Source organism: Podarcis vaucheri (genome assembly GCF_965113315.1).
Source record: "Podarcis vaucheri genome assembly, chromosome: 3".
Lineage (NCBI taxonomy): Eukaryota > Metazoa > Chordata > Lepidosauria > Squamata > Lacertidae > Podarcis > Podarcis vaucheri.
In genome coordinates, this window is record NC_138761.1 from 85087425 (window position 1) to 85144501 (window position 57077).

General features: G+C 41.8%; 1 protein-coding gene and 1 long non-coding RNA gene across 5 annotated transcripts; one reads left to right on the forward strand and one right to left on the reverse strand.

Annotated features, from left to right (window-relative positions):
- Positions 1-14555: 14555 nt before the first annotated feature.
- Positions 14556-46673, reverse strand: TTK (TTK protein kinase). Of its 4 annotated transcripts, none has more exons than XM_082216971.1 (22): positions 46506-46673; positions 38293-38436; positions 37134-37359; positions 36415-36521; positions 36096-36239; positions 35322-35418; positions 35166-35232; positions 34980-35077; positions 33416-33497; positions 30806-30929; positions 29792-29964; positions 28202-28371; positions 26944-27052; positions 26195-26287; positions 25767-25924; positions 25526-25674; positions 24122-24246; positions 22619-22699; positions 19203-19379; positions 17813-17903; positions 17518-17615; positions 14556-15185 (listed from the first exon to the last, which is right to left on the reverse strand). In XM_082216971.1, exons 1-22 carry the CDS (start codon positions 46525-46527, stop codon positions 15099-15101), a joined length of 2622 nt encoding a protein of 873 aa, XP_082073097.1. In that variant the 5' UTR covers positions 46528-46673; the 3' UTR covers positions 14556-15098. The 4 variants fall into 4 exon arrangements, with proteins under 4 accessions (XP_082073097.1, XP_082073098.1, XP_082073100.1 ...); XM_082216972.1 differs by lacking the exon at positions 46506-46673 and adding an exon at positions 46333-46494; XM_082216974.1 differs by lacking the exon at positions 46506-46673 and adding an exon at positions 46384-46471.
- Positions 19387-20759, forward strand: LOC309529174. Its single transcript, XR_014218109.1, has 2 exons — positions 19387-19974; positions 20469-20759. It is a non-coding gene; the product is annotated as an uncharacterized lncRNA (long non-coding RNA).
- Positions 46674-57077: the final 10404 nt, after the last annotated feature.

Below are 57077 nucleotides of genomic sequence, written 5' to 3' on the forward strand. Positions count from 1 at the left end.
ATTGGCAAGCCCCAGAGGCTCAGTGGTTTAGACCACAGAACCACCCACGTCCCTGCCTACCAATCTAAGATGCTGTCATGATAGATGTCAGACCCTCCAAGTATCCCTATTTTCCAGGGACAGTCACGGATTTACAGAAACCGTCCCAGCTTCTGATTTGATCCCAGAATGTCCTGCTTTTCCTTAGGACATATCTATTTTCATCAGATAAATGTTGGAGGGTATGGAGTTATGCGACTCCCAAGCCAAGGAGATAAGTAGCTATACAACCTTTAGAAGACGTCTGAAGGCAGCCTTGTGTAGGGAAGTTTTTCTTTAATGTTTTATGTTTTAATATTATTATTTATATGTTGGAAGCAGCCCAGAGTGGATGGGGTAACACAGTCAGATGGGTGAGGTGTTGTTGTTGAAGAGGATGCCCTTATTTTCATCGGAGAAATGTTGCAGGGTATGAGATGTGTTGTCACTGGTTGTTGTAGTTGATGTAACCTCAGTGGTCAGGAGCGCAGCCCCTAAAATGCAGAAATGTACTCTGGTAGAGCACAGTCCTAACACAAGTCTACCCAGAATTAAACTTCATGAGATTAAATAGGTATATTGCAGATTGAATTTTGTCTCTGACAGGAATGCACTCAGACATAGAATCTAGAAGCTGTGTAATGTTACAGACATGTTGAAACACTGAAGGGGGTGACAGAGTTCTGCATTAATCTAATTGTCTCTGAGGCGCCACAAGTAACTTTTATTCTTTGTTGCAACAAAACTTTGCTGCAACCCTTCCTAATTGCAAGAGAGGAGGTGAAAATTATTCTGGTGGTTTACATTTTCTGTTTACCTCTAAATTGCGTGCCTGTCTTCAGCTTTGCCTCTGTCAGTGCAGCACGATACATGTCTCTACTCAGAAGGAAGCCCCAATGAGTTCAGTGGGACTTACTCCCAGGTAAGTGTGTCTAAGATAGCAGGTTGAGTTATCTCCAAGTTATACTGTGGAGACAAAGAAAACAAAATAAAAGGCAACTAGTGAAATACCAAGCGTTGTGTTTGTCTTTGACAATTTTATATTTAGTAAAAAAATTGTTTTAGTTCATAGGGCTGAGGCTAAGAGGGATGGGTGTGGCCTCAGGAGAAAGGGGAGGAGCCAAGGGCCCCCAGAAACCTGGACCCAGCCCTAGCTAGGCACAGAAGTACTTTCTTTTGTCTACCCTGAACCACTCAGATTCATATAGGATGAGCCCCTTATGAACGAAAACTTCAGAACAGCAGAACCCACTTTGGATCAAAGCAGAGGCAGAGTGAAGTCAGCATCTCCAAGCATATCTCAGGGATAAAAATCACAAACAATGATCAAAGACCAGTGGCGGAGGAAGGGGGGTGCAGTGGGTGCAGGCCACCCCCGGGGTGTGTGTGACAAAATGACAAAAGATAAGGTTCTTTTTAAAAAATGGGCTCACGAAACTTTTTAGTTCAGTCAACAAATGCAGCGAAACATGGCTGGCGCTGGGCGCCACACTGCGGTGGCCGACAGTCACCGTGGGGCCTGCAGCCTGCCCAAACCACGCGTCTCTCCTGGGAGTGACATGGTGACTTGAGCGACTTTATTATTTAAACAATAAAGAAGAACGATAAACAGGAACCAGAGAGACCTAAAGCCATCACCATGATCAGATCAAAACTCCAGATCTCAAGGCAGAATGAGATTTCTTTCATTAGCTTTTGTTCTATGCAATATTTGTTCCTATTTCAAGTCTGATCATGTATTTGCCCATGAATAAGTAAAAGAGCAGGACAGGCCTATTTCGGAGTATAGTATTTAAGTATAGCCTGGGAGCTCCTTCACACCTCATAAAATTCACAAACAAACTAGAACATGGCTTCACAGCAAAAGAAAAGAAAAGAAATAAAAAAATGGTGCCATTACACACAGCATGATTTTCTGGTTTGTTTGTTTTATTTTGCAGGAGGATTAGCCTAAGGAAGATTTCATCATTAACATGCCCAGCTCAGTACCTCTTCTTGGCAATAAGGGTAAAATATTACAACAAAGCTCATCTGTTAATCACGGCTAATTGGCAGTGCCTCAATTTTACAAGAACAAAGAGACCAAAGGGGAAAAGTCAGGAAAAAATGAATGTTTAAAAATGGCTATATAGAGTGGTAGGAAGCACAGATAATTTATTTCTTTTCTGTTTTTCAGTTCTGTTAGCAGAAACAAGTAGAGCAAATCTACTTGTATCACTATGTTTTTATTAATATTCACTGTGACAAATATGTTGGCAGCAGTTCCATAGCAATTCTATAAACAAAGGTTTCATCAGAAATAGAATTCTCAGAAACTAAGAGTGAGGAAATGTATTCTGGGAACCCTTTAACAGATCTCTGCGCTAAGGTACATTGAGTCAAACCAGCTTAGCAAACATGGTGAGGCGTTCCCAAAGTAAAGGAAGGATTGAACTCTGATTAATAAGAATACACACAGAGGCTTGAACCAGCAAGACTCTGGGAAGGGTGCGTATAATAATCTCTCTCTCTGTCCCTCTCTCCAGCCCCTGGCCCAGGTCGTTTTATTCACAAAAGAGCTTTTTACAGAGTGTTCGTAAGAACCAATCAGATTTCTTCTGAGCATTTCAACAAACCCCACGTGGAGAAAAGTTAAACTACCAAAACTTAACTAAGCACGGGGTAAACAAACAACAGAACTACAAAGGACAGCATTTGGCAACCCCGGAGGTGATAAACAAGCAATATACATGATAAGGAGGGTGTCCAGGAGGACAGCGATCATTATCACCTTTATGTGAGATCTGTTTACTGGCACTAAGATTAACATCCTAAGATTAACATATCAGAAAGGCTACTTCAAAGAAGCTGCCCACTGTCTTTGATGACCCAGAATGCCTGCCTGGCGAGGTACGTGACTTGTTAAGAAAGAGGAATGGAACAGGGATGCAGAGGTGTAGATTGATCAAGAATCATATCAAAATAGTTTAAACCCAGTCAACACAATGCTTTCATTGCTGACACAGATGGCTTACTCTATATTTGTTATAATTCCTCATAGCAATCCCACCTGATCACTACATCTCTGGATATTTGCACTCCTACACATGGCAAATGCATATTCAATTGTGTGCCGCCTTTCTGATTGGTAGGACTGTTTGTCAGTGTTATAAACAAACATTTATACTGGACAAGGACAACCTTATACTTCAATCCAATTTATATGAGACGGCAATCTCTCATTAAAGGGTTAAAATAACTATAGGGAAACAGACAATGGTCACCTAGATTTTTGGTCATATTAACAGAGGCACTGCCGGAGCTGAACAACGGGACAGCAGTCTGGGACCTCATAGACTAGGAGCCCCACCCAAAAGAACTGTACGCCCCTTGTGGCATTTACTTGCAATATCCTACCTCCTTTGTGAGGTGAGGCAACCAGAACTGTACAGTGACACCAAAGATTTGAAATAAAAAATTTCAAATCTTTTTTCACCTTCTCACCCCTTGCCATTTTTCACCTTCTCACCCCTTCTCACCCCTTGCCTTTTCCTGTAAGACCTATTGCAGTCGTTAAGAGTCGTCAACAGACTCATCTCAGCTATCTGCCAATCTCCCATTCCCACCACCCTTCTGAGTAATACCCCTCCCCACCTTCTCACTATATAGAAGGATCTGGCAACTTCTGTTTCAGTGTATCTGAAGAAGTGTGCATGCACACGAAAGCTCATACCAAGAACTAACTTAGTTGGTCTTTAAGGTGCTACTGGAAGGAATTTTTTTATTTTGACTATGGCAGACCAACACGGCTACCTATCTGTAACCAAAGATTTGCTCATTGCAAAGCACTGGAAGACGCAAGACCTACCCACCTTGGAAGACTGGCAGATGCAACTAATAGACTACATGCAGATGGCGGAAATGACTGGCAGAATCCGAGACCAGGGAGAAGATTCAGTGGAAGAAGATTGGGGAAAATTTAAAACCTATCTACAGAAATATTGTAAAATTTTTGAATGTTGATGACATTTGAAATGAACTGCTGGGGTTCTAGCAACAAGGTAAAATGTAAGATTAGACCAACAACAGAAAAACTAAGGAGATATGAATTTGCTGAATTAATTTTTAAAAGGGATACAAGAACGGGAGATGTGAGGAAGTCAAGAAAATATGTGATTTTAAGATATAAAATTAAGAAGGAGGGAATTTTTGTGTTTTTTCTATATGTGCTTTTTCTTTTTTATCTTTAACTTGTAAATGTATGTATTTTTCTATTCGGTGTGTTTAATGTTGGTATTTTTTGCATGTATTCTGGGATTTTGTATTTTTGTATTATGTGTTTTTGTTTTTTGGATTTTTCTTTCCTATATCTTTTTATTGTTAAAATCTAATAAAAAAAAATTTAAAAAACAAACAAACAAAGATTTGAACGATGGCATTATAATATTGGGCAACGAGAAAAGGGCAACCGAAATGATCAAGGCAATGGAGCAACGGTTGAGCCACTGTTTCCTTCACTTACTCCACACCCTTCCCCACTAGGAGGATAGTCTCTAACTTGGCTGATCACGGCTGTCAGGTAGCTTAGATGTCAGAGCCCCTTGCAGGTAGAGGTGCACTGCCAACCTACCTCCCATTGCTAGCCAGGTTGCAAGGATGGAAGATGCCCCTGGTGCCTCTTGGATCCAGTCACTTGAACACTGATCAAATGGGGGAATAAGAATAATATCCCACCCATCTGGCTGGGTAATAATAATAATAATAATAATAATAATAATAATTTATTATTTATACCCTGCCCTTCTGGCTGAGTTTCCCCAGCCACTCTGGGCGGCTTACAATCAAGTGTTAAAAACAATACAGCATTAAATATTAAAAACTTCCCTAAACAGGCCTGCCTTCAGATGTCTTTTAGAAAGAAGATAGCTGCTTAATTCCTTCACATCTGAAGGGAGGGCGTTCCACAGGGCGGCACCCCTACTGAGAAGGCCCTCTGTCTGGTTCCCTGTAACCTCACTTCTCGCAATGAGGGAACCGCCAGAAGGCCCTCGGTGCTGGATCTCAGTGTCCGGGCTGAACGATGGGGATGGGTTCTTACCCATTTTGGAGGTCTGTTCTTAACCTGAAACTGTTCTTAACCTGAAGCACCACTTTAGCTAATGGGGCCTCCCACTGCCGCTGCACAATTTCTGTTCTCATCCTGAAGCAAAGTTCTTAACCCGAGGTACTATATCTGGGTTAGCGGAGTCTGTAACCCGAGGTACCACGGTATGTGGCTTTTAGATCCAGTGGCCATTTTCACATGAACATCTGAGGTCAGCAAAAGGAACCAAGCAAGTTCTGCTCTTGCCTCTCTTCAGTGCATGACATACTAGTTTGTGGCCATTGTGCTGCATAATAAATGCAAGTCAAGACTTGCTGTTGTCATTTGTACAGTGGTACCTCAGGTTACAGGGACGCGGGTGGTGCTGTGGGTAAAAGCCTCAGCGCCTAGGGCTTGCCGATCGAAAGGTCGGCGGTTCAAATCCCCGCGGCGGGGTGCGCTCCCGTTGCTTGGTCCCAGCACCTGCCAACCTAGCAGTTCGAAAGCACCCCCGGGTGCAAGTAGATAAATAGGGACCGCTTACTGGCGGGAAGGTAAACGGCGTTCCGTGTGCTGCGCTGGCTCGCCAGATGCAGCTTTGTCACGCTGGCCACGTGACCCGGAAGTGTCTCCGGACAGCGCTGGCCCCCGGCCTCTTAAGTGAGATGGGCGCACAACCCTAGAGTCTGTCAAGACTGGCCCGTACGGGCAGGGGTACCTTTACCTTTTACCTCAGGTTACAGACGCTTCAGGTCACAGGATTAAGAACTTTGCTTCAGGATGAGAACAGAAATCATGCAGCAGCGGCGGGAGGCCCCATTAGCTAAAGTGGCACCTCAGGTTAAGAACAGTTTCAGGTTAAGAACAGACCTCCGGAACAAATTAAGTTCTTAACCTGAGGTACCACTGTATTGAAAGGACAGAAAGCCCATTGGCGTTCCAGGGTTGTTAGAATCGTAGAATTGTAAAGTTGGAAGGGACCACAAGGGTCATCCAGTCCAACCCCATGTTATTGGACTATAGCTGCCATCATCCCTGCCCATCGGCCATGCCTATCAGAGCTCTTGCGATGAGAAGTTCAATAGCATCTGGAAGGTCACCAGTTCCCCAACCCTGCTACATGACTTCAAACATGTCTTCATTCTGCAGTAACATCAGTCGGTACCCAGTCCTAAGTCACATGTTGACAAAGTACCTTCTGAGTTTAATAGATGAACTGCTATCAACTTCTAATAGTGGAATGAGGATACTCAGACAGATCACTTTTCCTATCAGTTGAAAAGGTAAAATACAGCACTTTGGGTGTTAAATGCACACACAACCCTATTGTATTATTATTATTATTCTCCTCTAGGGGATGCTGTCACATTGCAACCTGGTAAAGAAGATTAAACAGCCAGGAATGATCCTGCCATCTCATCCATGGCTGTTTTCTTTTCTTTTCTTTTTTTTAAATGTTTTTATTAAATTTTTCAGGTACAAAGTTAAGAATATAGACAGAAAAAGGAACTTCATGAAGAGAAAAAATACAATAGAAGAAAAAAAAGAAAGGATCCGACCATTCAACACATTTTTATATAACCAACCGAACTTCCTCGCATCTCCCCCACCCTGCATTCTTTGTAATAAAGATATCAGCAAATTTTTACCTTGCTTCATATCTTATTTTGTTCTTTTCAAATGTTATATTTCTGGATTTAAAGTACTTTTTATCAATTTCTTCTACTTTAAAATAAGTATAATATAACTTTAAATTTCAACCTTTTCATACTTAAAGCTTAGTTTCCTGGTTCCCAAAATCTAATTGCTGGAGCTGTGATTTCCAAATCGTGTAAATTCTTAACATTCATACAACTTATAATGTTTTTGTAAATAGTCCTTAAATTTTTTCCAGTCCTCTTCCATTGTTTCTTCTCCCAAATCTCGGATTCTGCCAGTCATTTCAGCCAGTTCCATATAATCCATCAATTGCATCTGCCACTCTTCCAGTGTGGGCAAATCTTGTGTCTTCCAGTATTTTGCGATGAGTATTCTTGCTGCTATGGTCGCATACATTAAAAAGGTTCTATCCTTCTTTGACACTTTCTGGCCAACAATGCCCAAGAGGAAGGCCTCTGGTTTCTTGTTAAAGGTATATTTAAATACCTTTTTTAACTCATTATAGATCATTTCCCAGAAGGCCTTCATGGCTGTTTTCTCCTCCCTTCACACAAGCAAGTAAACCAGCCAGGAAGCCAGTGTTACTCATAGCTTTCCATTAAATCCATAGTGGGACTATGGTTAATAGCTTGCAAACAAGCCAGGCTCTAGAAGGCAACTTTAAAACATGGTTTCATATTCTTGGAAACCATTAAGCAGCTTCCCAGTGCAGATATAACAGGAAGCTACCTTGCAGTCTCCAGCTTCTTTTGACCCTGGGATTAATAAATGTGATCATGGCCTATGCAGGCTTCTAACCTAATTTAGTCCATGCTGATTGCAGTCGAGATTTGTAAGATCTCAGGCAGAGGTCTTTCCCATCACCTGTAACCTGAGCCTTTGAACCAAACATGACAGGGAATGAACCTGGGATGTTCTGCGTAAAAAGATCTACCGTTAAGCTATATCCCATGTCTTTCCCTTGTACAGTTTCAGACAGTGCTAGGTACATCTGCCTACTGGCCCTAGTTGAAAGATGCTTTGGTGAAAAGCAGAGCAACATGGAAAGAAACTTCACCCACTCCTGTCAACATTCCCCTAACCACCTGTTAGGGTGAGCCATCCCGAACCAACCTTCCTTTTCACTGAGCTAGAGATTTGCATCTTTAAAAGCAGCACACATCTGTTGAACAGGTGTGCCTAGCAATTCCTTTTGTGTATGTGAACGCTGCACCCAAGGTTAACTTATTGAAGCTATCTTCTGCGGCCTCAACATGAAGCTGTGAAGCTCTTTTGTGAAAGAGCTGATAACATTCAGTGCATGAACATTAAATTTGTGCAATCCTATGCACACCTAATCCAAAGGAAGACCTACAGGTACATGGACTGCTGCCTAAGACACAGCCACCTCTTCCTTAGTCATCTCTTCCAACACGAGAGCCACCCATATTTTAGCGGCTCATCTGATTAGAGTTGGCGTCTCATGATTTCAGCACTGGGAGCTCTGCCAGTCAAGTGCTGAGGAATCGAGGTGAAGAGTCAGATGTAAAATCATAGAATCATAGAGTTGGAAGAGACCACAAAGGCCATCAAGTCCAACCCCCTGCCAAGCAGGAAACACCATCAGAGCACTCCTGACATATGGTTGTCAAGCCTCTGTTTAAAGACCTCCAAAGTAGGAGACTCCACCACACTCCTTGGCAGCAAATTCCACTGTCGAACAGCTCTTACTGTCAGGAAGTTCTTCCTAATGTTTAGGTGGAATCTTCTTTCTTGTAGTTTGGATCCATTGCTCCATGTCCGCTTCTCTGGAGCAGCAGAAAACAACCTTTCCCCCTCCTCTATGTGACATTATTTTATATATTTGAACACGGCTATCATATCACCCCTTAACCTCCTCTTCTCCAGGCTAAACATGCCCAGCTCCCTTAGCCGTTCCTCATAAGGCATCGTTTCCAGGCCTTTGATCATTTTGGTTGCCCTCCTCTGGACACGTTCCAGTTTGTCAGTGTCCTTCTTGAACTGTGGTGCCCAGAACTGGACACAGTACTCCAGGTGAGGTCTGACCAGAGCAGAATACAGTGGCACTATTACTTCCCTTGATCTAGATGCTATACTCCTATTGATGCAGCTCAGAATTGCATTGGCTTTTTTAGCTGCCGCGTCACACTGTTGGCTCATGTCAAGTTTGTGGTCAACTAAGACTCCTAGATCCTTTTCACATGTACTGCTCTCAAGCCAGGTGTCACCCATCTTGTATTTGTGCCTCTCATTTTTTTTGCCCAAGTGCAATACTTTACATTTCTCCCTGTTAAAGTTCATCTTGTTTGTTTTTGCCCACTTCTCTAATCTGTCAAGGTCGTTTTGAAGTGTGATCCTGTCCTCTGGGGTGTTAGCCACCCCTCCCAGTTTGGTGTCATCTGCAAATTTGATCAGGATGCCCTAGAGTCCATCATCCAAGTCGTTGATAAAGATGTTGAAGAAGACCGGGCCCAAGACAGAACCCTGTGGCACCCCACTAGTCACTCTTCTCCAGGATGAAGAGGAACCATTGATGAGCACCCTTTGGGTTCAGTCAGCCAGTTACAAATCCACTGAGCGGTAGCATAGTCAAGACCGCATTTTACCAGCTTATTTACAAGAATATCAGGGGCACCTTGTCAAATGCCTTGCTGAAATCAAGGTAGGCTACATCCACTGCGTTCCCTTCATCTACCAGGCTTGTAATTCTGTCAAAAAACGAGATCAGGTTAGTCTGACATGACTTATTTTTCAGAAATCCATGCTGACTATTGGTGATCACAGTATTCCTTTCTAGGTGCTCACAGACGGTTTGCTTAATGATCTGCTCCAGAATCTTCCCTGGTATTGATGTCAGACTGACTGGGCGGTAATTATTTGGGTCCTCTCTTTTCCCCTTTTTGAAAATAGGGACAACATTTGCCCTCCTCCAGTCTGCCAGGACTTCGCCTGTTCTCCAGGAATTCTCAAAGATGACTGCCAGTGGTTCTGAGATCACATCTGCCAGTTCTTTTAATACTCTTGGATGCAGTTCATCTGGCTCTGGAGACTTGAATACATCTAAACTAGCCAAGTATTCTTGTACTATCTCCTTAGTTATTCTGGGCTGTGTTTCCTCTGCTGAATCATTTGCTCCAAATTCTTCAGGTCGGGCATTGTTTTCTTTATCGGAGAAGACTGAGGCAAAGAAGGCATTGAGGAGTTCAGCCCTTTCTGTGTCCCCTGTTTGCATTTCACCATCTTCTCCTCTGAGTGACCCCACTGTTTCTTTGTTATCTTAAGATTTCAACAATTCCCAGGAGAGCACACAGAGAACACCTACTGCAGCTCTCTTGCTAATCATTCCTTAGTAGTTTTTGTTTTTTTGCTGGGAGCATTTCCATCTCTTGGGGGTTGGGGGAGAATCCCCACTTCACTTGCCCCCTCAGTGACATTCAGGCTGCAGTATGTTTCCCATTCTAATTTAGATTTCCATACAACCTGTGAAGACAGGTTAACAAGCACATATAAACTATCTTGGAAGTGTTTATGAACATGATCAGGCTCAGCCTGCATTTTACAGTCATAAACTCTGTATTCATTGAGGGTGCTAATTATACTCTTTGTTTGTACGTCATGCGTGTTAGGAAGGGGATATGCAAGCTTTTTTGTGGAAGGAAAATGCTGCTGGCTACAGTAGAGGTGATTAAGCTATTTTCTGTTTCAGACTAGCGGGTTTCAAACAGCAACTTGTTTACCATAAAGGGAATGTAACTTGGGCACAACTAAGGAAATGCAAGTGTTTATTTTTACTGCCTCATTCCCTGAATTTATTGGAAGCTTGGTATTCTACAACATGGAGAATGCACCTCAAGGTCCAGGACAGACTGAAGTGTTCTGAACTTGAGAGACAACCACACTGGGCAGTATTCAACTAAGCTTTACTCAGAGTAGAGCCTCTAACATCAATTGACCTAAGTTAGGGCCATTAATGTGGGTCTACTCTGAGAAAAGCCTAGTTGAATGCCACCCACTTATTTCATAAAACTTACACACCACTTGATTTTAAAAAACAACCCCACAGCTGTTTACAAAAAGATAAAATAAAAATATTGCTATATGGGCTTACCCAGGTTTTGTGTTCCCTTTGGGAATGAGGCACAGCGGAGACTGCAGTGTCCTTATGATGTATGATTTAATTACACATATATACACCCTGAGCCTACAATGGAGGGGTTCACAATATCAGCACCCCAAGAGGGTCTTGCTTCTCCCTGGATTCAAACAGCCATCAGCCATCATGCCCTGCCGGCTGCTTTGCATCTTGGTCACATATCTTCTAACTCGCTAAGCCAGGCATAGGCAAACTCCGGCCCTCCAGATGTTTGGGACTACAATTCCCATCATCCCTGACCACTGGTCCTGTTAGCTAAGGATGATAGGAATTGTAGTCCCAAACATCTGGAGGGCCGGAGTTTGCCTATGCCTGCTCTAAGCGCTGGCATTTCCTATTGAGAAAGGAAGGGGCCCCATCCATTTGCTGTCTCAGACCAAGTCCCTTGATTTTTTATTCAAAATGGCCCTCCTCAGGCTATCACCTCAACACAGGAAGCTTAGCCTTGCTTAATGAGTTTTCAACACCTAGCTTATTTAAAGGATTACAAGTGTCTAGCATACAGTCTAATATGCACAGGTCTGACACCCAGAGCTTTAACACCTGGAGCCTTGATTAAATTCTAACACTTACTGGTTCCAACAATTTAGAAGTGTCCAGCACAAACTCATCACAATATGCTTGCGGCGAACAAGCCAAACCCAAACTGCTCAATCTACACGTTCTTTTGAAAAGGTCCCTCCACATTCAATGCCGCATAAGTCTGCGTAAGTGTTCAGTCCAAGGTAAGAAACAAATAACTTAGCAAGAGGGTTAACCTTGCATAAGGTTAAGCTGTTGCCCATAGGTCAGCCTCTTAGAGCATGCAGGAGATCCAGAACTGTGTCACACACTTACATATCAGTGCAGATTTGGCCTATGCAGCTTGTGAGTTCCCAAGACATGCACCACATATGGAGGCCTGATAAATAGCTTGGTTTTGAAGCCTACCTGGGCCTCGAAATGTGGGAGTCAAGCAGATTGTTGATCTCCATATATGACTGGAGGTATTTCTGGTTTGGGTTTAAAGGTTTGCAGGCCTGGACTTCATCTTTGTAGTCTTGTGGGCTCAGAGCAGAATGCTCTACCCCAGAGCCTTTAACTGAACAATATACATAGTCAATTTAGAATTATCTCTCTGTTGCCCAGAACAGATCAGCCCCTTCTCAATGAGATGGTGTTATTCTTCATTGCTATTTCTCAGGCTTGAAGGAGGCACAAGATGACATTGAGCCAGCCAAACATGAAAGCCACAACACAGACAAAGGCACAATCGCTATGGTGGAAATGTGAACAGGAGAGGGCAGGCCATCACCAGAGAAAGAGCTAGGCAACACAGCTGCTTGCTTCAGTCTGCTTAGAGGAGATACATAATGGACTAGACTAGTCTTGTCGTTCTCCCACCTATTTGCAAGCTAAGTTCTCGTCTCATCCAGTTTCACAACCCATCCTGGCTCCTCTCCCATCCCTTGGGAATGGAGTGGGGCTGTCATCACTGAGGATTTCTGAGTTCATAATGCACCTTGGAGGGATGGGCTGTGAACCTGATTAAGGGCTGTGTTTAGAAATGTCACATTCAGTAGTTAAGAGGTCTCGGGTGTCAGATTTCACAGGCAACACCTGAAGCTCCCAACAATTAGATGTCCACCCACATTTTTTTAAAAAAAATGTTGGGCATTGATTGCATGGGTCCACAGATGGAAAGAGGGCAATTTGATTTGTTTTTGCAGGGGAGGGGTTAAAGCAAATACTGAGAACCACCGAGGCAAAAAAAAAAATTATTATTATTTTAAATACACTGGGGTGAATAAAGAAAAGGGATTTTTCCTGCAACAGAATGAGGCATCAGCTGTTATGGGTGAAGAGGGTGTGGAAAATCCATTATCTTCTCTCTGTATGCATTCTTGGTTGCCCCTTTTTAGTGGGCTTGACCAGCCATCTGTTTTATTGGAAGCAGCATCCATATTATTCCCCCCCATTATTATTATTGTTGTTGTTGATATCATTATTTATTATTTCATTTCTATTGCTTATTAATACAGCCCTTTGCCTTCTTTCAAATTGCTAAAAAGAGACAGAAATCCAATTGTGGACAAATGGTTAAACCTCTCTGAGTCTTTACACAAAAGCACTGCCACTTACCACCCAGGAAGTCCCTGCAATTCAATATAAAGGTAAAGGTGAAGGTACCCCTGCCCGTACAGGCCAGTCGTGTCCGACTCTAGGGTTGTGCGCTCATCTCACTCTATAGGCCGGGAGCCAGCACTGTCCGCAGACACTTCCGGGTCACGTGGCCAGCATGACAAGCTGCATCTGGCGAGCCAGCGCAGCACACGGAACACTGTTTACTTTCCCGCTGGTAAGCGGTCCCTATTTATCTACTTGCACCCGGGGGTGCTTTCGAACTGCTAGGTTGGCAGGCGCTGGGACCGAACGGCAGGAGCGCACCCCGCCGCGGGGATTCGAACCGCCGACCACGCGATCGGCAATACCTAGGCGCTGAGGTTTTACCCACAGCGCCACCCGCGTCCCTGATTCAATATAGTGCATTGCATATATCATTCACGATAATGGCAATGACGCCATGAGATAGATGGAAATGAAAAAAAGACAAACTAGCATTAATTTCCATATTTCTTCCCATTACAGAACTCAGTAGATGCAATGCTTTGAGAATCAGGGTAGAACAGACAGTACTTCCAACTAAGTCTTGCAGGGTGAATTGCTCCTGTTCAAATGGTTTAACTAGTTTTATATGATCACAGAGCTGGATTACAAGACATCTTCGCTATTGGTGCTCCAGAAGTTGCTGAATTGCAACTCACATCATCCTAGGCTATTGACCATATGCTTGTTGGAGCTGATGAAAGTTGTAAGTTCAGCAACTTCTGGAGAACCAAAGATATCCCCCACACTTGTTGTGAATGTCTATATGGTAGTGAAATCCTATAGTAGGAGCTCTACACTCTTAGAAAGCCCTTTTGCCTTGAAAGGGAGCCTAGAAAATTTAAATAATCAGTAACAGAGTTAAGCTCCAAATTGGATCCTGGCAATCACAGACCCACCAAGCTGGATTTGATGTTTACAGGCCTATTTCTATACACATTCCCACCATTTGGTGGACTCTGTGGCAAAGTAATAATTATTTATATAGTGCTTTAAAAGAACAACTCCTAACTAAAACATTTAACGTATGAGAAAATGAAGTACAGGTTCTTCTTGTAGGTTCATAATATGAAAACAGACACACCCAGCCCCCAAGAATTGCACAAATAAGGATAATCTCCAGAGAAAGAAGTATTGCTGAAATTAAAAGCAAGCCACAGTATTTAAAATCCAATGTTGCTATTCCTGAAACTGCATTGGAGCAGGTGTTAATCCCTGGACTAAATTATTCAGCTATAATGAAGATTTAATATGCTTTCTCTTTGCCTGAATGTCGTAATTGTGCCTATAGTTAGAGGAAATGTCTACCATCTTGACATTAATGAAGAACTAATTCACAGAACTTGAAAAAGTTAAAGGAGCTATCATTGCTGAGTTGGAGACAACCTAAGATTTCACATACAGGATTATTTTGGTCACCTTTCCAAACTTGTAAAGGTACTCAGTATTTCAATACTTACAGCTATTTAATTTTGGAAGAATTTTTCCATTTATTTTTTTAAAATCACATTCTAGGAATAACAGTATAAATCTTTTTATTATTATTTACAGAGTTCATTTTTTATTTATTACAATGTCTGGTGTCGTTTATAAATCATGTCAGTATGTAACAGCATAAAACAAGAAGCAGAGCATAAGAGTAGCTAAATTACATAGTGTCCCACATCACCAGTAAACGAAATGAAAGAAGTCAATATTTCAAGAAAAATACTGGCAAATACTAGAGGCTTGCAAATAAAGTTTGTTCTCACCCAGTCGTCGTCTTTTTTTGCATGATTTAAAGAAATGCAACAAAATATCTTCCACATTTTCAACTTTTAAGGCCTCATCTGTGTTTTGTACCCAAATATCCACATGCTGAACCAATCTGTCAAAGTTATATAGCAAAGCCGACTGTCCCATAAGACCAACATACAAATACTGGATAAACAAATGACAAAGAACATTTAGACCATAAAACAATTATCAGAGGCAAGGCAGTTCGGTTTAAACAGACCAACTATTGCCTAGAATAGTCTTATCATGTCTTCATTAACACTTTTTAAAGCTAAACTTTATGTATCACTTTGTGCTCCGTGTTTTCTTGTCACAGTTTGCAAAAGCAGACACATCTAAACCTTCACCGTTGCTGCACTGCTCGTATAAAGCCTGAAACATTTAAAAAGAAGAAGCAAATCAGATCATCAGATGCTATGATGTTTTCTTTCAAACCCCCTTTTACAGCTCATATTTTGCATGGAGCATTTGACTTAACCCTTTCCCGCACACCCCCAGTTGAAAGCATAGTTATCTGAATTCTCACATAACGCACCCCCCACCTCACTGTTAGTTTCTGTTCTTATCAATGTGCAGCTGCTTGGAGTCACAGGACTCTGTTTACATTCCAGAGACCTTCCAGGCTGTTGGAAGTCTCACAGGAAAGGAGACGGGATGTGACGTTAGTGGTTTCCTGTTTCCTTTGTTCCTTCGTTCGGTTGCTCTCTGCTTTCGTAGAAAGAGGATGTATTTTCTGTCTGCGTAGCTTAGAAATAAAGCATAGCATGTAGCCATAAATCTCAACACTTCTGCTGCTTTGGAAACTCTGCTGAAGGATATGCCTGAGGCCTCATCAAAGGCTCAGGTCGTTAAACACATCGGGAGGCAATTCCAAAGGACTCGGGGGAAGAAGATGAGGCTTTATCAGCTTGGCCGAGCGGAGATCCCAACACTCACTCTGTGGGCCCACCCCCAAAATGGGATAAAATGAAGGATAAAATGAAGAAAAGCTGATTCCACAGTTATCCCACAGGGATTTTTCCTTGACTGTGGTTAACTTAATCCCTTAATTCACTGTGTCCCTCAGTTTTCATCACAAGATGAGTAATCATTTAAATAAAATGCCTTGAGGGAAGTTTCTGCTGGAAACGTCATATAGTTTAAATACAACAGGTTATACTCAACTAGCTTCTTTTTATAGACTAGACCCAATGAAATTAAATCAAAGGCTCAGGTCATTAAACACATCGGGAGGCAATTCCAAAGGACTCGGGGGAAGAAGATGAGGCTTTATCAGCTTGGCCAAGCGGAGATCCCGACACTCACTCTGTCTCCCCCTGCCCACAAAAAATCTAGCCCCAATTCCTTCCACTCTCTCCCAGTCACTGATGAAATTTAGACTGCAAGCTCCCTGGGAAAGAGATCCTTTTGTGATAAACAACCTCTTGTCAATCTGCCATTTCCATGTAGAATCCAGTGAAAAATCCTCTCCATAAGCAGGGGTTCAATGCTCACACTAGCCAGTGTCATACTGATTCTGGGAAGTGAGCCAGCAACGGAGTTCTGTGCACAGAATCTAACCCTTCCTTCCCCCAGTGCTCCACATGTTTGCCTACTCCAGGCACCCTTTGACTTGTCTACATCTGAATGAAAAATTATAAAACTGTAGATTATTCACTTGCACACTTTTGTCAAAACCTAATCTTGGAATTCAAGTCTATTTGGCTTAAAAAGAATGCTCATGCCAGCTTTTATTGCACCTAAAAAAGGATTGCTAGAATATGCAAATGTTGTCAAGAAGCACTGCAAAGCATGGTCAGAAGCAAAAACAAAAACAAAAAACAAAAAAACCTAGTGCCCACCCCCAAAATGGGATAAAATGAAGAAAAGCTGATTCCACAGTTATCCCACAGGGATTTTTCCTTGACTGTGGTTAACTTAATCCCTTAATTCACTGTGTGCCTCAGTTTTCATCACAAGATGAGTAATCATTTAAATAAAATGCCTTGAGGGAAGTTTCTGCTGGAAATGTCATATAGTTTAAATACAATAGGTTATACTCAACTAGCTTCTTTTTAGACTAGACCCAATGAAATTAATGGACCTACGATAGTCAAATAATTAATTTTAATGGGTCTACTCTGAGTAGGCCTAGCACTAGAAACCACCCAATAATCCCTATGAATGAGTGACAGATTGAGCTTCAGCAGGTGGGTAGTAGGAGCTACCGCTCTCGTTTATGAATGCCTCCTGCATGCCAGCCAAATCTTTCTTTTAAGTGACAGCATTTCCCTTATATTACTATTATGAAGTGCGGCTGGTAGGATTTGTTTACTTGCCATAACACATTGCTTTGAAGATTACGAGCTTATATTCTTTGCCGTTTTATACCATGTCACTCCCTGTTAGGGTGAAAGCCTTTCCCATCTTTATACACCAAACCATTCACCACTGCCTATTAAGATCCGCTGCTTCTCAAATCCACTATTTTTGCACCCTCTCCTGTCCATCTCACACGACATTCCTCACTACACTTTTGTCACACACGCCTTCCTGTCCCAAGTGGACATTTTATGTGTCTTGTTTTGTATCTTTGTATCTTCTTTATTTGGTATAAATAAATAAAAATAGGAACTGTATCAGTTCTACATTCTCTTTCTGCTTTAAGTATTATAAATATCACGTTCTTAGTAACAATACGACTGCCAGAAATTCATTTACTTACTCTAGTAGCTCTAGAAATGGAGTTAGGAGAGTTCAGGCCAACAAGATGACCAAGGATGCGCTTTAGTTCCTCTGTTGTCCCTTTTGTGATTGAATCCCCTAGAAAAATGTTAAAATCTGGTTATGCTTAAAATGTCCAGCTAAGCTGTATGAAAATTCAGATACCAGAGCACTTGGTGATATACTTAGGTTAGCAGGTATATTGTTTACTCTGTCAGAGTATTAGACAAGAGAATGTACACCTTTATATAAAACTCTGGTGAAATAAAGTGAAATTCAGTAACAGATAAAGTTACCTGTTTGTGAATTGGTTTGAATATGTACATAAGGATGAACCAGCAATTCAGAGACAGATATCCTTTGCTTGGGATTCCTTACCAAACAGCGCTGAGGGGAGAAGTTACAAGACGGAATCAATAAAACTCAGTTTTCTAAAGAATATTATAGCTCAACATTGTTTTCCACATTTTATATAGGAAAGGTATCCCTAGCGAACTGAAAGTGCACTCCATTAATCTAGTTTGTGCCTTGCAGCATCAGATTCAGCCTGCTGTTTCACAATGGAATGGATTCTGTAAATATTCTATGTCAATGTTTCCCCAAAAGTGACCCATGGCCCGCCAGCTTATTCAGGCAGTCCCAGCAGTTTCTGTAAAGAACACTTACAATTTAAATTTTACTGCTTCTCTAATATGCTTATTGTATTACAATTTACATAATTTAAAAATTGTAATACAATAAACATATTAAGAGAAGCAATAAAATTAAGAATCATACCACATCTAGCACAAAGCATTACGATCGCTACAATAGGCAGATAAAAAACAAACAAACCCATTAAGTGGTCTGCCAAGACCCTTATAAATTTCCAAGTGGTCCATGGGAGGGAAAGTTGGGGGAACTACTGTTCTACATCACAGGAATAAATAAACAGTAGGTCCAAATGATGCACTAAATGAATGAAAGTTATCTCAACTCCGTAAACAAACTGGCCATGTTAGAACAATCATAATGATAATGGATGATAACAAACTAAGATTAAGCAGAATGCTACCTTCTTTCCAATAGGCTAGTTCTCTAAAAGGAGCCAAGAGAAATAACTTTTCACATAAACACTTGTATGCTGTATGTCCTTCAGGTATAATCAAACACATAACATATAGTACATGGTAATTTTTAAAAAAATACACGGTGCCCTTAAACTTGCCTAGGCATTGGAGAGAAACAGAATCACATACAAAAGTGCACAGAGCTTGACTCCCAAGAATAATATGCCAAAAGACACTTGAGGAATGTAGACTCTTTCCTGTTTCTGTCCTCTGCACTACAGCTCCACTCCACCCCACCCCACCCCCCAAAAACCCTCTCCTTAAGGAGGAGGTCCTTCTACCAGATTTTGAGCAATTTCTTCCTTCCCTCAGCAGCCTGCCTGTGCCCCACTGCAAGCTGTTCAGAGGGACCTTTCAACTTTCCCTGGGGCACGGGGAGAAAACGTTAGGGAGGAGGAAAACGAAGAAAGTCCCCCTTTGTGAGCTTCCTTTCATGGTTCTCAGGATCCAAGCCCAGATGTAGTTCCCTGCCCCCCCCCCCCGCCCCAACCACAAATGATAAAGTCAGGAACTGTTTGATATATACATTAAGAATGCTAAACAAAATTATATTGTACAAATTTACACAGGTGGGTACCTTTAAGACATCCTGGAGGTCTTTTTCTGCAATATCAGGGAATGCTATTTCATGACTAGGATCAATTATGGCATGAAGTTTTGCAATCTGATTTGTTATGTGCTGAAATGGAGTTCTTCCATAGGTCATACAGTATAAAATGCAGCCCAATGACCAAACATCATTTTTTGGACTGATCTAAAAACAAAGGCAAGGATGGATGAATGGATGATAGATAGATAGATAGATAGATAGATAGATAGATAGATAGATGATTGATGGATGCTCCTCACACAATTAACACAATGACTTTGAAGCTATTGCTATTGCCATTTCATTAACCTACGTGGTGCAACTGAATAAGCAATCAATTACAAAACCTGGTGCAACAGCATAACAATTAAGCAATAAAGGAGAGCGTCTATATTTCAAAATCTGATCAATGACACACCTTTGCGTCGATGCATATTGCCAAAAGTAGGGTGTTAATTGTCAGGAAAAGTAATTTGCACACAGTTAAAACCACAGAGAGCAATCTACACTATCAGTTTTGTAATCTAAAAGAATGGAAACATTGCTTCAAAGGCAGACCATTTAAAACGATGAATAATATTGCTCATAAAAAGAAACTGATGCCCTGGTAAGGGACCAACAGAAAGTGGAATACAGTGATAAAGATTCTCTCATACTACCTCGCACTGACTGAAACATGAACCTGTTACACTGGAATGTCTGCTTTTTAACTCAACATGAGTAGGTGAGTTTCAGAAGAAGAGGAGGAATATAGACCAGTGTTTCCCAACCTTTTTTGGGCAAAGGCACACTTGTTTGATGAAAAAAATCTCGAGGCACACCACCATTACAGCCCCGTGACGTCAGCGCGCAGCGTCACGCCGGGAGGGACGCATGAAAGTGTAAGTTTCAATTTTTTCCCCTCCCCCTTGCCGGGGAACCTCCAAGCTTTGGGGGTGGGGGGGGAGGAGGCAGCAAAGCGAGGCAGGAAGGAGAGTGCGGCTTGGCTGGGTGAGCTTTGGCAGGGGCAGGGAATGAGAGCCGCGAGGCGGGCGCTGCGGACGGAGGCGCTGCCCGCCGAGCTCGCAGGCAGCCAGGCAGGCAGACGGCGAGAGCCCCGCGCTGGGCGGCCTCTCTTCGCCGCCGCCGCCCCACCTCTCGCCGCCCGACTCGCCCGCCTCCCTCCAGGCAACATCTCGCGGCACACCAGGCAACATCTCGCGGCACACTAGTGTGCCGCGGAACAGTGGTTGGGAAACACTGATATAGACAAAGGGAGCCTCAGTTTTGTGTATATTTAACATGCTGGCACGGGAGTCAGCTTATAGAAGAAAATGAACATAGGCAACTTAATGTAGGGCAATTTTACTCTGTTCACTTAAGCCCACAAGTCTTTGGCTGAAACAATTTTGCAAAAGAGTAAAATAAATTGCTCCCCACCTCATACGTGATGGGAATGATAATACTTTATGGGGCTGCTTAACAAATTACATAGAAAATGCATGTAAAAACCTTGCGGTGTTTTTTGCTCTTCTGTTGGCTAACATCACCGTTACACAAGGTTTTTTTAAAAATAACTTCAATACAGACCAGTGAGTTTAATCATTTTAAAAGTAGTGTAAACATTTGTGGCGTTCGAATGGAGCCCCCGGTTGTCTCACCGACTATTCTCAAGTTAACAATGAAGAGTGTAGTTTATTGCAGACACAAATAAACTTTAAATGCATTCAAAACACTGTTACCTTTTACCCTCTTAGTCTTATATTATCCTGTCTCTAACTCTTCTACCTCCCCTCACACAAGAACTGTACAAACTGTCTATTTCCATCTGTCTGCCAACTGCTTTCCCAACTACTGCTTCTTCCCAACCAACCAACTAACAACTAACTAAACTTTGGGCGAAGCCCTTTTTATTAAACAGGCAGGCTCCGCCTCTGGCTTTTCTATTGGTCTACCTATTAACTCTTTCTCTCTCCCTATACAGGTATTTCCAAAAGAACGGGCAAATGCCACAACATTAAAGGCCTAAGAAATAAGGTTTGGTTGTGCTTGAAGGAAGGCTGCTGAGGCCATAAAGCAGGCATCCCCAAACTCGGCCCTCCAGATGTTACTGGACTACAATTCCCATTTGTTAGAGGGGGGCTTTCTTCTGGTGGAAGATGACAGAAACAACGACACCACGAGGCCGGTGTAAAACCAAATCAAATAAAGGTTTTATTACAAAACAACAAACATTGTGGGTGTTTTCTCACTGCAGGCAAAGTTCAAACTGCAAATTTTCCTCCTTTTGTAGTTATGACCAGCTGTACCCAATCTGCCCAAAGCTCACAGAAACAATTCTTAAAGGTACAAACATCTTTACTGTTTCTTTGCAGAATGACTCCCAACACCATCATGACTAGCTAACAGGACCAGTGGTCAGGGATGATAGGAATTGTAGTCCAAAAATATCTGGAGGGCCGAGTTTGGGGATGCCTGCCATAGAGGATCTTGGCTGTGAGTCCTGGGAGAGCTGCTCCCTGCCTTGCAGGCCTTTTTTCACCTGGCCTGGGAGGCGGAGCCCTGACTCACTCCAGCTACAAAAGCTGAACAGACTCTTGGGCTGGCGTGTTGTTTGGGGGTTTTGTTGGGGGGCATTGTTGCTGTTCCTGTTTGTACCGTTATTTTAGATCTTGTGATTTTTGCAAAAATTGTTATTTATTGTTTATTATTACTTCCGTTATGCGGGAGTCATTTTTTTTATGTTGTAAGCCACCTTGAGCATGGTTTAAACTGTGGAAAGGAAACACACACCAAAAATTATGTACATATATATAGATATGTAGGAATGTCTTCCTGACCTCTGCGGAATTTTTGCTGGCTGTATAGGGTCAAAATACTGCAATGTTGGACAGAAACCAAGCTGTTTTCTTTATGCTTTTAAAATCAGAGACAACCCTTCCCCAAAGTTCACTCTCCCATGTGGTTGCCTAAGGTGCTAGTTTCACATTTGAGCTCTTCCTCTCACAAATTTTCATTAGGAAGCATCCAGCACCAGTATAAGGGTCCTTGCTTCTCCACGCAGTAAGCCGCCTCCATCTGATGCCCCTCCCCTCAATCCTACTGCAGCCTCTTGCCCCACATCTCAGTCATTCCCCAAGGATCCCCTGATTGCCAGCCACCCAAGAAGTACATAAAGCTGCAGTGTCTTTATGCTGGGACTGGATATAATCCATTATGAAGCTCTTATTAAACCCAGGATCAATTCTATTTCAACTTCTGCTACCGTCCCACCGCACTGCCCATACAAGCCTTTTTATAACTGCTTTATTCACATCACTGCATACAAAAACCCCCCCAATGATTTTGTCCTGGGTTTGTGGAGATTTAGAAAGTAAGATCCAAACCAAAGCATTTCCCTCCTTCAACCACAGGGTATTTTTTACCTTTGACCTTGGTTTTCCATTTTCACCACAGGAAGACATGTCTTTAATTACCTCTGGTGGCATGTAGTTAACTGTGCCAACCTAGTAACAATTAAAAATATAATCATGTGATTAATTGATAGTTTAAAATTAGAATCTCATGTTTTGTTAGAAAGATTGCTCTAAAAAGGGCCCTGAAAAACAATGCTCACAAACCATTTTTTTAATTAATCCTCTTGAAATCCTGCTATAGTTTGTTAGAAACTTTAGAACAGGAAAAACAAGCTTGTCTAGGAAACTTCACAAAGCTCTTAACATAATGTTGAAGGCAACTGTATCTCAGAGAAATTTTATAGCCAATTTTGAAAATTCCTCAGTAATTCTAATCCAACACTGAATGATTCAGACAATGTCTACATTAACTTTTTTTTAAAAAAAAATTGTACTCAAAATGATTTTGTCACTCTATATGCCCAATTCTCCACCCCAATAAAGCCACCAGCAACTTTTGTCAGGTTTGGTGAATCAGTTTCAAGCAACAGAGCTACAGTAATTAAGAGAGTGCTCTGTGGGATTGTGAACCTCCTCTCCACAGCTCTGCCCTTTCAGAGAAAATTCCTCCTGTTGCCTTAACTGAAGTGAAGAAATATAGCCACATTTATGTTAACCATGGTTAAGGCAAATCAGATTCTGTGCGTAACCAGGATTTGAGGATGGTTAAGAACCTTGGTAAAATAGGAACCATAGCTAATGTCCGAACCAAAGTATCCATTGACTGTTGTTAAATTGGACAGGAGAGAAGGAGGAAATCATAGGGCCCACTCCCTACCTCTTAAAATTAGTCAAGAGATTGGGTCTGCTACGTACATATTGATACTAAGTGAACTGGATTAGGCTTAACTATTTTCTAACTCTAAAAAACCCACAAAACAGGATTTCTCTGTGAAATTTTATGCTGTTTCACCCTTTATGAATACTCTTCTCAGACCCATCTGAAGTGGGATATGCCCTGCATGTATAGACTGCTATACATCTCTGTTGGATGCCGGCGCCCAACATATAACCTACACCTTGCAACATTTCCGCAGCAACCGGGCATAATTCAGGCTGCAACTCCATGCCATAGCACACATGCTTTCCATGCAATAGACTCCAGGTTCAATCCCTGGCGTCTCCAGGTAGGGCTGGAAAAGATGGTCTGAAACCCCAAAAGATGCTGTTGTCAGTGTAGACAATATTGAGCTAGGTGGACCAAAGAGCCGACTCTGTATAAGGCAGCTTCCAATGAACTTTTGTGCAATATCCCTTCTCTCTTTCATCTGGGGTAGTCGTGCCTCCTGTAATCCACACTCTGGGAAACCATGCACCATGACTATGTCTAGACCCGCAACCTGCCTAAAACAGGCAAACACAAATCAAGACCCACAAAACTCCTCACATTATTCCTGATGTCCCCTCATTGTGAAAACAGACATTCGTACTGTTTCATAATAGGGTAACACAAGGATGTCCCAACAGTCTCACCTGTGAATCTTTAAAAATGCTTGTCACATCTGGCTGCATTTGATTTGCAATGCCAAAATCTATTAGTTTTAGCATTCCATCCACTAGCAGAAAGTTTGCTGGTTTCAGATCACTATGAACAATACCTGCAAATTAAAATTTGTTCAGTTAGTACAAATTAAAAATATGTGCATTTACTCTGTTCTCTCACACCCATTCTACAAACCTTCTTGGCCCAACACACAAGGATGGGAGGAAAAGCCAGGTCCTTTTGTAGCTATGATAACAGACCTCGGAGACTGCGATTTGGCTGTGACATTCACCCTCCTCTAAGAAATCTATTTACTTTCACAGAGGGAACAGGTTTTTATCTAACCTTCATCATTGCACAACAAAGCAAAACAAAAGCAAAACAAAACCCCTGTGGAAACATATTCCAAGATTAGAACTAGTTCCAGTTAATTTACAAAACAAGACACTACTTTTTCCCAGAATATAATTAAATGTTATAATTAAAATGCTCCATTCAACTGCTGCTACTAGCCTGGTTCGCACTGAACATTAAACCATAACAAAAGTTCAATTTCATGTAATACAAATAGTTAACTTGCATGAATTCTGGTATACACTGCTACGTACATCTGCCCATTACTCCTTCCTGACTTTGCTGTGCTCAGGAGGAAACCAACCACAAGCATAAACTTGGTTTCTGCTTGTGGTTTGTATGGAAAGAAATCACAAGTACTGGTTCACACATGGTTGACTTCCTCCTGGTGTGTTTAAGTCTGCTCCTGACTTGGGCATCAGCTCCCTCAACAGCAACCTGGCCGGGGACAGGAGGTGCCAACCCATCGAGATCCCCACAACCCAGCCCAGATGTCCAATCCTAAGCTAACTTCAAACCAGTTACTGAAGCTGGCTTGTTTAAACTAGCCGCAGTTAAGATTAGCCTCAATTCCAGGCCAGAATGACACAGCAAACTGTGGTTATTTGAAAGTGAATGAGGAAACTTCTGAATTTCTCCTACTTGCACAGAAGGTGAAGAATGGGGAGCATAAATGCCTTGCGGTGGCTCATTCACAGCATACAAGACTATTTGTTGCAGTGATAGTGATATAGATAACTAGATGGCGCTTTAAAAAGTAAGAAAGTATTATAGTTATATAAACAGTTAAGGCAATGCAAATAAATAGCCAGATAGCCTATGTCCCTCTCTGTTAGATTTCCAAGAGGCAGATTTAATTTATTTATATACCGCTTGATTGTAGAAAAAAAACCCTCAAAGCAGTTTATGAATGCATAAAAAGATAGTAATCTAAAGCATTATTTGACTAGTAATTCATTGGTAGCCATTCCTGTGAACAGCAAGTGTTGAAAGGTTCAGTAGAAGTCTTCAAATACATAGAAATAAGCTTTTATAGATACCATGTGTGTGGATTGTATGGACAGCTTCCAACATATTTTCCCAAAAGCTCTTCCGCTCCCATGGGTTAATTTTTTTCTTTTTAAGCCAAGTATTAAGATCAATGTTTCCACATTCCATCAACATGTAGATACTCTTCTTGCTAATTTCACTAAAACAAGTTATGAAAATGAAGTCATATATGGGAAATGACACTTGGGAGGTGTTTTTAATTAAGCTGGGTTTGTAAAAACATTTACTCACTAGTCATACAGTCGGATAATCTTATCGCAATGTTGCTGAAGTTTATTTAAGTGTGCAATCTCATTTTTATAGCTTTCTAAAGTTTGTTCCTCTGCCTCTTCTAAATTGACATATTTGATAGCATAAAGCTGCTTCTTTTCATCAAGTACTTGAAACACCTGGGGGAAAAAGGAATACAAACCACCAGTTTTGCTTATTTTTAAGTGCATTACCAAATGTTAATTACACCAAGGTCAGGGACCTTCTTGAACTTACCCTGTAATAGGGAAGCTACCTATTACAAGCACAATACAAAAAGAATGGTGTTGCTTAAGAGAGATGGGGGCAGGGGAAGCAATGACATGGTATGTTATGTCAGTGATTATTTTTAAACCACCTTCCGCAAGCAACAGTTATCAATGAACTAAAACTTGCATTTAAAACCTCACCTTGCTTGATCCTCCCCTGCCGATTTGTTTCAACACAGTGTACCATTTTCCTTTAATACTGATGCAATCATTTTTAGGTAAAGGAGTTGAAATCTGAATTTAAAAAAATACACATCAAAAGCAACATGTTAGATATTTACAGTCATATCTCGGGTTACAGACACTTCAGGTTGCGTTTTTTCAGGCTACGGACCGCTGAAACCCAGAAGTACCGGAACGGGTTACTTCTGGGTTTTGGCAGTTGCGCATGCGCAGAAGCACTAAATCGCAACCCGTGCATGCGCAGACGCGCTGCTGTGGGTTGCGAACGTGCATCCCATACGGATCACGTTTGCAACCCGAGCGTCCACCGTATTTAATATTCTAGCTTACTAGTATGTTCAGGTATTTCTTGTGGGACTGACATAAAATTGTCAACACGTTGCAGATTACAAGCACAGCTTAAAGAGCATAGCATCAAAACTGTTAGCCCAGAAACAAAACAGAAATTTGTTACATATTTAATACAAGACAACCATGTTATGAAACATTAAATGTACATTCTTTCTTTCTTAAATTTATATCCCACCATCCCTCTCAAAGGAGTTCAGGACAGCAAACAACAAGTGATAAAAGCAATAAAAATTTCTAACTGCTTGCTTGTCCGTAAGAATGGGTTGCACCCACTATGGATCAGTTTCCTTCATTATCTCATAATGCACTTTCAGAGTCATTTATTTTAGAAAGGTTACCGGTAATCCAGTACGCACTTGGAATGGAGTTGAGGGAGTACAAGCTTGCAAACAGGAAAGCTGGTTGTATGGTGTGGTGTCCTTACTCAGGTGAAGAAAATTATTCGTTACGACTGGAGTACTGAAACTGTCAAAGGCATTTGAGCATTACAATCCTTGCACAAGCAGCAATACACTCCCCACCCCCACCCCGCAATCAACCATGTATTTAACCAGTAGCTTAATTTTTTATCCAAGTCACAATGTTTGAAGTTGAATGTAATGTTTAAAGCTGGCTCAAAAACATCTCCAAAAAACTGCCCAAACATCTCCAAAAAATATTAAATTTAATCTTAATTTGAAGCGCATGTACTTCTAGTAAGAGGTTATCGATACAAAGATGACACCCAGCTCAATCCTTCTCTTCCCCTGACTTGGAAGAGGAGGTTGAGGTGTTAAGATGAGTGCTTGGATGTTGGCCAATAAATTGATGCTGAAAAAAACAAGGAGTCATGTGTCCCAAGTTCTCAAGTGCAGGAGAAGGGCAGATGGCCTGTTCCAGATGTCACTGCAAGGCTCGGGTGGCCTCATTGGCAAGGAGTCACTTTTCCAGACACAGCTGGTCTGCCAACTACAGCCCCTTTCGGGCAGAAATTACTGAACCACTGTACTCCACCATGCTCTGGTAACTTCCAAACTGGATTCTTGCAATATGCTGTGTGCAGCTGGCCTTGAAGACAACTCAGAAACTTCAACTGATCCAAAACACAGCAGCCAGTTTACTAGCTGGGGTTCCCTTTAGATCTCATATAACCCCTACTATTTTAAAACAACTGCATTGGTTGCCAATGGGCCCAATTCAAGGAGCTCATGTTAATGTTTAAGGCCCTAAATGACTTAGGCCCCAAATATCTGGAAGGCCAACTCCTTCTGTGCAGACCCTCGTGGGTGGTTAGATTGGCACTGTGATTGGAATTTGTTTTAAATTGTTTTTAATGCATTTTAAATTGTTGTGACTCGCAGCCATTTAGGGTAAAGGGTGGACAATAAATCAAACTACTGTTACTACTACTGCTTCATTTTTACGCCATGCAGAATTATTGATGAGGGATGTTATTTCAAGTTCAGGCACTCTATAAATGCTTTACCCAGCACTGAAGATGCACACTTCTATTTAGTACATATAACCACTAGCTTGCTTAAACAGCACAAAAGCAAATTCCATCAAAATTTAAAATAGAATTGAAAAAATAAACCACCACACACACACACACACACACACACACACACACATTACCAGGCCATGTAATCTCGCAGTGTGTTGTTGCTAGCTACTGGGCCAACAAGTGACTGGCTGTTTATCTTTGATGCAGTCTCTGGCGGTGAAAGTTTTCGAAAAATTGGCTCTGGTGGTGAAAATCTTTTAGAAACTTGAAAAGCTGGCTGTTCAGCACTTGAGTTTTTTCCCTATAAAATGGAGGAAATGTCATCAGTTCTCAAGTAAGCATACATCATATAAAATCCACATACTAGTGAGTGCTTGCTAAATAAAATTTAAGTGGAAATCAAAGGTGAATTTTTTTTTTCTTTTTTAAATTTACTGAAGATTTTTTTAGACAGATTCTTAAAATACATGCAATACCAACAAAATAACATTCACTGTGTTTATTCACTGTTTGAATCAACAAAGAAAAGAAACTTCCGACTCTACCCATTGTACTAATTTACAATTAAACTATTATTTAAACAGTTGTGTGAAGTTGTTTTTCGTTAATGTAACTATCTAACAAATACTTTATATTGCATGGCTCATTCAGTATCTGACAGAAAGCATTTATTATCGCAGTACCCTTTGAGATATTCCTTAATTACTGACCATTCCTTATTTACTTCTTGTGTTGAATTTCCTCTCACTGCCCCCATTCTCCTTGCTAATTGTAAGTACTCTATTAGTTTTGCTTGCCATTCGAACTACGAGGGGATGGTTTTGCTTTTCCATTTTCTTGCAATGAAAATCCTTGTCTATGGCCATGCTACCCTGAACACGCCCAATCTCATCTGATCTCGGAACCTAAGTAGGGTCAGGCCTGGTTAGTACTTGGATGGGAGCCCCTCAAAGGTGCAATTTCACTTGATCTTTGAACTGCACACATTTCTGGAATTCAAAGCTCTGCTTATCCATTGAATATTATGGTTTGTACTAGCATTTGCATGCGATGTGTCATGCATATCTAAACACTAGGCAAGCACCAAGTACTTTTAGGAGGTTTTGATAGTAAGCCTGTGCACACAATACCATATTCAAAGCAATTCTAGCTTGCTAGAGATGGGAATACTGGGATTTAAATTATAGGCCTATATCACATATGTCTTGAAGACTACTGCTTTACTGGTTAGCTGCACTACCAATACAAATTTTATATTTGTATTTCAAAGATGCCTCTTTGCTAGTGCCATCTTTGAATGCCGCTGACTAAAAACAAGATTTAATTTACAGCTGTGAACGGCTTCCTGGCAATGAGAGACTGAATGAACATGATATACCACTAAAGTATTACACTAAGGATTGTATCCAGTGAAGTTGATCATGGAAGGCCTTCCACTTTTGCAATGAAAATCCTTCCTCCCCATGTGCTCCCAAAATCTGTTCTGGGGTTTCCAACCACCTGGAACAGATTTCATGGGGTGCAGGGGAACAAGAGAGGGAGCAGAAGTTCCAATGTACAAGAGCACATTTCTTTATACAACTTTTATCCTACTCAAAAAGGGATTTCAGGGTGGCTAAAGTATCACTGCAAACAAGGCAAGGTGGACTTTTTACATTTCAGTACTAATGACAATGAAGACAACATAACAAAAAATCACTTATATAAGTCAATAAAATTACCTCCAAGTTTGTTTTGTGCATTGCTTCAAGATTAAACCACTTATTTGCAGATGCACGACAATTTAATCTTAACTCTTTCTTTTCATCATTTTCAAGAGGAACAGAGGGGTGCTGTAGTCTTTCTAGGCAGCTTGGTTCTGTGGTACTTGGCTCCTTATGGTGCTCCTCAGTTTCTAAAACAATAGTTCCAGTTATCCAAAAGAACTTGGTGGCGTTTACAGCAAGATATTCAGAAAAGGAAGAGGTTGGACTACACAAGGAGCACAAAAAAGTTACCATGAATAGACTAAAAGTGCTGTTAAGCCTTACTGAATTTATACATGTGGTGGGCTGGGAGAAAGGAGTAGCGGGTGGTAGGAGCTATAGTCATCCTTAGGGGAAGGGGAGATGCACTGGGCAAACTGAACTTCTGCAGTGGCCTCAAGTTACAATGGAGACAGAGGATCTAAAATACAGTGGTGCCCCGCAAGACAAATGCCTCACAAGACGAAAAAATCGCTAGACGAAAGGGGTTTGCGGGTTTTGAGCTGCTTCGCAAGACAAATTTCCCTATGGGCTTGCTTTGCAAGATGAAAACGTCTTGCAAGTTTGTTTCCTTTTTCTTAACACCTTTAATACAGTTGCGACTTGACTTCGAGGAGCAACTCATAGAACGCGGTGTGGTAGCCTTTTTGAGGTTTTTGGTGATTTTTGAAGCTTTTCCAAAACTTTTTCGACACCGTGCTTCGCAAGACGAAAAATTCGTGAGACGAAAAAACTCGAGGAACGAATTAATTTCGTCTTGCGAGGCACCACTGTATGGGACTCTAGGGCAAGCAACAAAAACTACATTCAGAGGGTAATGCTTTGGAGGGGGAAAAGGTAGCCTCTTTTCATTTTCTTTTCTAATTTTCAGCTAAGCCAACTATGCTCTGGCTACTTTAATCAAGTGCAGAATGAACAATCCACAAATGCCAAAGTTAAAAATCTACCGAGATACCCACGTCAGTCCAATCCCACAGAGTTAAAACAAACCTTTTTGTTTACCAGCATAAGTAGAACCATATTTATTCTTTAAGGTTGGAGCTGAATTGGTAGCTACTTCTGAGTTCTCATCATCTGGTGGCTGCAATTCCATTAACCATCTGCTTGGTAAAGGCTTAAAAAAGAAGAAGAGTTTTTTTATAACAAAGCCAAGAAAAAAGATAGCCACACACTCAGCTGACTCCATGGTTTAATATAGAATTAAAACTGAAGGATCCTAGCCTGCTTATTCTCCTGCACAATCTTGATGGTGGTGGTGATGATGATAGTAATAATTATTATTTTATTATTTATACCCCACCCATCTGGTTGGGTTTCCCCAGCCACTCAGGGCGGCTTACAGCACATATAAAAATTGTAATACATCAGACACTAAAAATTTTCCCAATACAGGACATCTGCCTTCAGATGTCTTCTAAACGTCAGATTGTTGTTTTATTATTTATATCCAGCCACTCTGGGTGGCTTTGTTGAGTTCTTGGGAAGTGAACTATAACTTGACTGCAATAACAAGACAGACACTAGAAACAGCTTTTACAGTTTTATCTTCTATTGGAGCAAACTCTGAAATTTGTGTCTTATAATCTTCAACTGCTTGCATCCTGACAAAATGCATCCTTATCTTCAAAACTGAAAGATGAGAAATGACACTGATAATATCTGCATATGGGAGAACTCTTGAGATTTGTGTCAGTAAATCTGTGCAAATGCCTTGGTTTGATGCTTCTGCATATTTAGTCAGCAAACTGGCCAATTTGAATGGCAACATGATCTCCAGTTCAGAACAGTTTCCCCAACCTTGCTTCATTTCTTTCCTGTCACATAAAATGGCACAAGCTGCTTTGAGAAGCAGCTCATCAGTTCTAGAACATCAGCGCACCAATTCTATGGGCTGCCACCCACTTAAGGTTTGGTTTAGTGTAGAAGCTAAGAATGGATATCCTCGATTGAAATCTCACCTCAGTCATGAACTCACAAAGAGACAGGTGGGCAAACTTCAAGCTTGTGGGAACTACTTTATTTTTAAACTAGAACCCCATGGTTGATAGGTCCAAGGTGCAAAAAAGTGGCAAAAGAGGTGGGAGGAGTTAGATGCAAAATAATAATAGTTAAGGGAGTGAATCTACGGATCTACTGCAACTCATAAGTTAGAAATTCTAACAACTCTAAACTGTCCAGCAAAGCTTCACAAAGACTTGTTCAAAGATGAACAGGCAAGGAATACCAAGACATGCCACCAACCATGGCAGAGAACTCTTTCCTACTTGCTGCTGACCAACTATTGAGAGTCAGAAAGCCTTGCCAATAAAGCAGAGATCCAGATCTGCTTTCTGCCTGCTCCTGCCGACATTTAGGCTAGCTAATTTGGCTGTTTTCATCTACAATATGGGGATAAGTTTATCAATGTTTGTATTTTGTAAGGGTAATAAAAAAGGAGTGCTTTGAACACTTAAAAAGTAGTATTAACATTAAGCTGTGACTTCCTTTTGTTAACAGCCATTCATATTGTGAACATTTCCATAGGCCCAATCTGATTTGTTTGAATAACATTTTAAATGATAACTGAAAGGTGTTGCTAAGAACAATTTGTTTATGTTTAATATTAAAAGTGCCTCCTCTAAGGGCCCAAAGAGAAAGGTTCTAAACCACAAACTTTTCAAACTACTGCACATAAATAGCAACATCTACATAAAGTGACTCGTTTCATTGTTACCTTAACGCACAAATGACACTCAAGCATGCATTGCTTAGTCCAGAGCTTTCCAAACTGTGTGTTGTGACACGTTAGTGTGTCAGCAGCAGTGTGCAGTTGTGTCATGCAAACTCTCCCCATGCTCCTCCAGGAGCTGGAAAGGGGTTAATTTAACTTCCGGCTTGCTAGTAAGATTGAATTACTGTGTCGTGAAACGATGCATGTCTAAAAAGTGTGTCACCAACAAGAAAAGTTTGGAAACTCTGGCTTAGTCCCTTGGGGAGGGGGGGGAGAGAAATGAATAAGGAGCTTCCCAAATTGCATGTTGTAACTTCACTGGGATTTTAAAATGGGAAAGGTGGTCATGGAGTCTTGAATGAGGTCAGAAGGAGAAAGAATGATTGCATGCTCCTACTCCCATATCCTCCCGCTCACATGCAAATTTTTCCCCAGCTAGTTTAAGCCATGTCAGGAGGAAGAACATGATTTTCATGGCCTGCTCCTGCACTCTTGGTTCCATGGATTGTGAGCAGTGGAAGCTTAAGGAAGTTTGCAGATGAAATGATTCAATGGCAGGTGGGATTACCAAATTCATTTTTCCTGGAACACCAAGTCCTTTTTGCCCTTTCTTTCATATTGATTGATTGTCACGCACACAAGTTAAATGAGAGTATGTTGCGCACTTAGTGTATGTCTGAAAGAGGCAAGGAGGGAAACCACCCTCAGTAGCAGCAGTGAGTAGTTTGCTTACTTTGTATTTCCACATTTAATACCAAGGTAATCTGTTTTTTTATCATGGTGCTACTAAACTCCTACTTTGTCTACACATTCTGAGCCTGTTTCTGCAACCCCCCACTTGCAATCTTATCAACCATGACCATTAACTTGAGTAAGAACATTCAAATTACCTTCAAGTCTCCTGGTATATCGCTTCCATTAGGTTTTGACTCACACAGTGGCAACTGGCTCAAATTGCTGTCAGATATTTTCCTAATTTTTTAAACAAAACATTAATTGTCTGTTAACACTAAGCCCGCACAAGTTGATCTGCATTTGTCCAGGAAAGTACAAATACCCAACTCTGCTCAGGTATAAGCACAGAAAACAATTGCATAGCATCATGTTAAAATTAGAAGACTGGCATTTATGCATTACAGAATCCCTTGCAGTAAATGTTGCCATTATTAAGAACAAACCCAAATGGCGTACGACAAATCAGAAGACCCCAGTAGGGATGTAAAAGCAAAGCTTGTGAAACTCTAATGATTTGAAATGTGGGAGAAAGAGCATCTGTCAGGCTAAACATAAACTTACGGTAGATAATAAATGTTCAGAACTAAACCTCTCAAATTCACAGAGACAGACACAGTGCAGTCTCAGCAACTAGCACTAGCTGTCCCATGCATGCATCAACCACGTTACAGGTAGCTGCTTGCAGTTTTAAATATTTTCTACATTTTATTTAAAGCTGCTGCTATTGGTTGGTCAACAAAGGAGCTTGGAACCCCATTATTAACCATCAGCTCCAGGATGCCCCTTTACACTATGGTTACCAGATGTTTTTCAATGAATCCGGGGACACTTTTCAACTTCAATGGATTTTGTCAGGCGACTGATTTATAAATCCGGGGACTGTCCCCAGGAAACGAGGATGTCTGGTAACCTTACTTTACACCTGCCCTTCAGAGAGGATGCAAATATGTGGTTTTTAGCTGATGTTGGCAGTAGAGTCCTATTAAGCAGTAGCTGCAAGAGCTACCAACTCTTCTCTGCAGAAAAGTGAGGTGGGAAAAATGCTTCCCATCCTAACCAGCTCAGCTTATTTCATACTTTGGAGCTTGGAAGGGGATAAGGAACTCTACCAAGACAATCCATGCCCCACCTGTGCAGTTCAGAATTGGGAGGAATAATTTTCACTGCTGACACTCAGAGCTTTAGCCTTCTTAAACGCATCTATTGCTTGCCACTAAGAAGAAAGCCACAAAGCAATTCAAAACCAAGTAAAACAATTAAAATTATAAAAATTGCATAACTACTGGAGTACAATTAAATTAGTGCTGCTAAAAATCCTGGGAAAACAAAAATGTCTTTTGCCCAGCCCCCAAATGATGACAGCTAGTGCTAGGCAAAGAGCATTCCATAAATCAGAGTTGTTTACTATGTTTACTATGGGGAACATAACAGTTGAAAATCTGTATATGGACTATTTGTTTTCTTGAGTAGACTAATAAATAACTTAATAAAACCGTCATCCTTCCTTTTGGCTGGATGTTGGGCGTGCATAGATCAGTGCATACTGGCCACTATTCTCAATGGAAATCTCTGGTGTACATCCTATATAATGATACATCTACCCCTCCATTCCCTTTTGCAGTGAGCCACAAGTTCACGCACCAGAATAATGGACTGTGCTTTATATCTTTGTTCAATCAACAGATACTTAAGTGTTTGTGAGTTTAAAAGGGACTGTACCTGTTTGCAATACTAGCTGCACATGGAATATCCATCCCCACAGAGTCATCCTCATCATCACTTACTAATCTGAAAGGAACTCTTCCAAACGGACGCATCTAAAAACGGAAATGGAAGTGGAAGTAGAACTCAACTCAATTGCAAAAAATCAAGTACAAGAATACACAAACGTTTAAACAGGCCTACCTTGTTAGACTTATTTAATTGCTTCAATGGTTTGCGTTCACTTTCCTGAGGAGAATACTTTTTCTCCCTGAAAAAAAGAGTTGGACAGTTCTAATTGTACCACAGCACTTGGAAATAAAATAAAAAGAATTCCACACAATATTTGGATTTACTTACCCATGGTAAGAACTATGAGTACTGGCAGAAATCTCATTAGAATCAACATTTATTTTCCTATTCGGGAAGTTTCCAGCTTCATTATGAGAGTTTAGAGCTGTAAACATATAATTTATTAAGAGAAAAAATTAAACATTTTAGTTGTTTAAATACCAAAAGTTGGGTATTTGATTTACAACATGGAGAACAATGCAGGCTTTATATACCTTTTAACCACACTGTAGTGATCTTTAAGGAGTTTATTTTCCCAATACAACAAGGATTAGATTGAATACAACACTTGAATGAATGTCTATGTTATATTGATCATGACTCCAAACTTAACATAGAAAGATTATATTCTCCCACCTTCTATCTTGAACTGGTTGGAAAAGCGAAGGACTGATGGTGGCTTGACTCTTGGATTCAAGTGTGAAAGGTAAGAAATATGGCACACGGGAGGGAGGAAACAGGATATATGGAGATAGGGCAGGAAAGTGGGAAGCCAGGCTCATGGGAGGAGGAGCCTTTTAATTTCAACAAAATGGGCCAGATTCAGCTAAATCAAGTAAACCAGATTCAACTAAATTTGCAGGACACAGCACACCAAGTTCCACGAGTGCAAAGGGGCTTTCCCTCCTTTCCTCCCCCAAGCCCCCTCCCATCGGCTCGGGGGGGGAGGGGCTAGCAGAACACTAAGCATGCAATAGCAGAAGAGGGGAGAACTGCTTGGGCTGATATACGATCACCTTAGTGCAACAGTCAATTTCACCCTATAGTCTGCTTCAGACTCACCTGTCAAATTCTCTTTGTCTTCAACCGAAAGTAGCTGCTTTCTTTGTAAACTTAAGTTTCTTACAGCAATTTCCAACATTTCTACTGGAAGTGCTCCAACCTCTGCAGCTTTTTCAAGCAGCTGTTTAGCTTTTTTCAGATTTCCTAATTTAAAAAATACGAAATAATGAACTTTGTGCTAAAATGGGGTGTGTGTGGGTATGACTTTAAAAAATAAATAACAGTTATTAGCATTTTACAACCATTATCCAGGATAGGAAATGTGGTCAGTAACAAAGCTTAGCCATGCCAAATTTTGAGTAAATCTGTATCCACATACCTTGAGAGAGTTCAAATTGTGCAAAAGCCACATGAACAAAAGAAAATTTACTGCAGGTTAGTCTGGCAAGATGAAACTGATCACGTGCCTCTTCTGGGTCTCCAGTGCTGCAAAGAAACAATGGTTTGAAGCAAGTGTTTCAATCATTCACCTCACACATGCATGCAAATGATATTTGTTTACTGGGAAAGGGTGATGCCACCTAAATTTTGCAGTGCTTACAAATTAGCTCAAAGAAAATTAAATTGTTTTCAACCAGAGGTTAGTATGCATCACAATACATACTGTACAGCAAACGAGGTAGCCTGCAAATCATCTGTACTCACTCTTTCCAGTCAAAAATCCCATCCTGGATGCACTCTTCCTTGCAGAATTTAGACAGAGGTAGTCCTATACCATAGTCTTGGATATTGACATAGGTCACAAAATCAAACCAGACGGAAATAAACTTCTGTTCTACATTGAACTCTGGGTACTTCTAATTAAAATGTTAACTTTTCCACTGATACACTATCCCATGCCTTTCTGTGCCATATCAGCTCCAGCAATATCTCCCCAATCCTTGCAATCATGAGTCATACAGTGGTCAATAAATGTCCAACTAGCTCCCTATTGTAAGCAACAGAATCATCTTCTATACAAAGATTAAGGAGTTGTAGTTGCAGTGAGGGTAAAAGACAAATGTTGAAACTTTCTGTTTGCCAGATATGAATACTTACGCATTCAGTTCTGCAAATCTAACCAAGATGCGAGCATAGCTTTCATTCTGATGGTATTTTTCTGCAGACAATGATGCAACTGCTTGCCTGTAACAACCAATCAGTCTATTTAACAAGCTGATGTCAGCCTGAGGAGTGCACTTAGCCTCCAGTTTAAGCAAATGATTTAACCAATCTTCAGGATTATTTGCAGTCATCATAATCTGATTAACTGTTCCAGAGTTATCTAAAAAAAACCCAAGAGAAAAGCATTGTTAAGATTTTTGTTATAAAGAACAAGATGCAGTATTGTCTACAAACAGCTAAAGGAACCATTAAAACAACACACGTTTTAGTTTCTTTTTGTTCCAACATTTTGATTCATCACTCTAGGAATAGCCAGGCTACTACCTTCTGACCTAGAATGGGAAAACCTACCTTTTGTTTTGAAAGGCACCACAGCAAGCAACAAACAACAACAACAACAGAAATTATACAACACCAAAATGTCAGTTGTGTTCCACTTGCCAAAAGTGTTCTTATTTTCCACATGCCATGGCACAAGCCATCCAGTGGCATGGACTTGAAGTGGCTTCACAGAACTGAGTTGCAAGAAGGATTTAAGAAGGGTGCTAGCAAACCAAATGAAACAAACAATTATCCAAGTCTTAAAAAGCACCAAGCTTCTCTGCAAATATGATCACTAGAGACACAAAAATTCTGATAAAATAATCTCAGCAAAACAGAACAATGGAAACCCCTTTGAAGTCTGCGCAGAAGGGGAAATACTCTTAAAATTGGAGCATTTCTCCCACATCAGAAAAAGAAGTGTATTCAAAGTGCTGAGGGATCCACTTTGAGTTCAAACTGTTTCCTCAGGAAAGAAATAAAAATGCTCCTTTTTAAAAAAGAAGCTCCTCATCCCCCCCCCCAAATTGCCAAGTCGCTTCTGAAGCACTTCTCAAATACCCAGCAACTAGCTAATTGTTAAGCATTTAGGAAGCAACTTGCAAGAAGCAAGTTGCAAGTTGTGTGGTCAGCGTGCCCCAAGCAGCAATCACAGAGCTTCCAAAGTGGTTTGTGTAGCATTTCAGAAACATCTGGTTGTCAGACACTTTGGAAGAGCTGCATAAAGGGCTTTGAAAGCACTACCAATCAGCAGTCACAAAATACTACATACCTGTTGTATCCACTGATGCCTTGGTGATGTTAAGCTCAGCTGTAGTATTGTCGTCATTTTTATATTTGCTTTTCAGGTCTTGAACCCTACTCATAATAGAAGCAACAAACATACCATTTTCACTTAAATCTTCTTCCTGCATTTCTAGAAAAAGAAAAGTCAGTGTTGAATACAAAAGGTAACAAATGTTACCTAATGCTATTTATATTGCTGTAGTGTCTTCTTACAATCAAATAGCATATAATTTTTGTTAAATAATTTTTTCAATGAAAGAGTAATACAGTAAATCCACAATTTATGCAAGTGTTATATTCTGGGATTGCGCCTAAAGACAAAATTGTGTATAGTCAAAACACATTGGGTTCAACTATGCCCCTCTTTTCTTCCCACCTCTCTTATCCCCCAACCTTATACTGTATACAATATTAAGTCTCACATCAAATATAACTGATCTGTAAAATGGACTTTATGGTCTGAAAATAGAGACAATGTATGTACTTTTACACCTTTAAATTGGTGTAAAGCAAGCTGGTGTAGAGCCAGTGTAAAGTTACATGAGATCCAAATCCCACTTAGCAGCATACAGTGGTACCTCAGGTTACATATGCTTCAGGTTACAGACTCCGCTAACCCAGAAATAGTGCTTCAGGTTAAGAACTTTGCTTCAGGATGAGAACAGAAATCGGGCTCCGGCGGCACGGCAGCAGAAGGAGGCCCCATTAGCTAAAGTTAACTGTTCAGGTTAAGAACAGTTTCAGGTTAAGTACGGACCTCTGGAACGAATTAAGTACTTAACCTGAGGTACCACTGTATATGCTACTGTTCTACCTAAGACTGGGAGAGGGAAAACAAGTATTTAAACTAGTGTTTTATGCTGGGTTGCTAAGCCACATCAGGTTCAGCTGAGCATGTTACACCCACATATATTTAGCTGAGCTGGGATTGGGAACATAATGCCAAATAAGCCAGAAATCAACTGAGTGAGCCAGAGGCCCACTGCATCTCGGTGGATCTTGCCATGCCACGCAATTGCTCTCTCAAGTTTCTACCCTAATCATATACATTTAGGGGGGAAATCAAGTGACTCAATAGGACTTACTTTGAAGTAAATGCATTAGATTATGGGGGGGGGGACCCATTAAGTAACTTGATGGGCAAGAACAGGTATTTGCCCTTTCCCTAGCTTAAAAAAAGCCAAAATCCTGTATATTCCCACAAAGCCAGTCAAGCAACTCTTCTGAAGATGTGACACAATCACACATACATGTATGTGCCCGTTTGCTGTCAGTAATCTACTTGTGATATAGCAAGATGCAAACAGAGATTGCAACAGCTACAACCTGTTGAAATAGTGAAAGGCCACCCTAGAGAGTTGCCACATTTGTCCCACCCCAATCCACCCTTAAACTATTCCCATCTATACCTCTGGGGTGAAGCAAGTATTATACAATTTCCGTATGTATTCAGGTGGAAGACAAGGGAATCACATTTGAAATAATTTCTGTACAGTACTTCTATTAGCAAACCTTTGCAATATTTTGCTAAAAATCTTAAATTCTCTTCTTGCCAACAACCCTAGAGATTTATTTCAATTAAACAAAACACGGGGTCAAATTCAATGTCATTTGCACAGAAGGACTTGCCCGTCTTCGCTTCTCCAGCCTCCTGCACCCTCCCCAAATCTGTTATAGAGGGTACCACAACCCTTTGGAGATATTGGGGTTATGCAGCAGGGCAGATTGTTTCCATTGCACGAATGGAAGTCCATTTCACTCACACAGAAACATCACTGGATACAACCCAGTGTTTTTTTCTGGGGGGACACAGGGATATGCATACCCCTAAACATTTTGTGAATCTAAAGTTTGGCCACATTGAGGGGCAGTATTTCAATATTAGTAGGCAAATGAGAGTACCCCTAAACATTTTTTAAAAAGAAAAAAAGCACTGATACAATCCATAATCATTCAAGCATATTAATCATTTTCTCATTTTTCTCTAGATTGGAAATTCAACAGAATGGAATTGGCTTCTCTCGTCAACAATGGGTTTTCATTCCTGAATGAGCTATCACTACCATCATGGGGTACTTAATCTGCCACAAGCACCATGTATCTACAACCCAAAATAGCTCTGGCTCCTCCACCTTTTATTCTCCCATGCAACAACCTTGTGTTTTATTTTCTTGCAAGTATAACTGTCTTTAGACTGCTATGATTGGTATGCTTTCGAGACCTGCCATGATGCTCAACCCACTCTTGAAGCTCTCAGCTGGATGTCATCTTTTCAATCAATTATCCTGCAGTCCTACGCAGTGAAAACCTACTGCAGCCTGGGATAGCCACCCCCGTTCTTTGTTCCCCTGCCAAACAGGTGTCCAAGAATAGCCTGAGAACACCTTGCTTTATCTGCCACTGAGGATGCTCCCTCACCTTCTCAGTGCCTATCAGCAAACCAGGGGTAGGTAACAAGCCTTTCTCTCGTCTCGACTTTCCTTCCCTTTTCTTTCACTCATTATATCAGTCTCTCCCCCTCGATGATTCCCTCTGCTTCAGAGAAAGCTTCACCTCTAGTCTCATTGCAAATGTTTGCTTTACTTAATAAACACTTGCTTCCTCAAGTCTCAGCTCAGTTTCTGGAGCTTCCCGGAAAGCTTACAGGGATGCTGCCTATTTAGATCAAAGTTATTGCCAATTTGTCACAAAGGGAGCCAGTTCTACTAAATGGATTGTGAGTCTGTTGAGGCAGCTCTACTAGATAAGATAGTGGCCTCTTCTCCAGAAGGAATAGAGCAGTAACCTGCAGAAGGAAGAGACCAGATTAATTCCTCAATGACCACTGTAGTAGCGGGAAACTCACAAAATGTGAAACCAGGTTCAGAGAGGTTCAGTAGACCCATGCAGTGTTTCTCCTTACACCGCTGGTTAAGACCATAGTGCTCCAGGGCAAAAGGTTATTTTTCCTACAGAATTAAGTGATATTTTATTGAAACCTGCTCCTATTGTGGGTTTTTAATTGTGAGAAATGAAAGTTTATATAGCATTACCTTTTTGTCTTTAAATTGCTGTTCTCTATACAGCCTGCAAATGTAGAATTTGTTCAACAAATGTAAATTGTAAATATTTAAGTTGTTTTTCCTGTTTGCAAACAAAGTACTTTCTATTGGGACCAAAACATCAAATTGTTTCTTCAATTAAACCTTGGTTATCAGGAAACAAAACTTCTAAAGTGCAAGATTTTACAACGAAAGGGTGTAAACAGGTTTGGATCACATTTTAGTGGCAAAGTAGGCCAAGAACTGTTTAGCTCCTTAACATAAGCAAAATAACTGAGTTTCTATATTACGCCCTGAGGGCAGCTGGGAATCAATTTCATCTGAGGCGTACCTGTGAACTGTGGCAAGACTCATCCTTAAGGGCAGGTGGTATCCGCCTTGCAAATTTATATAAAAGGGAGTGTCAGAGGCACAGCTAGAGGCATTGCTTCATTCACAATATACCTTAGCACATCCTCCTTGAAGGTAACTTGTGAAAAACCTAAGAGGAGTTGTCTCTTGGTTTCCACATATTCAGAACTGAATGATACTCATCCCTGATAGGGAGGGACTTGGTGCAAAATGATAGAAATGTACTGTTGGTATTATTGCCTCCAGTGATTGATACTTAATCCTAATCAGTCTGATTTTCATTGTTAATCCTCTATTTAAATTGAAAAAATATATTACTATTATATTAGAAGAAGAGTTTGGATTTGATATCCCGCTTTATCATTACCCTCCTCTTTCTGCTATTCTTTTTTTTTTTGGCGGGGACAGGGAGAGAAATAATCTGGATGTAAGTACCAATTTTTTCTGTATATAAGACACCCCCAGGTATCAGACGACCCCTATTTTTTTAACCCAAAATTTAAAATTGATATTTTAAACATCAAACAGTACAACTTTGAGCATTTTCAGGGGAGGTCGCCCAAAGTTTAGGCTGCCATATTTCAAGAGTCTGCACTCAAACCTGAGCCTATATTGCCCGGACTACCCATGCCAGATCCCAAACCCAGGGCTGTCCACACCAGAGCCAGAGCCCAAACCCCTGTGCATTCACCATCTGTGTATACAACCCAAACATTTTGACTAAAATTGCAAAGGAATTGCAATCACAAACCAAACAGACCAAAAAGCAATAAAGTAAAATGGGCCTGTCAAGCAAAATGTTCAACCAGAACTGTAACCCACCAAGCTAAATGGAGCCCATTAAGTCTGTATGGCAGCCTGGCAGGTTTCACATCAGAGGCTGGAGGCTTAACTGAGATGCTGGTGGACTGCTTTTATCGTGTTGTGTCACAAACTAGAATGACTATCATAAGATGTGAAGAGTTAGGAGGTGAATGGGAACATTCTCAGAAGATTCAACGGCCAAAGGATGATGAGATCCAAGTTTCAACTCTGGGATTTAGCCAAGAAATTCTGCTGTTGTAGGCAATATCCAGAGTGCAAAAGAGTTTAACATGTTGGCCAATCAAGGACTATGCTTAATTGCATCCAGGGAGGGAAGGGAATCTAACACATTCAAATAAATAGCATCTTAACTGCATATTGAAGTGAAACAAATTGGAAATGCCAATAGTAAGTTCAAACATTCATTTTCTAACACAGATGCACACAAACCCGAAGAGCCATAAATCCTACATAATCTTGGGAGAATGATTTTAAATAATTATTTGAAATTAATCCTAAAGGAGCAAGATTACAGATAGCTAGTTTGAGACTTGCCCTTAATAGGTAAAGATTTCCCACGCTGTCACACAAGTAGAAGAGAATTAAGAAACAAGCACTGTTACACCAACACCAGACCCAATGCCCCAAGTCTCACTTATGTGGGGGTGAGAGAAATTGCAATTACAATATCACAAAGTTATACAACTTCTCCCACTGGCAATCAAGAATTTTACTTGGTTTATGCCACTGATTAAACCAGATAATTTTTTATTTACCAAACCACTCCCGCACCTTCAAATGATCCCAGTATCTTGAACAAATATAGACTTGCAAGAGTTTGTAAACATGTAACCTCGTAAGCATGTAATTATAAGGTATTAGCCACATTTGCTGCAACAAAAAAACAGCAATAAATAATCTTGTAGTATAAGCAGATATATTGTGGCATCGAGCTCCATGGACTAGTGCCCATTTTGACAGGTGTATGAAGTGCTTTCCTCAGTTGGCAAATGCATATTTCCATGGGTAGAGACTAGTAACCAGCTTACTCATATGTAAATGTGAATAGGTTTGGACTGCATAACAGCTATTTGTGAAGTTTTATTACCTATACTTTAAATTGCCCTGTGAACTTTTGAGGAATGGTGGTATATAAATGTGTGAACTTTTGAAGAATGGTGGTATATAAATTTAATAAATAATACCAGCCACCACAATTAGTTTGGTTTCATCTGTGCAATGCTACTATATTTTAGGATAGCAACACTACTCAAGCAACATCCTCAAAGCCTGTCAGTTGCATTTAGAGTGGAGCCTCGGATCCTTTGAACTCTTCTGACTATGAAGGCACTTATAATCTCTTCCTTCCTAGCCAACATTAAGTCCTGGTTTAAGGAGATGAATTCTTGTTTGATTTAAAAAATGCAGTGGCTCCAATTTGACCAAGAAAGAGTAGTTTATGGATCTCATGTTTTCATATCGTTGGGGGCAAAGGAGTTTGGTGATAGTGGAGAAATAGGCAAAGTGTTACTCCCTAATTAATTGTGGTTAGGGCTTTTTGTTTGCCCAGGTCTTAGTAATATACCATATTTTTCGCCCCATAGGACGCACCTAGTTTTTTTGGGGGGGAATAAAGGGGAAAAAATTATTTCCCCCCCAGAATCCCAAGCTTCCCCTGACCCCAGCCCCCAGAACAGGCTGCTATCCGCAAGCCGTGGGAGCCATGGCTAGCAGAGCGCTGCGCTAAGCCCGAAGCTTGGGGCGTGCTGAGCTCAGCGCGCCCCAAGCTTCTGGGTGCCGGCAAGGTCTCCGCTAGCTGTGGGGGAGCTGCGTCTCCCACGGCTAGCGGATAACTTCCTGAAGCCTGGAGAGCGAGAGGGGTCGGTGCGCACCGACCCCCCTCGCTCTCCAGGCTTCAGCGAAAGCCTGCACTCGCCCCATAGGATGCACACACATTTCCCCTTCATTTTTGGAGGGGGAAAAGTGCGTCCTATAGAGCGAAAAATACGGTAATTAACTTCCATGCTGACACTGCTACTTTGCATACATTGCTTTGTTGCCAGTATTTTTTATTGCTGGACTATATTGTTAGCAACAACATGCTACTAATGGAAGGGTGGGGCATATAAATCCTCTGATACAACATCGCATTTTAGAGATGTGACTTCAAGCTCAATTTTTAATTTCATCCAGGAAGACACGGATGAAAATAAACATCAAGTCCCCCGTCCCCAGCATGGGAATAAGACAAGGAAAAAACCCTATGTTTTATTTATTTAGTAGGGAAAAGGGCTGTAGCTCAGGAGATGAGTAACTAGATAACCTTTAGAAGACATCTCAAGGCAGTCCTGTATAGAGAAGCTTGTTGATGTTTAATGTTTTATTATGTTTTTATATATGTTGGAAGCCACCCAAAGTGTGTGGGGCAACCCAGTAAGATGGGCAGGGTGCAAAAAATATTATTATAATATTATTAAGCACATGCTTTGCATGCAAAAGGTCCCAGGTTCAATCCGCATCATTTCAAGATAAGGAGCTGCAAAAGCCTGCTGTGTGAAACCGTGGAAGACAATACTGAATTAAATGGGTCAGTAGTCTGGCTTCCTATGTTCCCAGCAGGTAGCTGGTAGCTTCCTATGTTCCCAGCAGGACCAGATTTATGGTAGGTTTGATGAGGCCCCAAGATACTGAAGCTAATGGGGCCCTGTTGTCGCTGTTTTTTGGGTTGAATATATCCTAAATGGTAATTTATGGACCTAATAGGTATCTAAAGCCATTTGCACATAACAAATTATGGACTGTACTTTTCCATGTGTAAGACTAGGTTTTTTTTACTAAAAAATAATGTTATTAAAATAATGTTATTAAGAAACCAGAAGCCTCTCTACTTGGAATAATAGGGCTGGAATTGCCCAAAAAAGATGTTGGACTGTTTTTGTATGCCACAACTGCAGCAAGAATTTTGCTAGCCAAAAATTGGAAATTGCAAGAAATACCAACAGTGGAGGAATGGCAGATGAAGATGTTGGACTTTTTGGAGCTGGCCAACCTGACTGGAAGAATACGCGATCAGAAAGAGGAGGAACATCATGAAGAATGGAAGAAATTTAAGGACTATTCAGCTAGATATTCTAATATAACATAAGTAGAATTACTTGTAAGTACCACATTGGCCTAGGATTAAAATATGTTGAATTGTATAACATTATGGATTGAAAATATTATGAAAAGGAAGGAAGATAGTAGTTTGAATAAGTTAATTTTATTGAAAAGTGGATATTGGAAAACTGCTACAATGAGATCTATTGAAATTCAGTTAGGAGGGATTTGAGGAAGTCACTTAACAATGGAAACTACCGGTAAATTGGGCTTCTAACAGTTAGGTGTTTATATGTTCATTTTTATTTTTAATATTGCAATGTCTTTCCTTTTTGTGTGTTTTAAATTTGGAAAATCAATAAAAAACTGGGGAAACAAAGAGGGGGTAGTCACACGGGGGCAATCTCGCCCCATTTTCTTAATTCTGGGTCGCCAAAAACAGGGGGCGTCTTATACATGGGGGCATGTTACACATGGAAAAATATGGTATTTAGTAGTTGAATTGAAATACAACTAAATATAATTATAATATTTATATATGGTATTATAGTAGTTTTTTCTTCCTTTAATGGGGGGGGGGGCAAGAGAGTAGGGCCCTAAGCTATAGCTTGTTTAGCTTATACGCAAATCCCGCACTGGTTCCCAGCACTGAGAGCGGCCAGTGGGGAGAAGCCACCAGGGGACCCCGCCTCCCAAGGTCAGCTCTCTTATATTGTATGTGGTCAGCTCACCCAACGCCCAAGGGATGCTCACTTGTGTAATATTCCCACACGGTCTCTCACCCGTCAGGGGAGAAAAGGCCGGGCGAGCAAGCAGGCAACGGAGGGCAGCCTCCTCACCAACGAGCAAAGGCTAAACTGCCCCCGCCCCCGGACCCGGGGCGGGCGGGTAAGACGAGACTCACCGTTTGTTTTTGATTTTTCCATGCCTCCCAGGACGCTCCACGGAAAGGGGTGAGGGGGGAAATAACAGCTTTCCTCAGTTTAAATTCCGTCACCAACCGAAAACTGGCTCCTGATTGGCCGGTTCTGTAAACGCCAAAAAGATGCGCCCAGCTCCCGATTGGCGCGCCGTTTGATTGACGAGCCGGCGGGCCGCTTTCTTTCCCCCTCCACACGCTCCGCCCGCCGCCGCCGGCTTCCTATGGGCTTGCGCAGAAGTGGACGCGAAAAGGGTTCGGCGGCCCTCGTGACGGGGAAAGCCGAAACGAAGCGAAACCTTGGAACTGTCAGAGCGCGCGCTGCAATGACGTAGAGAAAGCCCCGCCCCTCCCTGACACCCGAGGGTCATTCCGCCCCAGCCAGTCCGTTCAAGCCGACTCTGCGGGATGAGAGCGGCTGTGAGGGGTGACGTCATGGAAGGCGGGAGGCCCCGCCCCTTCTTGGGCACGTGAGGTAACAAAACAGGAGCGCCGCTGAGGCCGGCGGTGGAGGGGAAGCCCAGCGCGACAGTGGCAGCTAGTCTCCATGCGCCTTTAATGGCCATAGGGAGACTTGCGTCGTCGTCGTCCCCCGCCCCGCCACCCTCCGAGCTCTCTAGCTGCTTTCCAGCGCTGCTTGGGAGCAGCCTTGGCGGCCTCCCTTTGCACAAGGAAGATCATTGGTGGGGGTGGGAGACGACGACCCCAAAACTGACCCAAAGAATATGAAACGGACTTGACAGCGCAGTCTATACAGGCCCCAGTGTTTTGACTTTATAAAGGAAATAAATTAGAGGAGGGGGAGATCAACAACAGATCTTGGGAGTCCAGCAGGAAATCAAAATTCTCACATTAAACTCTTAAGCTTCTCTCTTTACTTTATTGTTATTTTTCTTCTAAAAATGAAAAAGATCAGTCTGGACGTTTAAGGCTGCAGGCCTTAATCTTGAACTCAATGGGAATTACTTCTCTCTGTGTGAGAGAGAGAGTACAAAATGATGTGCTGAAAGCCAAGTAGGTTACTGCTGTGGTGGAGTGGGTAGTTTGTGGAACCTGTTGCAACAAGACATTCACCATGTAATATCCAAAAGTGAGGTATTTCCCCATGGCAGCTCTAAACAGGTTTGTCTGCAAACAATTCCCATTTACTTCACTGGGGGCTTCCTTTCAAGCAAGTGTACAAATTGTTGAAGTCAGTAAGATCAACTGCATGTGTACGTACATAGGTTGTGCAGTCATTAAGTAAAGGTGCAGGGGCGTTTGTTGATATCAAACAAATAAGAATCATGTCATTAATATAAATACCTAGTTTGCAAGTGCAAAAGTTCTCTGGCGGCCACACTTGTGCATACCCCAAAACCACCTGATAAACCTCATAGCTTATTATACCCACAAATGTTCTGCTCTGTCTTTGTCCTGCATTTGTTATGCTATAGCAGCTCCTCCCTTGTGAGAAAAGCAATGACAAATCTAGACAGCATCTTAAAAAGCAGAGACATCACCTGGCCGACAAAGGTCTGTATAGTTAAAGCTATGGTTTTCCTGGTAGTGATGTATGGAAGTGAGAGCTGGACCATAAAGAAGGCTGATTGCCGAAGAATTGATGCTTTTGAATTATGGTGCTGGAGGAGACTCTTGAGAGTCCCATGGACTGCAAGAAGATCAAACCTCTCCATTCTGAAGGAAAGCAGCCCTGAGTGCTCACTGGAAGGACAGATCGTGAAGCTGAGACTCCAGTACTTTGGCCACTTCATGAGAAGAGAAGACTCCCTGGAAAAGACCCTGATGTTGGGAAAGGTTGAGTGCACAAGGAGAAGGCGACGACAGAGGGCGAGATGGTTGGACAGTGTTCTCGAAGCTACCAGCATGAGTCTGACCAAACTGTGGGAGGCAGTGGAAGACAGGAGTGCCTGGCGTGCTCTGGTCCATGGGGTCACGAAGAGTCGGACACGACTAAACATCAACAAAAATCAACTAGCTATAAATAAAGGTAAAGGGACCCCTGACCGTAGGTCCAGTCGCGGACGACTCTGGGGTTGCAGCGCTCATCTTGCTTTATTGGTCGAGGGAGCTGGTGTACAGTTTCCAGGTTATGTGGCCAGCATGACTAAGCCGCTTGTGGCGAACCAGAGCAGCACATGGAAACGCCGTTTACCTTCCCACCAGAGTGGTACCTATTTATCTACTTGCACTTTGACATGCTTTCGAACTGCTAGGTTGGCAGGAGCTGAGACCGAGCAATGGGAGCTCACCCCATTGCGGGGATTCGAACCACTGACTTTCGGATCGGCAAGCCCTAGGCTCAGTGGTTTAGTCCACAGTGCCACCCGCATCCCATAAATAGCAACTCACTAATTTTTATACCATAATATTTATTTATCTCATGTAATTATACAGTGCTTGATTGTAAAAAATACACACCCAAGAACCCTCAAAGTGGTTTACAAAGAGAGAAAATTTTCAGTAAAAACAACTCTTTAAAAAACATTCAAAAAATAAAATCAGCAGTAAACTATGAACAAATAGAAACATACATTAGTATTTTACAGGCTGGGTAGGCTTTTCTAAACGAAAAAGTTTTTGGCGGGTGCCAAGAAGATGGCAATAGTTCCAGAGTGCAGGTGCTGCCACACTAAAATACTAATTTTTTACAAATATGGAATGGTGGTTATAATAGTGCTAGTTCTGCAGATCAAAGTGGTCATGTGGCCATATATGGGGTAAGGCAATCTCAGAGGTAAACAGGTCCCAAGTTGTTAAGGGCTTTACACCCATGAAACTTGGCCCAGTGCAGTTTTCTGAGCACAAGCATTATAGGCTGACAAGGAGATTCCAACTAAACCCGGATAACTTTTGGACAGTAAGAGCTGTTTGACAGTGGAACAGACTCCCATGAGCGGCAACGGACTGTACTTCATTGGAGGTTTTTAAGCAGAAGAAAGATAGCCATCTGTCATGGATGATTTAGTTGAGATTTCTGCATTGCAGGGGCTGGACTAGATGGCTGTCTGTGGTCCTTCCTGCTCTATGATTCTGTGATCTCACTGTTTTCAGCAATTGTGCTACAACTTTCTGGACTAACTACAGCTTCTGAATCAAGCGCAAAGGAAGCCCCACATAGAGCACATTGCAGTAATCCAGTCTTGAAGTTGACAACGCATGAACTGCTGTGGCCCAACTTCCCCAGCTGAGGAATGGTTGTATCAATTGCAGTTGGTGAAAGGCAAGTCTAGCCACAGAGGCTACCTGAGCCTCCAGTAACAGAGCTGGAACCAAAAGTGCCCCCAGACTGTGATCCTACTCTTTCAGGGGGAGTGCAACCTCGTCCAGGGTGGGCATGACCATTTTCTTGGACATAGGAAATATTCACTGACAGTGCCTCTGTCTTGCTAGGATTCTAGTTCAGCTTGGTTTTTCTCATTCATCTCACAACTGCATCCATGCACTGCCCCAGGCACTGTATAGCCTCTCCTAATTCAGATGTTAATACACATACCAGTCCAATACATTTTAATACAGTAAATAAAACACTAACCTATCTTAAAGGGACTTTTGCTAGTTAACTGGGTTTATAATGCACAGCCTAAAACCATTAATGTAAATACTTCCTTAAGGTTCTTAAGAAGCTCTGGTAAACCATATTTTTAATAGATGTGTCTCCAAAGGAAACATAGAAGAATAATTCTGTCAGTATAAAAAGTTCAATTAACTGAATCATCCAGGTTACTATCCCTATTTCATTGCTGACAGATGACTGTGCTCTTATCACATAATGCTAAAAATTAAATCAAAGCCACTTACTTAGAGGAAGATTAGATGAATATTAATGTGAAAGTCAGGATACAGAATCATTCTTGCAAACAAGTACACACCTTAAGGTAGCTGACACACCTATTACGGTAGGTGTTGTAACAACAGCACACACCTGCAATGTGTGAGACAGTGAAGTGTTCAACTTGTTATGTGGAAAAGTGCTTTAGATTTGACCATACATGTTACTCTAATTTCAACATAACACCTAAGCATCACTTGGGCACATTTTTATGCTCAAGAGTCGACAAATGAATCTTGCAAAAGTATATTCACCACACCTAGTGTGTGTTAGATGTTGTGATAGCAATACTTTAAACAGATATTCAAACAACCTTTTTTTAAAAAAAAGAATGCATTGTGTAAAATTGCATGGCAAACAGAAAGTATTGTGTGTCTGTCATGAATTTATCAGTAATTTGTCAATACTGTAGTTGGTTTATCTGCAATATTAAATAAGACTGTGAGCATAGCCTATATGTGATGCAAGGGAGGCAAGTCATACCTACCTTCTTCAACTATATTTTTCCTGTGCTCTTTGCCCCACTTTCCATCTTCAGCTGCCCATGATACAAATATAGATAGCACAACCACATTGAGGCCATCTCAGTGATAGCCTCGAGAATGTAGACCTCTCGAGAGAGGTGCCTCTAGTACCATATTTTTACAGCTTCTGTTGGTTGCTAAATATGTGCTTCTTTACTCTGGCCTTTGCAAATTGATTAACTGGTTTTACAGGGACCATTGTTTTCCTTTGGGAGTCCTCCCCGCTACCTTTTCAGTCTTTCTACTTCTCTCCTGCCTTTCAGTGACTAACTAGAAGAGCAGGGATACAAAGAACGACCCCTTTCTGAGTGCTACTCATCTAGCATTACTGGGGTGAGGGAATAAGCGGGCAGTCCAAACATATGCAACTCTCTCAACTGTTCCTCATAAGGCTTGGCTTCCAAACCCTTGAGCATCTTGGTCGCCCTGGTCTGCATGCATTCCAGTGTGTTAATATCTTTCTTAAATTGTGGTGCCCAGAACTGGACACAAAATTTGAGGTGTGCTCTGACCAAGGCAGAATAGAGTGGTACTATTGCTTCCTTTGACACAGACACTTCTGTTGATGCAGCCTAGAATAGCATTCACTTTTTTTGCTGCTGCATCAAATTGTTGATTCATGTTAAGCTTGGGTTCTACTAAGATCCCTAGATCCTTTTCACATGTACTGCTGACAAGCCAGGTGTCTTCCATCGTAAACTGGTGCAGCTGGATATTCCTGTCTAAGTGTAGAACCTGACATTTGTCCCTATTAAAATTCATTTTATTAGTTTGGGCCCAGTTCTTCAATCAACAGATTGAAGGGCATCTTGAATCCCTCACTCTGTCTTAGCTATCCCTCCCAGTTTAGTCATCTGCAAATTTAATGAGCACCCCCTCAATTCCTTCGTTCAGGTCATTTATGAAGATGTTAAACAACAACGGTCCCAAGACAGCACCCTGTGGTGCCCCACTTGTCAGTTTTCCCCCAAGATGATAAGGAACCATTATTGAGCACTCTCTGGGTTCAGTCAGTAAACCAGCTACAAATCCACCTAACAGCTACCTCATCTAGCCCACATTTTACCAGCTTCTCTGCAAGAATATTATGGAGGACTTTGTCAAAAGTGTTGCTGAAATCAATATACACTACGTCCACAGCATTCCCCTAATCCACCAAGCTTGTAACTTTATCAAAAAAAGAAGTTAGATTTGTCTGGCATGACTTGTTTTTGAGAAACCCATGCTGGGTCTTAGTAATCACAGCATCCTTTCCTAAGTGCTCAAAGGCTGTTTAATTATCTGTTCTAGGAGTTTTCCTGGTATCACTGTCAAGCTCACCGGTTGGTAGTTACCTAGGTCTTCTTTCCCGCCCTTTTTGAAGATAGGGACAATATCTGCCCACCTCCAGTCTGCAGAGACCTCACCTGTTCTCCAGGAATTCTCATAGATAATAGGCAGGCTCTGAGATTACATCCACAAGCTCCTTTAGTAGCCTTGGATGCAGCTCATCAGACCCTGGAGATCTGAGTTCATTTAAAGTAGCTACCGGTAAGTGTTCCCTTACAACCTCTTTTCATGTCTTGGGCTCCAGCTTCCTCCTTCCATCATGTATTCTGTTTATCACCAGGTTGAACACTGCTTTCTTTTTGGGCGAAGTAGGTGTTGAGCGATGGGACGCGGGTGGCGCTGTGGGTAAAAGCCTCAGCGCCTAGGGCTTGCCGATCGAAAGGTCGGCGGTTCGAATCCCCGTGGCGGGGTGCGCTCCTGTTGCTCGGTCCCAGCGCCTGCCAACCTAGCAGTTCGAAAGCACCCCCGGGTGCAAGTAGATAAATAGGGACCGCTTACTGGCGGGAAGGTAAACGACGTTTCCGTGTGCTGCGCTGGCTCGCCAGATGCAGCTTTGTCACGCTGGCCACGTGACCTGGAAGTGTCTCCGGACAGCGCTGGCCCCCGGCCTCTTAAGTGAGATGGGCGCACAACCCTAGAGTCTGTCAAGACTGGCCTGTACGGGCAGGGGTACCTTTACCTTTAGGTGTTGAGCAGTTCTGACTTCTCTCTGTTACCAAGTAGCATTTCTCCATCTTCTCTATGCAGAGAACCTACCACTTGCTTGTATTTCCTCTTGTTTCAAACATAGCTGAAGAAATCTTTTTAAATTATTTTTAACCTCTCTTGCAAGCTTGAGATCATTCTTAGCTTTGGCCCGCCTGCCCGACTTCTCCCTGCAACTGTGGCTACTTTTGTATACTCCTCCTTCATGATTTCCCCCTTCTTCCACTTCTTATATCTTCGCTCATCTCTAAGCTCCTTATACAGCCACACCAGTTTCTTTAGATGCCTCCCACTTTTCCTTCTTGTTAATATTGCCTGCATTTGTGCCTTCAAAATTTTACCTTTAAGAAACTCCAATCCACCTTGGACTCCCTTCTGAGTATTTCTGACCATGGGATCTCACCCAGTAGTTCTTTGCCTTCTTAAAGTCCAAAGTGCATGTCCAACTACACTCAACTTTCCCTTGCCACTGTATCATGAAATCAGGCGGTCATGATCACTTCCTCCCAAGTTCCCCAGTACCTCCACTTCATCAGTCAGTTACTCCCTGTTGGTGAGGACCAGGTTCAAGTTAGATGATCCTCTTGTTGCTCCTTCCACCTTCTGGGAAATGAAACTGACATCAAGGCAATAGAGGAATTTGTTGAACCTTACATTTTTGGCAGAGTTTGAGTCCCAATAGATATCAAGGGATTTGAAGTCTCCCATGACTACTGTATCTCTCATTTTTGAATGCTTGGTAATCTGCTCTAGGAAGGCAACATCCAAGTCTTCAGTCTCGTTTGGCGGTCAATAGCAGACCTGCACAGTAAGGTCACTGCTATTTCTTTCTCCTACAATTTGTACCCATATCTGCCTTGTGTGCTCCAGGTAATGGATCTCTTCACAAGTGTACACATCCTTTACGTATACTCCTCCTCCTCCCTTCCTGTTCGGTCTATTCCTTTTGAACAGGTTATACCCCTCACATTCCAGTCTTGAGTCTTCTACATTCCAGTCTTGAGTCTTATCTCACCAGATTTCAATAATGCCTATTAGGTGTTAAGTGCTCCAATTGGTTCTGTATGTGGGTTTCCCATGAGCATCAGATTACCTTCTTGAGAAAATTGTATGGTTCTGAATGACTCATCTTCCTGCTCCCAGACAGATATGAAGCATGACTTCAGCCATATTAACACCTTTTAGATAGACAAGCCCTTGACCTCTTCCTTAACCTTGCCAAGAATAATGTATAATTATTGGAAGCACTCTGTCAACAGGACTAGATAAGAATCCTTCAAGGCCTACATTTTGAGGCCCCTCCTTTGAAATTGCTGATCTGCTATTCTCTTCCTGTTTCACTGCTATTAAAGCCAGGATGTCTATGTTCATGCCACACATTCTTATTTATTATTGAATATTATTTTCCCGATTTATCACCCAGGGTGGTGTACAACATTAACAACAGAGCATAATAATAAAAACATAACACATAGCATAATGATAGACAGCATAATGATAAAAGAATCATAATAACAGTCCCCTCCCCACACACATATTTAACATGCTATAGATTATTTAATAGCTGAATGCAAGGGTAAAGAGGAATGTTTTTGCCTGGCGCCTCAAAACATATAATGGTGGCACCAGGCAAGCCTCTCTGAAGAGAGCATTCTACAAACCTCTCGGAGAGAGGGGACATAGAGCTTGTCTTGGATGACAAGCACAGGGTCCGGGTCAGTCTGTATAAAGTATTGAGGTCCTGAACCATGTAAGGCCTTATAGGTCAACACTAGCACTTTGAATTGGGCCCAGAAACTAATTGGCAGCCAGTGTGGTCGGGTCAGGATTGGTGTAATATGCTCAATATATGTCTTGTTCTGGTGAGTAATCTGGCCATTGAATTTTGCACCAGTTGAAGATTCTGAGCATCTTCAGAGACAGCCCCATGCATGATGCATTGCAACAATCCAACCTAGAGGTCACCAAAGCTTAGCCCCATGTTCATACATGTGGGTCACAGGGATTCTACCCTCCCCCCATAGCATTACTGCTTCTATTGCAGAGCTACACTGTCTCAAGTGCAGTTTTGAGGGTTTCGTAGATGGCATGCTAGGAATGATATCGCTTTGTTTGTGGTGTTTATGATGAAGCACTTCAACACTGCCAAATTTGTCATTTACTGTATATTGGCTCAAGAGAAGGCCCTAGCCAGTGACACTGCATCACTACATGTTACAGAAATTACAGAGACAGATTTGAAAATAAATGCTGTTCATAGCAAGCAGGCAGAGAACACGTAGCAGCAGGGTCAACAGAACACAGGAAATGTGTCCCCCCATATCATCTGTGGATAAAACCAGGCCTACCTAGCCCAGCACAGGCTGTGGAGGTTTGCATCAACATTCTCTTTGCAAATTCAAGGACACTTAGTGCAGATTTTGCAAAAATTATGGCCAACTTGAGCAAGTATACCATTTAAAATCCACTAGGAACTGCAATAGATCCTGACTGTATGGCGGTGAAGTCCAGAAGTTGTATCAGTTTCAGCATGCCTATGGATTCTGCACTTTTTCCAGATGTACTCATAAATGAAAATGGATTCTGGTTCTGGATTATCAATAATCAATAAAGATGCCTTTCATCACATTTTATCTCAGGATCCGTTGCCAGAGTTGAGGCCAACAAGTATACTTTGTGATTACAATGAGAAGGTGGTTGACACTGCTAGAAGCTGTGATGTGAATGTGCTGTATGGCTCTTTCAAAGGGAAGCTTCCATTCAACATTGCAAAGGGACAGTGTGAGAGCCTCTTGGGAAGGAACTGAATCGGACCACTAGGAATCAGTGTCCAAGGAATTCATGGCATCACTGCAAGCCAAGTTGTCAACAGATTTCCCATTGTTTTCTCTGAGGAACTGGGAGCTTACAACGGGGAGTCAGTGTCATTCCATCTGGATCCAATTATTGCATAAATTCGCATGAAGCCCAGAAACTTGTCTTTTGCCTTGCAAGGAAAAAAATTGAGGGAGATCTTGAGCATCTCATCAAACAATAAGTCTTTGAACCAGTTACACACACCCAGTAGGCTGCACCAATAGTGCCACTATTAAGCCTAATGATAAGGTGAGACTTTAAGAGATTGCAAGTGCACAGGGAATAAGCCACTTACACCGTATCAATATGCCTATGCATTCTGTGCTGGAGTCTTTTGCTCAGTTTTTATGACAATACACTTGTCCATATAATAATTATTATTATTCATTATTCATACCTAAAAACTTCCCTAAACAGGGATGCCTTCAGATGTCTTTTAAAAGTCAGATAGTTGTTTATTTCCTTGCCATCTGATGGGAGGGCATTCCACAGGGTGTTCGCCACTACCGAGAAGGCCCTCTGTCTGGTTCCCTGTAGCCTCACTTCTCAAAGTGAGGGAACTGCCAGAAGGCCCTCGGAGCTGGACTTCAGTGTCCAGGCTGAACGATGGGGATGGAGATGCTCCTTCAGGTATACTGGGCCAAATCCGTTTAGGGCTGTTAACGGTCAGCACCAACACTTTGAATTGTGCTCGGAAACGTACTGGGAGCCAATGTAGGTTTTTCAGGACTGGTGTTATGTGGTCTTGGCAGCCACTCCCAGTCACCAGTCTAGCTGCCGCATTCTGGATTAGTTGTAGTTTCCAGGACACCTTCAAAGGTAGCCCCACGTAGAGTCCATTGCAGTAGTCCAAGCAGGAGATTAGAACTAGAGTTTTCACCACCCTGGCAAGGCAGTCCATGGGCAGGTAGGGTGTCAGCCTGTGTACCAGATGGAAATGGTAGACAGTTGCTCTGGACACAGAATTGGCTTGTGCCTCCATGGACTGCTGCGAGTCCAAAATTACTCCCAGGCTGCACACCTGGTCCTTTGGGGGCACAGTTACTCCATTCAGGACCAGGGAATCCTCCACACCTGCCCGCCTCCTGTCCCCCAAAAACAGTACTTCTGTCTTGTCAGTATTCAACCTCAATCTGTTAGCCGCCATCCAACCTCCAACCGCCTCCAGGCACTCACACAGGACCTTCACCGCCTTCACTGGTTCTGATTTAAAAGAGAGGTAGACCTGGGTATCCTCCACATACTGATGAACACCCAGGGCAAACCCCTGTTGATCTACAAGTCTACAAGTCAGGAAGAACAATTTCTAAG

Bases quoted from the DNA above. Each gene is read 5' to 3' on its own strand.
- TTK (XM_082216971.1), bottom strand. From the start codon at position 46,527: ATGGAAAAATCAAAAACAAACG. The intron at 29,965-30,805 runs GTTTGTTTTAAC...CTATTGTTTTAG, and splicing joins TTATGCTGGTAAACAAAAAG to AAACTGAGGAGCACCATAAG. The intron at 22,700-24,121 runs GTGAGACTGTTG...AATTGTTACTAG, and splicing joins GCATTTTTAAAGATTCACAG to GTTGGCACAGTTAACTACAT.